We start from the raw sequence: 69,148 nt of genomic DNA, 5'->3' as shown, positions 1-69,148 counted from the left end.
CACAGACAGACTGTGATCAGAAGAGTCTGGCCTCCACGATCAGGAAGGCTGTGCTGGCAGTCTGGCCTCCAGGATCTCTGGCATGAAGTCTTCAACTGCCCTCTTGATCACTGTTTTTCTGGAACATTTTATTCTCTCTCTACCTATCCGCCCTTTGGACTACTTTTGCAAGAGCTGACATAGGCCCTTGAAAATCCAAATCCTGCCCAGAAAGAAAGCATCACTTCACTGTCAGCAATGCTACCCCAGGCCTCTCACTCCATCTGCTGTCCATGTCCACGTGTGACACACTGACTAGCACAGGCCACTCTGGTCTAGCTTCAGGGTTCAGCACTGTTTCTGCTTGTCTGCCAACATGCTGGGCTTGATCTTCCTGACCTCAGGAAGGTTCTTAGTGGAAAGCCACACTTGATTCAAGACACATTTACAATCAACACCCTTTCTGGGCCTGGGTTTCCCCATCATACTCAGCACCCAGAATCCCCTCCTCTGAAATCTAAGTCATTGTCAGCCTCTCTAGGGTTAGACGGAGAATGCAAAGGAATTTAAGGAAAGGTCTCCTCCTGATACAGTAATTCTCTGGGGCAGAAACGTGTCCAGGAGAGCAAAGGAGTGTCTGAGCTCAGAGGTAAAGAAAGAGGAGAAGAGGGAGGGGGGTGGGCACACAGCAGTGCGACTTCACTGAGTTGCTGGAAGGGCTCAATGGAAGGACTGACGCAAAGCGGGTCTAAGGGTTGTTACTCTTTTACTCAGTCCAGAGGCCTTGACCCCAGCTGTCCCCTGGGTGCCCGGGTACATTGCCCTCTGCTCCTCCCACCCCTTCCATGCCAGGTACACATCCAGAGCCCAGGCCACTGAGACACAACGGGAAAGGCAGAAAAGACTGACCTGAACAGGGACCACCGGATGGTGTAACCGTGGGCCCTCCGGTACCCATTCAACTGACCCCATCTTATCAACACAGTAATTAAGAGTAGTTTTTCAGGGCTGGCCCCGTGGCTTAGCGGTTAAGTGCACGCGCTCCGCTGCTGGCGGCCCGGGTTCGGATCCCGGGCACACACTGACGCACTGCTTCTCCAGCCATGCTGAGGTCGCGTCCCACATACAGCAACTAGAAGGATGTGCAGCTGTGACATACAACTATCTACTGGGACTTTGGGGGGAAAATAAATAAATAAAATTATTTAAAAAAAAAAAGAAGAGTAGTTTTTCAAGAACTGAGACCCCTTATCCAGTTCAGGCCAGTTTAGGCCACCAACGCATCAACTGGGCCTGTGCAAATGCCTGATAAATGACACTTTTGATGTCAAAGGGCTGAAAACTCCACCCTCTGATCATGCTATCACCACTATTTTGTGAAGACATGAAGCTTGACCGTGCTTGTGCAAGTCATCAATTACCTCAATTCTCCTTACCTCCAGTCATCTGTCCCCACACTTCAGACTGCCCTGCCTTTCATCCCGTAAATTTTGCCCCAAGCCCTGGATCAAGGAGCCAGAACTGAGAGCATAGGCCTCCTGTCTCCTTGCAGATTCATCTCGCAAATAAAGCTACTTTTCTTTTCCCAAAGGTTGTTGCCACAATAATTGGCTCTTTATGCACATCAGGTGGTGAGCCCTTGCTCAGTTGCAATATATTTTTGCTACCAAGAAGAGACAAGGTCCTGTGACTGCCTGCCTGAGGCTGTAGAACCCCCAGTGAGGTACAGCGTCTTTTTGTCAACCAAGCGGCCACCTAGACAGTTTTGTCTAGAGGCTTGGCTGATCAGATTCCTGTTTCCCACTGTGGTGCACCAGGCCTCAAGGTGTTTTTTTTTTCTTTTGGGAGAAGAAACAGTTTCTGGATCAAGACGTCTCTGGGCTCTGGGTGAGTAACTTTAAGGAAGTGACTGTCCTTTACCTTGCCTCTAGGGTTTGATTCCCTTAAAATATAAGATTGGCTTGTATCCTGGGGAATCCTGGTGGGCTGTGTCCCAAACCTTGGGCCTGAACCCCACAAAGTAATTAGAGGCAGGATAAATGGCTCACTCGTGAAGTTGCTCCTGAGTGGCTCAAAGCACTGATTCCAATCTCCTCCCAGTTCTGAGCAGCTCCTGGCACTGATTCTGAGTTGCTCCTGGCAATCTGCTTCTGCATAGCTCCTGGCACTGGTTCTGAGCTACTCCTGGCAAAGTAGCTGGTATTCTGGTCTGTGTTATATGTAGAACTGTATTATGTGTGAATGCTTGTCTAAACTGAATTGGCTGTTTTGGGGACTGAGTTTCTTGGTGACTGTAATAAACACCCTTTAGAAATTACCTTGTTTGTTGTGGCCACCTTGGAAAGAGCCCCCTCAAATGGAAATAACTGTAAATGGCTGACAATTTAAAATTACAGTGGCCACTTTGGGCTCCTTTTGTGCTTTCAAACCAAGAAACAAAGAAATCTTTAATCTTTAAAGAGTCAGGTGTTCCACCTTCCAGCACGATTGCTCAAAATCTAAAGGTTCCAGAAGGTGTAAGTGTTTGCAAAGAACTGTAAAATCTTACCAAGCTTGTTTCGTGTCCTGAGGGCTTGGCTTGATAATCGTCAGGCTGGGTGTCCCAAAAATAATGTTGGACAAAAATGTGGTTGCACCCAGTTTTGTGGTCAGATATGGTCAGACAGAAACATGGGTTGCACTCCTTTTTATGGCTAAGGGTCCTACCGAACTGCTTACAGACTCAGGCGAATTGCATTGGCCATTAGAAGAAACGTTCCAGTTAGATAAGATCATTTAAAAGTGCACTTAAAAGCAAAGACTTCAAAATTCCAAAGTAACCTTATTGAAAGTTTTGTTGCAAAAAGAAAAAATTAAGTTATAAAAGACACCTAAAAGAAAAGCCTACTAGCTCATGGCTTTACAGACACCCCATAATCTACCTTTGAAGGAGGGCCAATATGAGCCCCTCCAGAGTTAACAAGACTCTGAGACAGTTTCAGGGAAACTGCTATGTTAAAGATTACTGGAATTGTTCAATACGGCCAGGTATAGTTACTGTTTTTCCAGGCTGAAACCTGACAAGATCGTTGAAAGGATTTAGCAACTTACACTTAGAAATTTGGCCAAACTGGAAGCTGGTATTCAGAACCTGATAGGAATTTTTGTAGGCCTTCTTCCCTAAGTTAAAATAAAACTAAGCACCCAGAGGTAAAGAAGCAAATTAGCAATGATGTAGTTGAACAGATAGATCAACCTATAATGTCATTTAAGTTACAACCCAATTTCTGAGGAAAAGCAACTGTGCTTAAAAAAAAAATCCTTGCAAAACTGGAAATGCAACTCTAGAGGCAGTTCAGATTCCATCCATTTCCTTTATGTCAAAAAGCTTCTCTGGGAACTATTATCTAGCCCATCACCAATTCCTAAGACTAAAGAGAAAAAAAAGGAAAGAAGGAATGAAAAACTGCCTATAGAGCAGCCTTGCCCAAAAACTAGTATCTTGGGTGTCTTATCCACAAATATTAGTAGAAAAAGCTTAAAATTTTGATTCAATTATTCTTTCATAACTAGTGAGCTTTATTATACCATATCTGATTCATAGTGGTAATTTTAAGACAATAGCTGTGGAGTCTTTGTGTATGTGTGTCTATACATATGTTATATATATATATATATGATATCTTACCTCCAGAAGATATAATTTCTAAAAGAGCTCTATTTGATTGCTTCAAGTAATTGCTTAAATAGATTATTTCTAAATGTAGTAGCAACTAACCCAAATGTCTCTCAAGTTAACATGATATAAACTAGTCTTTGGTAAATGAAAGCTTATTAAGTTTGTTGGTTTGGTTGAAATAGACATGTCCTCAGAGTTATCAACACTGGATATGATATAGACATAGAGTCTTTATTAGTCAAATAAGCTTATGTTGTCACTGTTACAAAATTTGTCACCAAAAATAATAGCTTAGAATGATAGCTGATTTTGTCTAATGTCTCATGAAGTTTTGGTAGGGACTCTAAATACTATTAGGAACAGGTAAACTAAATAGATATAAGATAAAAGTTTTGGGGTAAACTTTTTAAGAATAATTATATGTTGGCATGTGTATTTAAAACGATTCCCAAAATCTCTTTGGTACCTCGAAACTTTGAAGTTTTGCAAGGTGAAATTAAATGATAAAAAAAATTCATTGAATATCTAGGTCATTTTCAAATAAAAGTAAATACTGAAATATTATTGCTAAACTTGTCTCAGTTTATCTACTTTTGGCTTCTTATTACAGAGAAACTAAAAGATGTTTGGGTCTATTAGTAAACATGTCTTGTATTTTATGAAAAGATCACACTATGAAGTAGCATGTTTCTAGAAATTATGAAAAGTATTTATAAATTTGCCAAGCCAAAGAATGCTAATGTAAAAGACATTTTATAATTGCTTACTTCTTAGTTTTTACTAAAAATTAAGGTCTGAAAGGGTTAAGAATTCTAGCTAATATATGTGATTAAAGCTACTAAAAATTAATAAGGAAAACATCTTTGTATTCAAAGAAAGTAAGATGCATGTTTTCAGTAAAGAATGTATAAAGAATGGAATTATTTTTGTTTGTTTTGTTAAGAAAGATAAATTTGTCCTAAAGTACTAGGAGGGAAGAAAGAAGGCATGGGACAAATTCTGAATGTAAAAAAAGTCATAGAAGGTTTGTGGAAGAGGAACCCTGAGGAAAGAGTTTTGTGAGTGGTCCACTTGGCTAAGATCAGAATGAATTTAATTAAGTAAATGAGTTTTGTATCAAAAGTAAGCTGGTGCAAAATTAGAATTTGTTTTTTTCTCTCTCTGAAAAGGATAATTTTCTTGAACTTTTAGTCTGCTCTTGAGGAATACATTATAAAAGGTTTTTCTTTACCTTTGAAAAAGTCTACCTAAAAATGAGAAAATCTATGTTTTGTCAAAATAATTTCCTAAATTCTAAAAGGCTGAAATCTCTCTATTAAGAGAATTTAAGGTTTGGGATTTTTTTACTCTTTAACTCTGTATGTTTGTCTTTAACATCTTCTGTTGTCACTTTGGTTAACAAGGCATTGTTCCACAGCAAGCGTTGTTTCCTGTTTGACCAAGTGCTTTAAAATCTTTTGATATTTTTGACAAACTTCTTCAGAATTCAATGGGGCCATGGGATTTCTCAAAGAATTTGTCCTCTCTTTCTATAAAGAGGGAGATAGTAAGTTAATTAGGCTTATTTAGTATGTTAAATTACATGGGAAGCATTGTTAAATAAATGATGATAAACCTTCTTAAGTGATATTGTGTGGGTGAATGTTATTTAAATGAGTGTTTTCAATGTTATATAACATTCCTAAAATTCTGATCTGTCCTGGTTGTCAGCCATAATTCTAGTTATTATCTTAAAGTGTTGTATATCACAGAAATAGCCATGTGTCTCTGTCAATTGACATTTTTGAGTCTTTTGTCATTTGCAGACAGTTGTTGTGTTACTCTGATATTTTTGCAGATGTATTTCATCTTCAGAGAGACTCATAGAAAGGACCCTGAAACTTTCTCTAGAATGCAGGTTTCTGATAAACCTTCAGATTATAAAACTGGGCTGGGTAAGAAATTACAGAACTCTAACAGAGAAATGGATGGCCACATAAAACTGCTAACAGAAGATCAGATCAAGAATGGGTCACATGGGCCTGAATGAACTGATGAGGATGATTATAATTTTGCTGACTTTTCCTTTGAGATATTGCCAATCTTTAATGTTTTATTTTTCCAGATTTAAGGAAACCTTTCTCTCTTTTCTCTTAAGCTATGACTTAGAGCAATTTGGTTAAATTATACCTTTCTAAGTAGAATTGAAACAGTTATTTTTTACTCCCTACCTGATCTCACCAGAATTTGGAAACTCTTGAGGTGTGAGTATTCTTTTTTTTTCATGGCAAAGTAGTTATTTGTATAAGTTCAATAAGAATCTGTTCTCCTTATAGCAGGACACAGTTGGAAACGTTGGTTATATTACCAAGGCTTTGACTGGAATGTTATATTTGAGAGAAACATGCATGGACTCAGATATGACCACACAGCTTTCAGGAACAAAGATTGACTTTACGGAATAAAGCCACTGGGAAATATTGGCCTGGTGACTTGCTTACACAGCTCCCAGCAAACTCACCAGGTGCATAAAGAAGGTCACTTCCCTGGCAGGTGCAAAGAAGCTCAGGATATTTGGGGGAACCTCAAGAGAAGAGAGGAATTCACCCAAATCTGTAGGTATTGCAGGAAGAGTCTGATGTTGAGTCTTTGGCTTGGTTTTCCGGGCCTTGAGAGACCTTTAAAGTTCAATCTGAGACTCCTTATGAAAAGTTCCAGCAAAGCAGATTTAAAAGAGCCTATGTGATCAATTGCTATTCTTGCTGTATTTGTGTAAGTAATTGGGCCAAGTTTATTGAAACTAGACTTATTTTGCAAACCAATGAGTCTCAATTTGGCTATATTAGGTAAAAATGAGGGTGATTTTAGAGAGAAAAACAATGTTTCAACAAAAACTATAGTACACATTCATGGATTTTAGATTCTAGTTCTGTTAATTGTCTTTGAGGTGTTTGTTTTCTATCTGTAAACTGGACCGGATCCTGAATTCTTCTAGTCTCCTAGGAATTCTGGCTATAAATCTCCAAACTAACATTTTCAATTTTTTCCATCATTTTTCATTTGGAATCACTGAGAATTGAAACACTCTTTCTCCAGAGGCCCTGCAAATTGAAGCTGGACAACTTGATATAAACTTAAGAAAGATTCATGCCTCTTGCTCTGTAAGCCACTCAGAAAGATACCTGAACACCCAATGACATCATCAGAGACTTTCAAACTACAAAAGATACTTTAACCCTGACATCTAGAAATCTCCTTGACTGGCTGCTCCTGGGGCTCAGAAACTGGTTTATAATTTGCTCCAGCCATTAACCTTGATTTTCTTTTTGCTTCTCTAGAAATGCTTCTTATTAAATACCTGGTTACTAGTTTAAACAATATAGGCCTAACTTTGGGAGTCCACCTGCATCACCGTCTTACTAAGAGACTGGTTCAATGAGATGAAACACCCCTTATGAGCAGGAAGAAGCTAAAGCAGTCATCACTCCCTTTCTCTCAAGATTGAGAGATGAACAAAAAAAAGGGAGAATTGGTAACCATGGGCCCTCTAGGACCAGATCAACTGACTCCATCTTATCAACAGAGTAATTAAGAGTGGTTTTTCAGGAACTGAGACCCCTTGTCCAGTTCAGGCCAGTTGACACCACCAACTCATCAACAGGGTCTGTGCAACTGCTGAATAAGTGATCTGTTTGATGTCAAAGGGCTGAAAACTCCACTCGCAGATCATGCTAACAATACCATTTTGTGCACATGGGTCCTATGAAGAGCCATGAAGCTTGATTGTGCTTGTGCAGATCATCAATTAACTCACTTCTCCTAGCCTCTGATCATCTGTCTCCAAACATCAGACCACCCTACCTTTCATTCCAAAAATTTTGCCCCCAGCCCCGGATTGAGGAAGAGAGATCTGAGAGCATATGTTTCAGTCTCCTGGCAGATAGATCTCCCAAATAGAGCTACTTTTCTTCTCCCAAAGCCATAACAATTTGCTCTTTATGCACATCGGGAGGTGAGCTCTTACTCGGTGACAACATGTTGCCCTATCCTCACCCAAAGGGAGGGCTGTAAAACCCCCAAATTAGAAAGACAGTTGTTCAGTTTGTCCCAGATGATAATGGAGAGGGGGAGGGAGCTGCCCCATCAGGAGACTAAAGAAAGGACTAGAGACTGGACCCCACAATAGCTGTCCCTGGAGGGGCTTCAGGGTGAGGTGGAGGACACCAATTCATAAAAGAGGGTGGATCGGCCGGAGGAACAGAGCTGGTGAGTGGGGCAGGGATAGGAGCCAGTGTCCCTGCTCTGGGCGTCTCCCTCACCGTCCACGTTTATCATAGGTTTGACTGGTAAGTAAGGAAAGAGGGAGGCCCTGGAGGGCGAAAGAGAGGCTTCCCTACAGAAACAAGAGGCTCAAATGTCCCCAGACCCATCTCAGCAGGCGAAAAAGACACACAAGGCCAAGATTCCACTCAGTTGTAACCTTTCTGCCCAGGGAGCTGACTGTGTCCTGAGAGTGCTTGTCCCTCAATGTGGGAGGTGGCAGCAGCCTGGCGAAGGCCGGTCCTGCGGAATCAGCCTGTCCTTGCTTCCTGGAGTGACTCCAGGGCCTCCTCCAAGGGCTTCCCAAAGGCTGGGGGAGGAAGAAGACAAGGAGGAAGGAAGGAGCCCTGGAAACTCTCAGGGGGCCAAGACATTGTGCAAATCCTGACCGGACACCAAACCCTGCTGAGGGATAAGGTCACGGTTTCTTGGAAGGAACTAGAGACTTTTTTCTCAGTGACCAGAAATTCCTTCAACCATAAATTCCCAAAGGGCCATGCAGCAGCGACATCTCTGAGCCCTCACTCCTGCTGCTTCACTCTTGTGAATCCTGAAAGTGATATGACCTTTGGTGTTAGGGACATGCCAGGATTTTCAGAGTCCATTCCGTGTCAGAACAATCAGAATGTTCGGGAGAGAGCAAAGAGAGAGAAAGGGAGCCTGGGGTGACACTCACAAACCTGGGGGCTGCAGGGCTCAAATGAGAAATCCTTCAGAGGTGACCCCCAGGATGGAGACCCACTGCCGCTAATCTCTGGTCTGAGATCTTGCTCTGGGTGTCACCACTGTGGCGACGCTGAGATTGCCTCCCACGCCCTGGAGAAGGGCAGTGGCCCAGGTCCCAGGTCAGCACCTGTGGGCCATGTGGGTGCTGGAGTGGAGGCTGCGCCCCCTGGCGGTGCCCTCCAGAGCCTCAGCTGAGACCACTGTCAAGAGTTAGGGCATCCATCACCCACTTATTCCCCTTTGTCCACCCAGTATGGGTCTTCAGAAAAGGGGGAGGAGTAGTTAACAAAAAGGAGAGCTGGAAAGAGCCGGGACTGAGGGTTAACTCTGCAAGCTGTTTCCAGCCTTACAGGTATTTGGCCCCACTAATGGAGCGGCGGTGCAAAAATGTAGAGACACACCCTTGCCTTTGGATGCTAAAGATCTGGCTGTTGCACTAGATTCGGGGCTGGGGAGTCACTGACCCTGTACTCTTCAGAAAAGGTCGGGACAGCAAAGGGAAAAAGGAGTGAGGGCAGCTTCCTTGGGGCACCCCCATGGAATATCATGGCCTGGGTGTCACTACCTGTACAGTTCCATCAGACTGGACCTGGCTCCCTCCTCAAGGGAAGAAGCCTGGAAGGAGGAGGATGGGGCTCTGCTGAGGGTCCAGGGTGAGGACTCGGGCTCATTTGCACTGGACTTCTTTCTCAAGGCCATTGTTTTTCTGCCTTGACAAAGCTGGCGTCCTTGAGTCACAATCCACATTTGGGGCCATGGGACCCGTCTAGGTGCAGCCCTGCCCCCCATGAAGAGCCCAGCATGGAGGGCCAGAGGTATGTATCCTCACAGTTCTCCGACACTCTGGAGAGGACTCCCAGGGGTGAGTCCAAACCTCCTGAACACATACCCTCCAGGCTAGAAAGTGCATCAGCCATCCTTTATTTTATTTCCACTTGTTTGTTGTGTCTGGATACAAATAATGTTATGAAAATCTGGAGACTTCAGATCAAGCATGATGCTCTTGTTTTGCATTGTTGTGGGGCACATGGAATGACTTTGAGTGGACTGACACCAGAGCTTTGAAGGACTTGCAGATCCTTGAGGATGGCCTCCATCATCTCTGTGTCTTCAGCAGTCCCTTGTCTGACACCAAGCGCTCACTACACGTTTGAGGATGAGGGACCCTGCACTATCCGACCTCACTTTCTGATTCATGAAGAGTGCTGACATTGTTCTACAACATCAGGTTCCCTAAAGACTCCATATCCTCGACTGAAAACTACAGGAGGAAAACTAAGACATATGACAGGGTTCCTCTCAACTCCAATTTGTACTCAGCCCAGTGATCTGTATCATTTTCTGCAAATACCTTCTCTGTTGAGTCCCTATTCAGAACAACATCAGAACAGTGGAGACAGAGAGAGGCGGGGCCTCCGGAAGCACTGGGCAATTGAGAGAATTCTTGCCTAGCACACAGTGGGGCTCAACAATGCTTAGCAGAAAGTGAAAGACTGGGATCCAGAAGTGACTCTTTTTCTCCTCCACTGGAGGCTGTGGGGAGGGGATCTGGGCTGGGGAACCTGGGCATGGCAGAGGATGGAGGGGACAGATAGAGAGAGATGGAGAGATGTTGCTGCTGAGGGGTGAGGCTTGATGTCCCCAGGTAAGAGTCTCGCCCTGCCAGTCCCTTAGCCACCTCTCTTTGTTTGTCCATCCTGGTGTCTAATCCTGTGACCCCAGGTTACCTGATACATCTTGGGAAGGAACCATTAGCCCCTCACTTCTGTGGAAGGAAGGGAGTGACCTAACTTCTCTCTCCAATCCCTCCTCAGGTCATCCCACTCATCCCTTGACCTCCAAAAGCAACTGACACTTCCTCTCATAGACCCACACTCACCGCTTCCCAAGGCCATGGATCCAATCACTGGGACTGGGTAAACTTTTCAACTTTATTTTAAGGCAAAAATAAGGAACGAAAATCCATGGATTCAAGACAAATCAAACATTAATTTCCGTGTCCTCTATCAGGAACCCTATTAAGGACACCCCCTTAGAGCAAGGTCGACTGACTTGGCACCTGAGACTGATGGGTCAGGCTGGTGGTCGCTCTCCACACCTCCACCTCTGTCCACAGATATATTCAGTGGAGAGGGGCCTTCACCTCCTCCAGGTCATTTCCATCTTGTGAGAGTGGGAGACTGGCCAGGGTTAAGGCATACCCTGAGGAGGAAGACAGAGACAGAGTAGGGTCAGGTGGGCCTGAGCTCAGCTGCCCACACCCTCCTAAAAACATGGATTCTTCAGAGTGACAGAAGGGCCATGAGACCCAGAGCCTTGAGAGACCACTCAAGAAACGGGGCACAGATGTGTGCCATTGGGTCCTTGTTCCTCAGCTGCAAAACTTGGTATTTTCCTCCTAATATCTCCAGAGTCCCGAGTGATGTCCCAGGAGAAGCCTGGGGAGGAGGTGGGAGTGAGGCAGTGAGCTGGGTGTCCCTGGTCATACGGGAGGCCCTCTCTCCACTCTATTTCCCTCCCCCTGAGGCATCCCTCCCTCACACAGTACCCAACTTAACCCTACCGTGAACCCCAGTCTTGGGCTACAGGGCCTTGGCGGGCCTTGGGGAGCTCCAGTAGATCACGGCGTCCACCAGGAGGGAGGGCATGTAGCTCATGGGGAGGTAGAGGAGCTTGGCATCCCAGCCAGCTGAGTATCGGGTGCGGGGGTGGCAGGAGGTCAGGGCATGTTCCATGCAGTCTGTCACCAAGGACAGTTTCCCAGACCAACTTGGCTCCAAAATTTCAGTTGATTTCATGACTGTCAAGAAGGAGACACCATCCAAATATATTCTCACTTCCCCATTGTCCCACTTTCAGATCAACTCTAGAGAAAAGTTTCTAAAAGCTCCTGGGTCCCCCAAAATATTGCTCCAAATGGAATCCATGGGTGTCATTGGAGTGTGTCCCACCACTTATCCAAGAACACTCCGCACTACCATGTTCTGACTCTATTCCTGGGAATACAGTGATGTACAGCATAAGTATGTTCTGGTCACACAACGAACTGCATTTACAATGGTCCCATAAGATTAGTACCATACAGCCTAGATGTGTGGTAGGCTATACCATCTAAGTCTGTGTGAGGACACTCTATGATGCTCGCACCACAATACAATGGCCTAATGATGCATTTCTCAGAACCTGTCCCCGTCGTTAAGTAACTCACGACTGTATGAACACTGCATAAACTGGAGGTCTCTACAAACACTGGAAATCTAGGCACCTGAGAACCAGCTGCTCTAACACCAGCTTGCCATGAGTCCAGGGGGGTCTTCCCTTTCGGCTTCAGCTTCCTCCTCACGATGAGGGGTTCAGAGGAGACAATGGTGCCCAGGCCTAACAAGCCAGGATCCTTTCCTTAGGTTACCAGTTGACCACATGAGACCACGGATGGAGCTAAATGTCCCCACTTTGTGGGTGAGTCAGAGCCCGGAGCATGGACCTGAGACCTGAGGAGGCACTAATGATGGACCCAAGCTTCCAGACAATGGTTTGCTTCACTTCCCATGGTCCACAGCTCACTCACATGATGCCAACATCTTTTCTCCATAGGTCTCCTTGACCTCTGGGCTGGCTCGATCCCACACCTCCTGGTAGCCCTGAGAAAACCTCTCATTCCTGGTCATGCTGGTCTTGAAGTAACCAGGTTCAATAATGGCCACCTTCACCCCAAAGTGGGAGAGCTCCCTCCTGCAAGGCAGACAGGCAGAGGGACAAGGACTTCAAAGGCCTTGGCAGACAAAACACAACAAACAAACAAGATCACAGAAATGATACAACCCCAACATAGGTTTGGGGTGACATAAATTCAAAGCTTGGGAAGTTTCAAAGTGCAGCGGCCAGGAGGAGAAAAATTATGATGATGGCATAGTCTCTGTGTAAGGTTTGTTCATTTTCCCATGTATTTTACATGCATGTGCTTATTAGCTCTAAATCCTGCCTATTCTGCTACAAGGCACCACTTAAATGCTCTCTCCTCCTGTGTCCCCTCACATCCAATCCATCTCTAGACTTTAACCATCTTAGTTCCTCCACTCTCCTCAATCCTCTCTCTCCCTTCTCCTGCTCTAGTCAACTGCCAGGGCATCTGTCCCCTAAGGAGTATCTCTCTGCCTGCAGTCTCAGCTCCCCCACATTCAGAGCCATCCTCTGCCCTGCAGCCAGTGGGTTCTCTAGATGCTGATTTGACATAGTAGCTCCCCTGATTAAATCCCTTCCATGGGGCTCCACTGCCAACAGTATGAAGGTCTACAGCCCGTCCAGGGCCCATGACCCTACATGAGCCCACCCATGCCCACCTGCCCCACATCCCTCCTGCCATCCTGGACCTTGTCCTTTACCCTGGAGGACCCTGCAGCATAGGCACTCAACCATTACTCACCCTGGGCTTGTCTGACCTCATTCCTTCATCCAGGAAGCCTTCCCACATTATTTGTCAGGTTGCCAGGCTACCAGGTTCAGTTCTTCAATCCTCAGCTCAGACCCCTCTCCAGGTTCCTTCCCTCATTTCTCTGCCACCACAGCCATTATGGCTTACTTCATCACCATGAGAGATGGCCACAACATTTCTGTATCTCTTGTCCCTTTCTCAGAGGTCAGACTTGTTAAGTCAAGGACCAAATACCATTCTCCTTAGACACATTTAATGTGCACTCTCAGAGGTGCCAAAAATATATGTTGAATTGACACAAATGCTCTACCCCTACCTCAGGGGCTCCCTGAAGCTGAATGTCACAGGAGTTATGGACGTGGGCACTGCAGCCACATTATCCCATGTCCAATTCTGCCTCGGACACTTTCTGACTGTGGGTCCTCCTCCAGGGCAGGAATATGTTCAATCAAACTCTGTTAGGCCTGGGGTCCATCCCAACACCCAGAACATAAAAAAAGTGCTCCCCAAGGAATGCTTGGCACAAAGCAAGAGAGAGGGATCTGGAAGGAAGAGCCTCTGAAAAGGCTTTCCTGGAAGCACAGAAGGAGGAGGACTGAGGGAGGGCCTGGGTCGCAGGTCAATACCTGAGGGAGTCTGAGAATGCCTCGACGCCATACTTGGAGATACAGTAGCCCCCACCAAGAAAGGACACCCGGCCCAAGACGCTGGAGACGTTGACCACGCGGCCCCGTGCCCTCCTCACTAGCGGCAGCAGGCTCAGGGTCACCTCGATCGTCCCCAATAGGTTCACGTTGAGGATCTTCATGAAGTCCTGTTTGGTCAGCCACTCGTTGGGTGCCGTGGGCATGAAGATGCCAGCGTTATTCACCAGGCCCCACAGTCCTGGGGACAGTGAGGGGAGAGAGAACAATACTGCGTTGTGCCCGTGGGTGAGGACACAGCTGTGGTTCCAGTTCACCTTCCAATCACGTGAGGACATTCTGAGAGAGGTTGGGTGGGGAGTGGGTGGAACAGATAACAACACGCAGCCGGCAGGGTCTAGGGGGTGCAGACTCTGTAAGCTGTTGGAGGACAGAAAGTGTGCCTTCCTCCTGATTTATTCTTCAGGCCCAGCCACTGCCTGGTGCACACTGGGCCATCCCCCCATGTTTGGTGAAGGCAGGGACTGATGTGGAGGAATCTAGTGTGTCCATATCCAGAACACAGACAGTAATGTTTTGGGTTTCACACATCAATGTTGTCCTGCAGATGTTATAAATGTTCACCTACATTGTCAGATTTCCTGGACAGCCTCTTGAGTGAGTGCTCAACAACTATCTACGGGGGAAGGAGACAGACACGACAGACACGCAGAGATAATAAGAAAGAGCGAGGGAGAGGAAGGAAAAGACAAGATAATAGACAAACGAAGAAAAGGTGGCTAATATCTGGGTAGGGGTCAGTTGCGTAAAGCAAACCTGAAACCCAGGTTGGGGGCAATGTGAGGACAGGTGGGGAGAGACCTCAGGGACTGGCCTTGAAACACCTGCATCAACAGTGAGCAAGGTTCCTGTAGGAACTGGGGGATCAATTCCAAGGGGCAGGCTTTGAGGGGGAGGCAAGTCTGTCTCACCCCCACCCTCCCTGCACAGACTTCACCCTCTGCACCAGAACATGTCCCCCTCTCCTCCCACCCACACAGGAGGCCACCCTCGTCCCATCCCCCTTGGCCCACAGTTCACCCAGCTTCATGGAAACCTTTCTGCAAGACTCCAAAACACAATTCCCAGGACAGAAAGTAATGAGTTCCAGCATCAGCCCTCGGGACAGCGGGGCAGGGATTCAGGGGAGTGGGGCAGGGGTGGCACAAATATTGACCCAGAGAGTTGAGTCCCTCCCCTGCTCAGAAACAGGCCTGCCCTTCTAGGAATGCACATCCTCCCACCAGACGTGTTACTTCTAAGAACCCGAACAATATACGTAGTTATATGGAGAGATTTGGGTAAATGAAGTTTACCAAGACATGATTTATGTTGAATATGATGAATAAAATGTAGGCAACAATTTAATATCATACCATGAGGTACTGTTTTATAAAGTCATACTACTCGGGGCCGGCCTGGTGACTCAAGGGGTCAAGTGTGTGTGCTCCACTGCTGCAGCCCGGGGTTCGCAGGTTCAGATCCTGGGCGCGCACCGACTCACTGCTTAGCAAGCCATGCTGTGGCGGCATCCCATATAAAGTAGAGGAAGATGGGCATGGATGTTAGCCCACAGCCTGTCTTCCTCAGCAAAAAAAAAAAAAAGAGGAGGATTGGCAGATGTTAGCTCAGCGCTGATCTTCCTCACAAAAATAAATAAATAAAATAAAGTCATACTACTCAAAGGGATGGAATATTTTCAATCATTAAAATTTACAGTTTTGAAGAAATTTCCATTACATTATAAAATGCTCGTCTTCTTTCAGTGAAAAGAATTGGACACAAACTATGTGCAAAACATAACTATCTATGTCAAAATGTTACCAGGACTTCTCTCTGGTGGTGAGATTGTGGGGGAGTTTGGCTTTGATCCTGTACTTTCATGTGTTTTCCACAATACCCATGTTTTACATTGATACTTAGATAGAAGAAATGAATGTTCTTTTCTTCCCCCATAATAAGACAGGTGCAATTGCAGTTTAACAGAGAGAGAGAGAGAGAGAGAGAGAGAGAGAGAGAGAGAGAGAGAGAGAAGTGACTCTGAAATAGTTTTGACCTTACTTAGCAAGTCCTCAGTGTTGTCATCTGAAAATGGGTGACAGTGACTCCCTGGTGGGAGGGTTATGGGTCCCCAGCAAGAACATGTTAAAGTGCTGAGAACAGGAGGAGCCCGGCTCCAACGCTGCCCCAGCCACCCAACAAGACTTCAGGCCCCCATCTCCACTTCTCCTCCAGAGAGTGGGCTCTGATCTCCCCGGGGCACTCAGCATCAAGAAAGCCAGAACTGCTCCTGAGAAAAGAGGGGACGCCATAGACAGGAATTCTGGAAGGGCAGATTCTCCTCAGGGCAAACTCTCCCCAAACCTCCAGAGCTCCAAGGTCATGAGGTGGGGGCAGTGGAAAGAGGAGCGGCTCGGCTGGTAAGCTGGATGAAGTAAAGAAAGCTACTGTGACTTCAAGTCCTGGAAAACACATCGGGAATCTTCCCCAGGTCACAGACAAGGGGTCTCCCTTCACAGAGAGGAAACAGACTTGAGAAATCTGGGTGATACCTCTGTCCCCCGTGTGCTCCTTCACCCACTGGGTGGCTGCAGCGATGCTCTCTGTCTTGGTGACATCCAGGATCACCGTCTCCAACCTGTCTGACATCTGGTCCCTCAGCTGCCTTGCCCCCTTCTCCGTCAGACACGCGGCCAGCACCCTCAATCCTCGCTGGTCCAGCTGCCTGGCCAGCTGGTTCCCAAAGCCTGAGTCACAGCCCGTGATGAAAACGTACTTGTCTCGGAGGTGGCTCACCACCTGCCTCTCCCGGTACCAGCGCAGGAGGTAGTACAGGCCCACCAGGACTGCCAGGTACAGCCACATGGCTTTGCAGGGGACAGACACAGACAGGCTGTGATCAGAAGAGTCTGGCCCCCTCAATCAGGAAGGCTGTGCTGGCAGTCTGGTCTCCAGGCTCTCTGGCATAAAGTCTTCAATTGCCCTCCTGATCACTATCTTTCTGGAACATTTTTCTCTCTCCCTACCTATCTGCCCTGTGGACTACTTGTGCAAGAGCTGACATAGGCCCTTGAAAACTCAAATCCTGCCCCGAAGGAAAGCATCACTCTCAACAGCGCTGCCCCAGGCCTCTTACTCCATCTGCTCTCCACGTCCACATGTCACCCACTGAGCAGCACAGGCCACTCTGTTCCAGATTCATGGTTCAGAACTGTTTCTACTTGTCTGCCGACATGCTGGGCTTGATCTTCCCGACCTCAGGAAGGTTCTTAGTGGACTTGATTCAAGAAACATTTACAATCAACACCCTGTCTGGGCTTGAGTTTCCCCATCAGACTCAGCACACAGAATCCCCTCCTCTGAAATCTAACTCACGGTCAGCCTCTCTAGGGTTAGACAGAGAAGGCAAAGGAGTTTAGGGAATAGGTCTCCTCCTAATATAGTAATTCTCTGGGGCAGAAAGGTGTTCAGGAGAGCATAGGGCGTGCCTGAGGTCAGAGACAAAGAAAGGGGAGAAGAGGGAGTCGGGTGGACACACTCAGCAGTGAGACTTCTCCGAACTGCTGGGAGGGCTGACGCAAAGCAAGTCTAACAGTTGTAATCCTTTTTTATCCACAGGCCCTCTAAGACCAGTCCAAACTGAACCCATCTTATCAACAGAGTAATTGAGATTTGTTTTTCAGAAAACTTGCAAAGTCACGTCACCAGGGTATGTATAGAAGAGAAAATCTTGACCTGAAATGACACTGGAACCAAAGATTCTCCCCTACAGAACTGGAGAACCAGGACACGACCAGAACATGGAAGTCAGACTCTCATCAGAGGTGAGGGGTCCATTGTCTAGGAAGATCCAGTGTTAGAACTCCTTCTACACCTCACCATAACTGTTTAAAACCGTACCATAAATGCTTAAAGCCCTCTTTTCAAAACCTGCTCCACCAGCGTTTCCGTGTAGCAGCCTGTCTTCTGTAACATCTTAAATTTTGCCCCAAATCCTGAGTTGAGGAGAGAGATCTGAGAGCTTATGCCTCCTGTCTCCTTGCAAATCAATCTTATGATAATGCCTTTTCTCTTCTCAAAAGCTGATGCTGTAATAATTGGCTTTTTATGGGCATTGGGTAGGACAACCCCATCTTTGTGTGGTAACAATTTTGGCTACCATGAAGGGACTGCTGGCTGGAGGCTCTGGAGCCCCCGGCAGAGTGCAGGCTCTTTTTGTCAACTCCAAGTGGCTACTTAGACAATTTTGTCTAGAGGCTCAGCTGATCCAATTCCCATTTCCCACTGTGGCACTTCAGGCCCCAGGGTGTTTTTTTTTCTTTTGAGAGAAGAAACAACTCTGGAATCAAATGTCTTTTGGGTGAGTGACCTCATTAAAACATGCCTGTTCCTAAATTGTCTAATAATCACATCAGAATTGTCGGTTAGAGTCCCCACTGGGGAGATTTTTGCCCAGTTAAGGTCCCAAGGCTAGGATTGTGGGTACAAGGGAGACAATATAAAAAAGTTACAACCGCTGGCGTACTCAAGGGATTAGGTTAGAGTACCAAACTCTAGATTAAAATCCCAGAATACTTGAGGATAGAGTCCCAGAATATTGGATTTCTGTGTCTGTTCGTGGTTGTCTATGAGTGACTGTGTTATTTGTTAAAATTGGCTGCTTGGGAACTGGGTTTCTTGGTGACAGTAACAAACTCCCTTTGTGGATTAACCTTAGAAGGGTCTTCTGACTCTGAAAAAAAGAGGCACTGTTCCCTCTGGTCCTTCGGGACATTCCCAGGTGACTGGGGGTTTCACAGAGTTGTCGGGGTGTCTGATGTGCAATGGCCTCATAGGGACCCCTTTCTGAAGAACATATCTTATTGGGCCCCCATTGTTCATGGCGAGGCATGTGGTGGCTGCAGCCCATCCAGGGCTTCCTCGTCTCTGAACTTTGTGGGTGCCAGAACACATAAGGGAGAAAGCCGAGCCTTTGGTTATTCTCGCGGGAGCTGTTCCCGCAAGCACGCTATCAGACTCTACACACTATCCCCTAGAAAGACCTTGTTTGCTGCAGCCACCTTGGAAAAAGTCCCCTAAAATGGAAATAGCTGTAAATGGCTGGCAAGATGACCCAGGATAATTTAAAATTACAGCGGCCACTTTGGGCTCCTTTCAAGCCTCCAAACGGAGGAAAAAGGAAAATATTTAATCTTTAAATATTTTTAAAAATTTAAAGATATTTAATTGTGCCCCATTATGGCACAATTGCTCAAAACCTAAAGGTTCTGGAAGCTACCCTGTGGGCGTGGCTTGATAATCGTCAGGTTGCGGGGCGGGGGGGGGGGGGGAGGTCCCAAAAATAAGATTGGACAAAAATGCGGTTGCACCCCATTTTGGGGTCAGAGGTGGTTGGACAGAAATGTGGCTTGCATCCTCTTTTGTGGCTAAGAGTCCTACCAAACTGCTGTCAGCCTCAGGGGATTACATCGGCCATTAGAAGGAATGTTCCAATTAGATAAGATCATTTAAAAGTGCACTTAAAAGCAAAATTCCAAAGTAATCTTATTGAAAGTTTTGTTGCAGAAAGAAAAAATTAAGTTATAAAAGGTACCTAAAAGAAAAGCCCATTAAGTCATGGCTTTACAGACACCCCGTAATCTACCTTTGAAGGAGGGCCCATTCTGAGCCCCTTCCCGAGTTAACAAAACTCTGAGAGATTTTCTGGGAAACTGCTATGTTCAAGATTACTGGTTCTGTACTGCCAGGTATAGTTATTGTTTGTCCAGGCTGAAACCTGACAAGATATTTGAAAGGATTTAGCAACTTATGATCAGAAATTTGGCCAAACTGAAAGCTGGTATTCAGAGCCTGGTAAGAATTTTTTTAGGTCTTCTTCACTAAGTTAAAATAAAACTAAGCACCCAGAGGGAAAGAAGCAAATTAGGATGATGTAGTTGAACAGGTAGATCAACCTATAATATCATTTAAGTCACAACCCAAAAATCTGGGGAATTAAGAGCAACAGTCCTCAATTTACAAATTTTTGCAAGACTGGAAATGCAACTCCAGAGGCAATTCAGATTCCACCCGTTTCCTTTATCTCAAAAAGCTTGTGGCCTCTCTGGGGAACTGTTATCTAATCTATCACCAACTCCTAAAACCAAAACAAAAAATAATGGAAAAGGGAGCTTTGTATTACTGTACCTGATTCATGGCAGTAATTTTAAAATAATGGTCATGTGGTCTCTGTGTATGTGTGTCTATATATATGTTGTATATGTGTGTGATTTTTTTCCCCTTCCAAATGGTATAGTTTCTAAGAGAGCCATATTTGACTGGCTTAAAGTAAGCATTTACATAAATGTAATGGAAATTAACCCAAATGTCTTTCAAGTTAATATGGTATAAAACAATCTTTGGTAAGTGAAAGCTTATTTAAGTTTGTTGATTTGATTAAAATAAACATGTTTTCAGAGTTATCATCATTGGCTATGATACATGTTATCTCTGGTACAAAACTTGTGAGCAAAAGTAATAACTTAGAATGATAGCTAATTTTGTCTAATGTCTCATGAAGTTTTATAGGAAATCTAAATAATTGTTGGGAACAAGTAAACTAAATAGATGTGAAAAAAATAAAAGTATTGGGTGAAATTTTTAACAATAATTATGTGTTATGGTGGATGTACTTAACTCCAAAATCTTTTGGTAACTTGAAACCTTAGAGTTTTGCTAAATTGAGTTAAATGATAGAATTTATTAAATATTTAGGTCATTTCCACATAAGATATAATATTATATATTAATTACTAAACATAGATTTATCTACCTTTGCCTTCTTATTACAGAGAAACTGAAAAAATACTTGGGTTTTATTGGTAAATATATTTTGTGCCATGCTGAGAAAATTTCTATGACAAAATATATGTTTCTAGACAGTATTTGTGGATCTGCCAATATATAAAAATTAAGAAAAGTAAGATGTATATTTTCAGTAAAGAAGATTTAATGAATGGAAATATTTTTGTTTGTTTTGTTAAGAAAGATAAATTTGGGCCAGCTCTGGTAGCTGAGTGATTAAGTTTGGCATGCTTCACTTTGGCGGCCCAGGTTTGGTTCCCAGGAACAGACCTACACCACTGATCTGTCAGTGGCCATGCTGTGGCAGCAGCTCACATACAAAAAGAGGAAGATTGACAGTGGATGTTAGCTCAGGGTGAATCTTCCTCAGCAAAAAAAAAGATAAATTTGCCCTAAAGTACTAGGAGGGAAAAAAGAAAGCATGGGACAAATTTTGAATGTAAAAAGAGAGTTATAGAAGGTCTGTGGAAGAGGAACCTTGAGTAAAGAGTTTTGTCTATGGTCAAGTTGGTTAAGATTAAAATAAATTTAATTAAGTGAATAAGTTTTAATATCAAAAGTAAGCTGATATTAAAAGTAGAATTTGGTTTTCTCTCTCTTAAAAGGATAATTTTCCTGGACTGGAATCTGAATTCTCCTAGCCTCCTCAAATATCTGGCTACAAATCTCCAAACCAACATTTTCAATTTTTTCCATCATTTTCATTTGGCATCACTGAGAACTGAAACCACTCTTTTTCTTGAAGCCCTGCAAACTAAAGCTAGACAACTTGATAAACTTAAGAGAGATTCATGCCTATTGCTGTATAAGCCACTCAGAAAGATACCTGAATACTCAATGACATCATCAGAGACATTTCAAACTGAAACTTGTTTATAATTTGCTCCAACCATTAACCTGTTTTTGTTTTTCTTTCTCTAGAAATGTTTCTTATTAATTACCTAGTTACTTGCTTACACAACATAGGCCTAACTTTGGGAGCCCCTCTGTATCACCACCTTACTAAGAGACTGGTTCAATGAGATGGAACAACCTATGTCCCTTATCAGCAGGAGGAAGCTAGAGTGGTCACCACCCTGTGTCCCTCAAGATTGAGGAATGACCAACAAAAAGGGGGGATTTGTAACCACAGGCCCTCTAGGACCAGTCCAAACTGACTCCATCTTATCAACAGAGTAATTGGGAGTTGTTTTTCAGAAAACTTGCAAAGTCACCTAGCCAAAGTATGTGCAGAAGAGAAAATCTTCACCTGAAATGCCACTAGAACCAAAGATTCTCCCCCTACAGAACTGGAGAATCAGGACACGACCAGAACATGAAAGTCAGACTCTCATCAGAGGTGAAGGGTCCATTGTCTAGGAAGACCCAGTGTTCAAACCCCTTCCACACCTTACCATAAATGTTTAAACCTTACCATAAATGCTTAAAGCCCTCTGTTCAAAATCTGCTCCACCAGCATTTCTGTGTAGCAGCCTGTCTTCTGTAACCTCTTAAATTTTGCCCCAAATCCTAAATCAAGAAGACAGATTTGAGAGCTTATGCCTCCTGTCTCCTTGCAGATCAATCTTGTGATAGCACCTTTTTTCTTTTCTTGAAAGCTGATGCCATAATAATTGGCTTTTTGTGTGTGTTGGGTAGAAGAACCCCATCTTTGTGTGGTAACACTTTCACTCTGTGAAGAGGCCCTGTCCCCAGGGGTTCCCTGGGTGCCTGGTTACATTGCCCTCTGTCCCTCCTGCTCAGACACACAACCACAACCCAGACCACTCAGGCACAGACTCCAAAGACAGAAAAGATTGACTTGAACAGGGACTAACAGATGGGGTGCCCTAAACCTCACCCAAGCAGAGGCGGCTGTAAACCCCAATAATTGGAAAGGTAGTAATTCAGTTTGTCTCAGGTGATGATGGCAAGGAGGACAGAGCTGCCTCTTCAGGAGACTAAAGAAAGGACTAGAGACTAGACCCCACAACAGCTTTCCCTGGAGCAGCTTCAGGGTGAAGTGGAGGACACCATTTCATAAAAGGGGGTGGAAGATCCAGTAGAACAGAACTGGTGAGTGGAGCAGCTTCCTCATGGCACCTCAGTGGCCTCTGTTGGGATTGGGCTCCAGTCCCTGCTCACATCCACCCAACTGGCCCAGACCTCTTCTCCAGGAAAAGAGGCCTGGGAGGGAAGTGAGGCATGTGGAGGTTCTGAGGGACTCTGAGGCTGAGTTTCATTGGGCCTCTTTGTCAACATGGTTCTCTTTCTGTTGAGGCAAGGCCCTTGAGTGGATCCCTGCAGCAACCATCAGTGGATCATGTCCTTCAGGAAGTGCTGGTAGAAATCAGAGACCTAACCAGTCCACAGTACCCTGAGACTCTAGAGAGGACTCCTGGAAGTGGGCCCAAACCCCTCTTGAACACCTTTCCCCACAGGACTACAAAATGGCTCAGTAATCATTGTTTTGGAGGAAGAGAAATGGTAGAAATCCAGGAGCTCCAGGTTAAGCCTGAAGCAATTATTTTATTTTATTTTACTTTACTATTTTATTTTATTTTACTTTATTTTATTTTACATTTCTATTTTATTTTATTTTATTTTATTTTATTTTATTGGTGAGGAAGATCAGCCCTGAGCTAACATCTGTTGCCAATCCTTTTTTTGCTGAGGAAGATTGGCCCTGGGCTAACATGCATGCCTGTCTTCCTCTACTTTATATGTGGGATGCTGCCACAGCATGGCTTGTTAAGCGGTGCATAGGTCCACGCCCAGGATCCGAACCTGCAAACCCTGGGCCACCAAATGGAGCACGCAAACGTAACCACTACACCACTGGGCCAGCCCCGCAATGATTTTATCATAATGCAGCAACACATACTGTGGCTGAGTGTGCTGAACACCAGAGCATCGATGACTCAGAGCCCCTGGAGGGCACGGACTGAGTCTCATCATTTTTATATTTCCAACACCTGGCAGTGCCCAGAATCTAACAAAGATGAATGAACGTTGAGGTAGATGACACTGCAACATCCTGCTTCACTTGCACTTTCACCTGCATTTCTTACCTTGTCCGACAATATGAGATTCCCCAGAGCCTCCATTTCCCTCATCTTTATAGAGGGAGGAGAATCAAGACGACTTCAGCGAGTCCTCTCAAATCTACCTCTTATGGAGTCTAAGAATCCACATGTCATCAAAATGGCGAAACCTTAGGAAGTTGTGCCTCAGGAAGCACTGGAAAATTCAAGGGGGATTTCTGTCCAGCACACATTATGTGCTCAGCAAAAGTTAGTAGAAACTGAATAAATCTGGACTCAGCAAGGGACTGTGGGCACCTCTACAGAGACTGGGGAAGGTGCTAGGGATCAGGAGGTGGAGTATCTGAGAGAGGAACAGAAGTGAGGGGACAGATAGGAATCTGAAGGAGGAGAAAGAGGTGAGGCGCACTGGGAGGCTGCTGGATGGTGCCAGTTTCCCTGGGGAATTGTACCTGGGGCCCTTCCAGTCTCTACCAGTCTCTCCAAGCTTCCTCTTCCTTAGACTAACATTGCAAGACACACACACACACACACACACACAGTCTTGGGAAATCATAGAAAGGACAGAGTTGTCCTTCATCTTGTGGAAGGATGAGGGCAGGGAAGCAAAGACAATTCACCTTCCCTTTATCTAACCCCTCCCCAGATCATCCCTCTCTTCTCTCAGCCTCCATGTAGGAGACTTCTCCCTCACTCAAGAAATTTCCCAGAATTCCCAGAGCTGAGTCACCTCCACAGAGGGGTCCACTCTACCCCACTTTTCTATCCTAGCCCCTGTCGCTGAGAGGCTCTTCCAGGTGGTAATTTTTAGCCTTTCAGACATCATGGACCCCTTTGAGAATCTAAGGAAGGCTCTAAGTCCCATAAAAATGACTAATCACAACAGAGGGGAGTTTGTATGTACTTTTCAGTCCTTAAAGCCATTCGGTGCCGGGAGTCCAGGTCAAGAATCCCTGTAGGGCCGGCCCCGTGGCTTAGCAGTTAAGTGCGTGCGCTCCACTACTGGCGGCCCGGGTTTGGATCCTGGGCGCGCACCAACGCACCGCTTCTCCGGCCATGCTGAGGCCGCGTCCCACATACAGCAACTAGAAAGATGTGCAACTATGACAGACAACTATCTACTGGGGCTTTGGGGGAAAAAAAAAGGAGGAGGATTGGTAATAGACGTTAGCTCAGAGCCGGTCTGCCTCAGCAAAAAGAAGAGGATTAGCATGGATGTTAGCTCAAGGCTGATCTTCCTCACAAAAAACAAAAACAAAAAAAAAAAGAATCTCTGTAATAAGGGTTCACTGAACTACTGGCAGTGTGACTCAGGCAAGTCGTTCAAACTGTCTGCACCTCAGTTTCCTTGTCTATGACAGGAACCACCTTGTTAGGTTGTTATGAGGATTAACTGAGGTGATGCACATAGAGCCCCTTGCAATCATGCCTGACAGTCAGTATTCAATAAATGTTAGCTGATAGGATTACTACATCCGTTGCGCGGTAATTCATAGAGGCATTGGGGATGGTCTTGACCTTCTATGTCAGAAACATGATGCCAGACAACTAAATAAAAGAAGGAATTGGTGTTGATCCAATTCAGAGAAAGAAATGCCTGGCGGTGGTAGGACTAGGGAGAGGTAACTCAAGGTCAATTCCACAAGAAGGAGTCGCTTCTTCCTCATCCCCAAGAAGTGGAAAAGGGCTTATGCCAAGCACCTCACATTTATTATCTCATGAATCCTGTACAATAACCCTGTGAAGGGAGCACCATTAACCTCATTCACTTATAAAGAAAGTGAGACTCAGAAAGGTAAAGTGACTTGCCCAAATCACACAGCCACTAAGTGATGGAGCAAGGTGTCAAAGCCAGGTCTGGTCCTCAAACTAGTGTCATCTCCATTGTGTCTTGGTGAAAAGTGAGTGAGCAGGAAAAAGCTGAGCAGGGTCAAGACAGGGTCACATCCTTCTTTGGGGAGCCTGGTGAACCCCTTATCTGGTGCTGCTGGGAAGACAAGGCTGCTTCCCTGGCATGGGGAAGCCATAGCAGAAGGGTAGAGTGACTTCTGTGGCTGGCCTTGGCTTCCTCACTCAGTGACCTTCTGGATGCTCAGGCTGGGGACAGGAGTGCAATTATTGCCAAACTCTTCATCCCTGACCTATCTGCAATCCATCTGCCCTCACTGCACAAAATAGTGTCTTCAGCCACACAGGCCAGGCAAGTGGGTGGTTTCTCGGGATGGCCTGCCTGCCCCTTCCTCCTCCAGGGTCCAGGCATAAGCCCTTGACCCCCACCAGACCCCGGGAAGCTGCCTGCCTTTATCTGCGCCTCCTAATAACGTCTCTCTGGTACCTTCCTTCCTTTCTGATTATTGATTACAATGTCTTATCTACACTGTCTTTTTTGAAACAAAAAAAAAAAAAATAGGAGGAGGAGGAAGCAGAAAGAGTCAATTTCCAGGAATTGTTTTGCTGCTGCTGCTCCCGTTGCTTGCAGCAAAGCTGTGTGCCCCCCTCCTCTTGCCCGGTTGGCAAGGAGCCTGAGCCCCTGTCCCTCCCTCTTTCCCTTCCTCCCAGTCTCTCTCTTTCCAGCTGCCTCCCTCCTCCCTTCAGAGAAAATCCCCCACATGAAAACTGCCAAGCTCTCAGTTATTTCTTCCTGAGGGAGCAGCTTCCCTCTGCGCCTCTGCCAGAAGGAATCACCATCACTTCCTCTTGCTGCAAATACACATTGGGTGATGTGAGGGGTTGGGGGGTGGGGAGAAGGTGCAGGTGAGGCTGCAGGGGTTGACATCTCCATATGGGAGGGAAAAGGTCCTGGGGTGGAAGATTCAGAGACCCAGGAGACATGCGCCACTAAAATGCAGTCTTGGGAGGAATGGAAATGGCCATGGAACAGAATACGTGGTCCATGTGGAGAAAACAGAGACCAGAGCCAGGGTCTTCCTGGAGGGTGCTTGATCTAGCAGAGCCTCCATCTGCATGAGTCAAAGGCATAGAGAAGGAAGCGAAAATTCCCAGAAGGCTGATTACTGAAAAAAGACATCCATGACATAGCAACTGAGATCCTAAAGATAGAGAGAATAGAACTGTCTGAAAAATCAAAGTTAACTACATTTTACCTTGTCATAACTCATCATGACAGATTTCTTGATCTAGGAGTGGTCTGACGTGTGAGTGGACCTGTGACATAATGGGAAATATATATTTGGTCTCTGCCTCAGGTTCCTGACACAGAGTTCCTAAAACCCTTGTAATTTCCTGAGTAATGGGGTGATAGGAGCATCTTACGCTGAGCTCCTAAATCCCTTGGAATCTCCTGGGTGAAAGAAGCATCTTGTGTTCTAATGGGGCGACTCTCGGTGGGCTCCTGGATAGCTTCGGGATGCAGGCTCATCACCAGAAAGACCAAGTCTTGATTAGAAGCTTGGAACTTTCAGCCTCACCCCACATCCTCTGGGAAGAGGAGAGGGACTGGAGATTAATAATCAAGCATGCCTACATGATGAAGCCTCCATAAAAATCCCTAAACTATGAGGTTCAGAGTGCTTCCGGGTTGGTGAACGCATCCACATGCCAGGAGGGTGGTGCACCTCAACTCCATGGGGGCAGAAGCTCAGGACCCTTCCTGATCTCATCGTAGGTACTTCTTCATCTGGCTAGTCATTTGTATCCTTTATAATAAAACAGTAAAGGTAAGTAAATATTTCCCTGAGTTTTGTGAGCCATTCCAGCAAATTATCAAAACTGAGGGGAAGTCGTGGGAACCCCCAAATTTGTAGCCATGTTGGACAGAAGTGCAGGCATCCTGAGGACCCATTGCTTGTGACTGGCATCTAAAATGAGGACAATATCGGGGCTGGCCCGGTGGCGTAGTGGTTAAGTTCACACGCTCCGCTTCGGCAGTCCAGGGTTTGCAGGTTCGGATCCTAGGCACGGACCTACACACCGTTCATCAAGCCATGCTGTGGCAGCGTCCCACATACAAAATGAAGGAAATTGGAACAGATGTTAACTCAGGGCTAATCTTCCTCAGCAAAAGGAGGAAGATTGGCAACAGATGTTAGCTCAGGGCCAATCTTCCACACCAAAAAAATAAAATAAAATGAGGACAAGCTTGTGGAACTGAGACCTTAAACCTGTGGAGTCTGACACTAATAACTCCAGGTGGTTGGTGTCAGAATTGAATTAAATTATAGTGCAGCCAGTTGGTGTCCAGAGAGTAGGAAAATTGGTTGGTATGGGGGGCAAAAAACCCTACACATTTGATGTAGGGTTCAGAAATGCTGTGAGTAGAGAAACAGTTTTTCTACAGGAGACTTTAAGAAAACCACAAAATTAAAAATATTCCTTCCCATGGTGGTGGTTGGTGGTGATGGTTGCACAACAATGTGAATGTATTTAATGCTACCGAGCTGTATACTCAAAAATAACTAAAATGGTAAATTTGTTGTTCATTTTACCACAATAAAAAAATTAATTAGCTAACTTTAAAAAAAAATCTCCTCCTTGAATGGATAAACAAAATGTGGTAGATCCATGCAATGGAATATTACTCAGCCATAAAAAGGAATAAAGTACAGATACATGCTACACTGCAGATGAACCTCAAAAATATTACAAGTGAAAAAAAACAGACACAAAGGTCACACGTTGTATGATTCCATTTACATTAAATATCCATAATAAGTAAATCCACAGAGACAGAAAGCAGAATGATGGTTGTCAGGGGCTGGAGGAAGAAGGGAATAGGGAGCAAGTGCTTAATGGGTGTGGGGTTTCCTTTTGGGGTGATGAAAATGTTTTAGAGCTAGATAAAGGGAGTGCTTGCACAACAATGTGAACGCACTAAATGCCACTGAATTGTACCCTTTAAACTGGTTAATATTGTTTCGGGAAGTTCACCTCAATTAAATATATATACCTTATCCTCTCCAGCCAACACAACTTCAGCCCTACAGCCCACAAGACATGGGTCCAGCTCCAGGGAGCTCTGCCATCTGTGCAGTGTGGTTTGTGTGAGACAGGCAACCTCTCTGGGCCTCACAGAGGATAAGGAAGCCCATCCTTCCTCCTCACAGGAGGACCTCGGGGATCAAATGATTAACTGAGTGAAAGTGCTCTGAGAAGCAAGAAGGTCTGCTGACACAGGATATTCACCAACAACACAAATCCATGGGCTCCGAGCCTCACCCTATGGCTGGGAGGGAGAGAAAAGCAGGGTGACTCTCTCTCTCTCTCTCTCTCTCTGTCTCTCTCTGTCTCTGCCCCACTCGGCCACACTTCACAACCACACTTCACGAGGAGAAGTACAGAGCGGTGGGGGGGGGGAAGGATGCAGTTCTCCTCTCCCCATCCAGGTGTCTCCCTGAATCTCGACACAGCCCCCTTCATGCCCTTTCACCCCCCATTGAGTCTTTCCTCTCCCCCCAGATTCTCCCCTCAGATCGCAAAATGAAGACTGGGCAGAATGGCAGAGCCAGCAGGGGAAGGGCCAGAGCAGTTACAAGTCTGACTGATTTTCAGATTTATTTTAGCCCTCCCACCCCCATCCAGTTCTGCTTCAGCAGGAATCAAGGTGGACAGGGGAGAGTGGGGTTCCAGGCAGATTTAGAGGGCGGAAAACACAGACTTCTGTGAAGCGTTTACCAGAGGCCGGCCCTGTGCTAAGACTTCACCTTGATGGCTCATTTCATTCTCACAACACCCTTTAGTAAACACCATTGCTGTCCCATTTTGCATTTTGCACAGGAGAGAACTGAGGCTCAAAGACGTAGATTCGCACAGCTAGAGAGGGAGGAGTCTGGGTTTCAATGCTCACAGCCTGACTCCTGACCGGCTCAGCGGGCCTTTGCCGTGACTTCCCTTCTAACTGGATTGGGGGAAGGCAGGAAAAACCCCGACCCTCTCCCGCAGAGCCTCAGCCAGTGATACTGCTTCCCGGATGAGAAGGGCGGCCCCGAAGCCCACAGCCAGGCCGGGCCCACAGCCCCAGTCCCTCCAGCCTCCTCGCAGCTCCCCAACAGTCCGGACCCACTGGCCCTCCAGGACCGGAGGTGCTCCCAACAGAAACTCAGGTGAGTGTTGTTCCCTCTCAGGGAAGAAGGGACTCGGGGCTTGGAGACAACTGCCTTTCCTGCATGTTCCACAGACGTCCCCAGGGGTGAAATAGAGAGGGGTGTATGTGTTTACATCCACTGCCCAAATAGCAAGACAGAGCAAGAGCCCCTGAGGACGACCGTGTGAAAGGGCCAAGGGGTGAAGTGGCAGGAGAGGAGTGAAGGTTGGCGCCCACCTGGGGCTGGAGATAGAGTGGGACTGGCCAGGCTGGGAAGAAATCTGGGTGGGAACCAATAGTTCTGGTCTCTCCCATCACTGAGGCTGCTTAACACAGCAACTCTGCTCTTGGTTCAAAGCTGACAGGTGAGTTGTTTACTATTTATTCACAGTTTGAGTGCTAAGCTTCCCTTTCTTGCCTCTTCAGACCCAGAATCTTTCCCCCAAGCCTCCTGGCCCCCATGGCCCACTGCCTTGGGGACATAAGGCTGCTTTCGAGGTCTCCTCTCTCTTCCAACCCTCCCTTCTCCCTTTTAGGAGTTTGCTGGTCCTGATGTCAGTCACGACCAGCGTGGGGCCGGGCCCCTCCGAGGGCTTCACCGCAGCGCCCACCAGTGACCCTGAAGAGATCCACAACTGGAACGACCTGCTCTACTTCTTCAACCACACTCTGCCGGAGTGCCGGATGGAGCTCAACGAGAACACCAAGCAAGTGGTCCTCTTCGTCCTCTACCTGGCCATCTTCGTGGTCGGGCTGGTGGAGAACATCCTGGTGATATGTGTCAACTGGCGCTGCTCGGACCGGGCGGGGCTGCTGAGCCTCTACATCCTCAACATGGCCATAGCGGACCTGGGCGTCGTCCTGTCTCTGCCCGTGTGGATGCTGGAGGTCATGCTGGACTACACATGGCTCTGGGGCAGCTTCTCCTGCCGCTTCACTCACTACTTCTACTTTACCAACATGTACAGCAGCATCTTCTTCCTGGTGTGCCTCAGCGTCGACCGCTACGTCACCCTCACCAACGCCTCTCCCTCCTGGCAGCGCCACCAGCACAAAGTGCGGCGGGCCGTGTGTGCAGGAGTCTGGATCCTCTCGGCCATCATCCCACTGCCCGAGGTGGTCCACATCCAGCTGGTGGAGAGCTCTGAGCCCATGTGCCTCTTCCTGGCGCCCTTTGAAACATACAGCACGTGGGCCCTGGCGGTGGCCCTGTCCACCACCATCCTGGGCTTCCTGCTGCCCTTCCCTGTCATCGCAGTCTTCAACGTGCTGACGGCCTGCCGGCTTCAGCAGGCAGGATGGCCGGAGGGCCGGCGCCACTGCCTGCTGGTGTCTGCCTACATAGCCGTCTTTGTCATCTGCTGGCTGCCCTACCATGTGAGCCTGCTGCTGCTCACCCTGCATGGGACCCACGTCTCCCTCCACTGCTACCTGACCCACCTGCTCTACTTCTTCTACGACATCATTGACTGCTTCTCCATGCTCCACTGCGTCGTCAACCCCATCCTTTACAACTTTCTCAGCCCGAGCTTCCGGGGCCGGCTGCTGAACGCTGTGGTCCATTACCTTCCCAAGGTCCAGGCCAGGGAGGGCAGACATGCTTCCTCTTCCTCCTCCTCCACTCAGCACTCCATCGTCATCACCAAGGAGGACATCCAGCCCGCTGCAGCAGGCCACCCAAGCCTGAATGCCCAGGCACCGAATACCTCACCCATCTCTGCTCCTCCATCTCTTAGAGCCAGCTGAGGCAGAGTCCAGTCTCCTCCATCAGTGAACTAGAAAGCAGGAGGGGTAGGTGAGAGATCTGGAGGGTGAGGGTCAGAGCACTCTGTGGTCCATTTTGAGTATGTCTTAAAATATCGGGGGGGGGGGAGAAGGGGCAGGGAGGGACAGAGAACAGGTCTTTGGGGATGCACTATTTGTCTCAGTCATTGTCTCTAAGGGAGACACAGAGGAAAAAAGGTGAAATAAATAAAAGAGACAGCCATGACTCTGGATCTCTGAAAAACCTGCCCTTCCAGCTGCGATCGGGAAGGGAGCTAAGGCTAAAGAGATGCCCAGCAGAAACTAGACTCTCTCATTTCAGAAATCGCCCTGGCCAGAAAGAGCAAGCTCCACGGGACCTCACAAAACTTTCCTTTGACGTCTGTGTGCTTGTTGATCTCCCTACACATCACGCAGGCTGTGGGGAAAGAGGCCAGAGGCCAAGGAACCAGGAGGCCTCAGCTGGACGTTTCCCAGCATTGGCGAGAGATATGATAAATGGACGGGGTGGGGACAGCAGGCCAAGGTCTGAGACAGGCACCCTGCAGCTGGGTCGGCAGGATGGTTCCCCACCCCCCATCCAGGAAACGGCTCCATTTCCTCCCTGACATTCTCCCTTTCGTCCACCCTGCCCCCCTCCCCCCAGAGCAGAGGCGCTGTCCCAGAGCCCATCTCCTCCCAGCTTTGGATCTAGGACATTTCCAGACTTCTAGGAAGAGATGCTATCAGAAATCCACCCCCTGTCCCTCCCTTTCTCCCCAGATCATAGGAGAATATCAAGGGACATCCATTCTGGGAGCAGACCTGGGGATAGCCAGCAGCAGGCACTGACAGATGCTCTGACCCCTGCGAGAACTAAGTCAGCTCTCATCCTTACACTTCTTTCTCCCCTGCCAAATCTTTCCATAATTTTCCTGTCCAGCAACTTACTTCTATTAGCACTTGTCCTATAGATAGGAAAAGAAGTCCTCTTGTTAACAAGTAGGTCTTCTGAAAAAGGCTCATTTATGTTTGGGAAACTAGGACCATGTCCATGAAGACCTCTGACTGAAGTAAAAGCCCAAGAACAGGTCCCAGTCCAGCAGTTCCAAGTCCTTGGCCAATTAATCCTGCCCGTGGAGAGGGAAGGGCTTGTGGACACAGCTACTGAGGGCCTCTGTCCTGCTCAAGGGCTCAGTATGTCTGGAATGTTTAACTTGGGAGTAACCACGCACCGACCTGGGCGCTGTCTCCTCTGCTCTTAGAATCTAGAACTGTATTCATTCCACAGATGCATTAAACATGTGCTCCAACTGTGTCTGTACCTGTTTGTCAGGAGCAAGGAGGAAATCTGTATCTACAGGCCCCCTGCTCACTGGGCCCAAACCTGAAAAGAGCTTAAGCTACAAACAGCTGCTCAGTGGCACAGAGATGAGGGCTTCTCAACCAGGAGTGACCAGGTCTAACTTGGGGTTGCAGTAAAGGCTTAACCAACAATGCAGACAATGCATTAAAAAGACTTTCCTTCCAGGGGCTGGCCCCGTGGCTTAGCGGTTAAGTGCGCGCGCTCTGCTACTGGCAGCCGGGGTTCGGATCCCGGGCGCGCACCAACGCACCGCTTCTCCGGCCATGCTGACGCCACGTCCCACATACAGCAACTAGAAAGATGTGCAACTACGACATACAACTATCTACTGGGGCTTTGGGGAAAAAAAGGAGGAAGATTGGCAATAGATGTTAGCTCAGAGCCGGTCTTCCTCAGCAAAAAGAGGAGGATTAGCACGGATGTTAGCTCAGGGCTGATCTTCCTCACACACAAAAAAAAGACTTTCCTTCCTTGTGCCCAAGTAAAAACCAAGCCAAGATCTGAAGCCCATTACCACTGCCTCCTCTGACTCGGGCTCCAGAAGTTTCCTAAAGGAAACCCAGTTTTACATCTCTGGCTCATCCCAGGTTTCCTCAGAGGCCACTTCCCCAAGAGCCTGCTCGCCTCACAGATTTCACGCTGGCGACCTGTTATCGCTGTGGCGGCACAGATACTTCCTTAGGGCCTTGGGAGGAGAGGGAACTGGCTGTGCTGACTGCAGCACGACTGCCTCGCTCAGCACTGACTGAGCACTGTGGGGGCTGGGCCCAGGCAATGTGCTCAGAGATCAAATCACACCCTGATTTCTAGAGGTCTGTCTCCTTCTCTGTGGGGGTACATTTGTCATTAACCTCATGAAATTATGTCAAACATCCACCTCCTCTCTGAATCTGCTTCTCTCCAGTCCAACACACCATGTCACAATTAAACGGCATTGGTAAGACAATTTGTGGCCAGACATCTAGTCCCACTAGACACTAGCAGAGTCCCACTGCTCCCTCTGGGCCTACAGACTGCCTCAGGGATGTTTCCCCTGAAAAGGTTGGGTCACTGACTTATTTCCCACTAAAAACAAGTTAACCCCGGGGAATTCCAGCTCCAGGAAAGGAAAATGTGTTACCTGAAAGAATTCTGGCATCTGCTGGGAGAACGCTGCCCCTCGAAAGGGGATGGCCCAGACACTCTGAACTCGAGGGATGAGCACAATCACAGTAAAAACAAAATACTCCCATTTCAAATGTCCTTTTTTTATTCTAAATAAAAACCACACTTTGTGCCGAACAATGGAATATAAAAGAATCAGATGTACAACGATTTTAGACATCTACTATTTGGGAAAAAAAGTTTACAAAATATACAAAACTTTACAGCAATAGATAGTAAACACTTAAATATTAGGAGGTCAGTACTCATTAATTTAATGGAAGGAGTTAGACGTCAACAACTCTTCTTGGTTTCATAAGAAACTTTAGCTAGTAGAGGTGGGAGGGGAGGGTGGACTGGACAGGGGAAGGGTGTTAAAGAAACAGCGAAATCAAAAGGTTCATTTTCATTCTGATGTTAAGTTTATGATGAGTATCACATTGAAAAGAATGCTGTACCCTGCTTCCTGACTCATTGAGTGCAGGATTTAGGACAAAGGATGTGTGGGGCCTCACAGAGGGGCAGACTTCTCCACACAGCCCACTCCATGCCAACAAAGTCAGTGACCATCTATAAAGGGATTGAAATTCATTTCCAAAGTTGAGTAGTCTGGGGAATAGGGCACAGCAGGAGGCCAGAGAAGGAAAAAAATTCATCAGTAGCAAAACCTGACTGGGGAGAAGGTATTTAAGCCCAAAGGCTTGCTGTGGAGACAAAAGGGTGCTGATAGATCAGAAGAGAAGAAAGTCAAAAAGAACTTTTACCCATTACCTGGTTCCTGGGGGTCACCTGGGCTAGACCCCTACCTCCTTTCTTCCCAACTAGCCATGAACTATAGACTCCACGGAGTCTTAAAATTTAGGACCAAATACTAGCGTAGAGCAGAGCTTCGCAGTGAGTGCTGTGGCATCAGTGAGCCATCAATGGGTCACAGGAGCATCGGGACAGCCTCCCTCCTCTGGCCACAAGCAGCCTCTGCTGTTTAAACCAGCGTGCCAGAAAGTATTACCCTTTTCCCTCAGGAAACACAGGGAATGGCCTGTGTTTGGCCAATTCCCTCAGGGAATGGCCTCGTGCTTGGTTTAATGCTCTACAGTCGCCATCTTGAAATTCTTAATTATTTTTAAAGAAAGGGCTCTGCATATTGTGTAGCCAGTCCTGAGTACAGAATAAGAAAAAGGAGAAGAAAAGACATCAAAGGTCAAACAGAACCTGGGAACAATACAGCAGGAGACTGCTCAACTGGGCTCCAGGGCCGCAGGGGCAACAAAATCAAATGAACAGAAGGCTGGAAAATAAACAACTCCAAAGGAAATGAATGCCCTCCACCAGGTCTCCTAGAGGGCCCTTTGCCCCAGCAGTGTTTCAAGTAAAAGTTGGGAAAAGGGTGAGCTGGAGACAGAGGCAGCAAACCTGACCCCACACAGAGGGAGGGCCACATGTGAACATGAGGGAAACACGGAGGAACAGGGTTCAGTCAGTGAGCCTCATGAGCTACTGACCCTGCCACAGTCTGACTGCAACCAGCCACCCTGACCAACCCCTTGGCCTCAGGAGGATCAGGGGGTGCAGTTTCTTGTTTAGTGTTTCAGGGGCAGTTTCAAGGATTTGCTTTTTGGTTTACTGGCAAAAAGGGAAAACTTCACAGTTTCAGGTTAAGTATACAGACTACCCAGCATCCTTGAGGCCCTCTGTTAAGGAAAAGGGTTTCTCCAGCATCCTGATCCATTCTCAGCTACCTGGCTGGGTTCACTCTCAAACCCAGCCACTCAAAAGGCAGCCCTCACCAAGTCTGCGAGGGGTCACTCAGGCTTCAACAGCTTAGCAGACCATAGTCTTCCACACATTTTCCTTCTTAAATTTCTAAGGGTCAGTGTGGGCCAGTCAGGGCAGGAAAGTCTCAGCACTGCTTTCCTGACAGGAATGTCCCGAGGGAACATTCCACAAGTTGGGTTTAGATGGTGAAAGGGAGCCACTTGTACAAGTCCCTTCATGTAATGGTCACCCGACCAGAGAGCCGTGCATTCCCTCGGAGGCTTTACCAATTTTGAGCTGGGAGAGGCAGCAGGCCCACTGGGGCGGAGCTCTGTTCTGCCTGTAGGTCATAACACAGCTTTCCAAGGTTAGGAAGGATGAGAAAACATGCAAAAAGGTCCTTCATGTGACCTGATCCCCTCAACCCAGTCCCCAGTCTACTCAATCACAGGAAGGAAGGGGGATGAAAGGCCTAGGAATTTAACAAGCCTCAACTTTCTAGAACTTACATCCGTTACCTAAAGAGTTCCCTGGGTTTATTCTGCAAGAGAAAATCTGGAGAGAAAGAAGAGAATTTGCTTGTTTCAAGGCTTGACACGGTCTCCCCTAGTTCTAACCCCTGTTTCCCAAGTCTCTGGCCAGGACTGCCCCCTGGAATATGGCTACTTGCTGGGGAGAAACTCACTTTCCTAAAGTCTCTTATCCAAACAAGATGCTGAGTAATATGTATACAAAAACAAAAATAAATAAATATTAATGTCCAAAAAGGCTTTGAGAGTTAATCAAAACCACTTGCTTGTGAAACAGCCCAGGGGGCTGCTGAGTCCCACCAGGGGCAGTGTCAGGGCAGAGGCTGTGGTTCCCAGAGCTCGCCTGAGCAGGGTGAGGTAGTATGAGTGACTGAGGTGCCACCTTGTGAGTATGCGAGAGCCCAGGGCCCTCTCCCTCAAGCCTTCTTTGGGCAAGACCTTCTAAAAAGCCAACTAAGAACGGAGCCGACCAGCCCCCTGGACTGGGCAGACTCATTCCCCGGCCACCTAGGGAAGGCCTGAACCAGCTGCCATCCAATCGCGCCCCCTGGTGGCGATGCAATGACAGATCAGGAAAAATTCCAGCAGGTCAAAGGTGAGCTGCCAAAGCTCCTGCCCAGTTAACACAAAGTCAACAGCAGATTATCTGACTGGGACAGACAGAACGCACATCCCGCTACACACCACCAGCTACTCAGGGGGTCCCTTTAATCCTGAAGGGCTCACAATCCACCACTGCACCATCTCATGGGCTCTTCTCACCTAGACTGGACTTCTAGGTGGGAGACTGGATATAAACTAAGGCAAGGCTGCTACTGTCAGCAACACCCCCACCTCTCCACCAGGGAACTCAAGGTCCATGAGGTGGCCAGAGGACAGATGACTATATCAAAGTGGCTCCCCGTCCTCTCTGCCCCACAGGGAAGGCCTGACGTCCTGGGCTATCACTCCATAAAATTGCGTTTCTTTGGAATTAAGGAGAAAAGAGAAACCTCCCTTCCTGTCCGTCCAGGCTGCCACTTCTGGCAGCACTGCAAGACACCTCTTCTGGCTGGTGAGGATTCATCCCAAAGCTTCCTGACCTAAATAGAAAGCTTTGTCCCCAGTTTGGATCTAGCTGCCAAAAGATTCTACTGTCCACTCAGCCGATTAGAGTCACGGAACCAGCAGGCACCTCCATCCCCGACGCCTTTTCCCTGCTGGGGGCAGGGACTGGAACCTGAGGCGAGCTGCCCTGCCCACTAGTCTTCTCTGAATGACCACATTCCCCAAATCCCTCTCACCGCAGGTGTCCCAGTTGGAGGTCTGGCAGTATAACACCCACAGTAAAAACCTCTCTCCACCTCCTCTATTCAGTGAGGCTATTGGTTGGGTTCTTAGCAGCATAAAACCTATCAGTAAACTAAAACTTGAGAGGCTGGAGAAGGGGATCTAGTGGACACCCCCTGCCTGACGAGATTCCCCAAACCAGCCTCAAAAGAATCAAAAACACAGCCCTGCATGGGCAAGAACAGGTAAGGAGGTAAACATGATAGGGCCGTTGCTTCTCAAAAACAGTAACAGCTCATGTGCTATTTCTTCTTTTTTCTTCTTTAAACACAAAACAGAACAGAACTCCTAGCAAGGCAAAATTGTAACTTCAGCTGGGGTGGGACCAACAGCCATTAGAAAACCAAGGTCCCGGCTGCCGCCCGGGAGCTCCCCCGGCTCTGCTGGGACCCAGTCAGCTGTCCGGGTTCTTCTCGGCCTCTTTGGAATGGATAATGTACATGAAGGTCTGCTCGATGGTGAAGTCGGGCGGGAGGCTGCCCTTGTGCACGCCAACGTGCTTGCTCATGAGGTTCAGGGTGGAGCTGTAGTGACCGCAGACCGTGCAGCGGTACATAAGGGCCCCCGAGTGTGTCTTCAGGTGGCACTTGATGGTCGAGCGGCCTCGGAAGAACTTGTGGCACACTTTACACTGGTATGGCTTCTCGCCCGTGTGGATCCGCCGGTGGTAGTTGAACTCGCTTGTGTGGGCAAACCTTTTGCCACAGACCTTGCAGCTGTACTTGCTGTTCCCAGACTGGCCCTGCAGAGCCAGCTCCTCACCCAGGTACTCCTCTGCCGGGAGCTTCCGTTTCTGGAGAGCTGGGTACTGGAGCCCAAAACCAGGCCGTGCGTCAAGCCCACTGTTGCATTTGTGCTGGCTGACGTGGTAGCGATAGGCAGCCTCCGACTTGAAGCTCTGGCTGCACAAGTGGCAGCGGAAGAGGGCCTCTTCCAAGCTTTGGTGCACAGCCATGTGCTTCTCCAGGAGGTGCCAGTCCACAAAGCTATTCGCACAGACAGAGCAGGAGAAGACTGAAATGCCGAGATGGGAGAGCGTGTGCCACATGAGGCTGCAGAGGTTGAGGTGGCGCTGGTCGCAGACACTGCAGGCCTGGCCCTTCAAGTTTAGATGGTCAAGGATGTGGCCCCGGACTATGTGGAAATCTTTGGCCAATGCCTTTCCACAGGCAGCACACTTCAACTCTGCAGAGGCTGAAAAGAGACCCAACTTCCCAGGCAGGGGATCATTGGGGTGGACAATGATGTTGTTCTCAAATATTCCATCCCGCCGGTGGAGGGTCAGCTGCCACTGGGTAAAGAACTTAGTTTCACACATGTCGCAGGAGAAGAGGAAAATACCAATGTGGGACAGAACGTGGGTCACCCGGGAGTTTCGGTCCTGGAAGTGGGTCTCACAGACCTTGCAGTTGCCTGTCAGCAGGTCAACGTGGTCACGAGCATGCTGTCGGATCAGCTGAATGTTGGGCTCTAGAACTTTCTTGCACACCTGGCAGGGCATAGCCTTGTTCTCTCGGTTGTCATTCTCTCCAAAAGTCAGCTCTTCCTCACTGTCATCACTCAACTCAATCACCTCCTCAGCTGTGCCGATGTCCTCGGTGGGGTCTTCAAACTGCAAGTCATCATCCCCCAGGTCCTCCAGCTGGAGCTCATCCATCTGCCCAAAGCCTGGGTCTTTGGAGTGGTCACTATTGCTCAGACAGGAGTTGGTCCCAGTGGTAATGTCTATTGCATTGTCAGGGGTGAAGAAGCTGTTTTTACTGAAGTCTCCATTGCTCTGAACTTTGTATGGCTGGCAGGAGCTCGTGCTGGTCTGGATGCCCATGCTGATAGCACCTAGGACTGGCTGCGTCACCATACTAGGAACACACGAGAAAGAAGCAGGGGCATCGTGGTCTTCTGTCTTTGGTGGCAGTGGCTGCTGTGGCAGAGGCAGGCTATGGTTAGTGTCACTGGTAAGATTTCTCTCTTCCTCTTTATAGCTCCCTCCAGCATCACTAGGTAACACATAATTTCTATCAGGACCAAAGTGCTCCCCACCACCGCGCAGTTCTCCAAGGGGCTGGGTGGGTTCTGCTGCGCTACAACTCAGGCTACCCGAGTGGCTCTCACTGGTGCCAGTCAGAGGCTTGGCCACGGCAGTGCTCTCCAGGTCAGGAAAGGTGGAGTGACAGGCCCGGAGGAGGTCCTCCATACCCAGACGCTCAGCTACCTCATAGATGACCCCAACGTTGATCAGGTCCGTGAAGAGCTCTGATGTGTACACAAAGCTCAGAATCTTCTCAAAGTTGGCGGGGGTAATGAAGTCCACCACATAGGTCCTGGCAGCATCAAGCCCAGTATTCAAGAATAGGTTCTGGAAGTAGCCAGCCGCGCAGGCCAGCACGGCTTTGTGGGCCGGGAAGGAGCGGCTGCCCACCACGATGGTGACATCGCACATGGTCTCAGAGAGCCGGCACTTGTTGAGTTCCTTCAGCAGGTTGTTGGGGTGGTTGGTGCTTTGCAGTTTGATCCTCATGCCCATCTTAGCAGCTCCTGTGAAGTTGCCTCCTTACTAGCACAGTTAACCTGTGGACAGCAAAGGAAAAGATGGATAGCTAAACACATTCCTGTAAATGAGGAGCTCTGCAGGAGAAGACACCACCAGTGTGAGTGCTTCCAATCTCAGGTGGGGAGCGGGAGTGAGAGTTGCTCCATTCTGCCGGGGACATGACCTCTCTCCCTGCATATTCCTAGAGCCAGAGTTGTCATAACAAAATATGAAAATACTGAAAAAAATCTGATAGCTTGGTCTTTAAGAGTCAGTAAGAGGGGCCAGCCTGGTGGCATAGCGGTTAAGTTCACATGCTCTGCTTCCGTGGCCTGGGGTTCACAGGTTCGGATACCGGACGTGGACCTACACACCACTCATCAAGCCATGCTGTGGCAGCATCCCACATACAAAATAGAGGAAGATGGACACAGCTGTTAGCTCAGGGCTCATCTTCCTCAGCAAAAAGAGGAAGATTGGGGCCGCCCCGTGGCATAGCAGTTAAGTGCACGCGCTCCGCTGCTGGCGGCCGGGTTCGGATCCCAGGCGCACACCGACACACTGCTTGTCAAGCCATGCTGTGGCGGCGTCCCATATAAAGTGGAGGAAGATGGGCATGGATGTTAGCCCAGGGCCAGTCTTCCTCAGCAAAAAGAGGAGGATTGGCATCAGATGTTAGCTCAGGGCTCATCTTCCTCACAAAAAGAAAAAATTAAATAAATAAATAAATACTCATTTAAAAAAAAAAAAGGAAAATCAGCAACGGATGTTAGCTCAGGGGACAATCTTCTTCACCAGAAAAAAAAGAGTCAGTAAGAGAGGCTGTAGGCCTGGTTGGAACAGAAGCAAGTGCCTTAGAGCCAAGCTAGAGGTATCCTTGCAGACACTACCCTACACTTCATTACCAGAGCAACTGGCTCCAACGTTTCTCATGTTAATTCCTGATCTCCTCTTGAATACAAGTTTCCCTATCTCATGGAGTATATTCTCTTCCTTACAGTGCCAAAGGTCGTATACTACACACTTGAACACAATTATCACAGCTCCATTAGCTGCTGAGAAAAAGATCAGGATGCTCCATCTTTTAGTTTTCTCTCCCTGCAGTGTCTTTTCAGTCCCTAAATACACCTCTTGCTCATTCTTGACTTCCCCTCTCTCCCTATCTATGCTCCCTGCCTACTCTCTCTGTCTCCTCATAACCCAGAGCCATTCGGCTACTGCTCCACCACATTCTCTGGATGCTGTGGACCAAGTTAAAACACTCATAATCCAAAGAAGCAAAGTAGAACACAACTGTGGTATTTAATATTACTTAAATATGCTTTATTTCTTATTACCACCGTTTCTGGGTTTTCTGCTTAAGGTGACCAGAACTGAGTTTTACTCGATGCCATAAGAAGGCATCTAATTACATAGGTAAGCCTCCTCAAAGGCTTGCTTTCTACCACTTTTCCCCTTTCCAGTCCTGCACGCCTAAGGAAGCCTAGCTAGTTGCATTCTCCTTCAGTCTCACGACTCGCCCTGCGCGACACAGTCCCCTGCTCCGCCTCAGCACATTCTACTAACTCCCAACTTTTTCTGGGGCCCAGGAAGCTTCTGAGCATTGCTGGGTACCAGCCGAGCATCTCCCGGGGCCTGGTGGCCACCCATCAACGGTCAGCAGGTCGGGGCACTGGGAAGCCTGAGAGGGGACGGGAGGGGGGCAGATTCGGGACTTCCGAGGAGGCCCCCCAACAATCCCGTGGCGCCGCAGTCTCCCCTCTGGAGGGTCGAATCCGGGGGAAGGGCGTTGAGTCGGGCTGGGACAGTCCACCAGGGCCCCGAGACCTCGGTCCCTCCCCAAACAGCGGGGGTTGCCCCGGGGCGACTCCGGGCGGGACCGGGGACGCGGCGGGGCCGAACGGGGGCAAAGGGATGGGCGGCGCGGCCGGGGTGGGCGCGCGGCCGCGGAGGATGCGCCGGCCGAGGGGAGCCGGCAGGAGGGAGCCCGGCGTGAGCGAGAGAAAGGCCGGGCCGGGGGTCGGGCCTCGGCCAGGGCAGCCGTCGGCCGGGCGGCGCTTACCCGGCTCCGCGGGGCCCGAGCACCATCGCCGCCGCCGCCTCACACAAAGGCCCCGGCCCGCCGTGCCCGGCCCGACGAGGAGGCGGCGCCGCTGGCCGCGGCCAGACTCTCCATCCGCCGCGCCGCTCGCCGCGCCGGCCCGGGCTGCCCCCGCCGCCCGGCCCGCAGCGCCCCCCGCCGTCCCGGAGGAGGCAGCGCCCCCCGCCGCTCGGCCGCAGCGCCCCCAGCCGCCGGGGAGGAGGCAGCGCCCCCCCACGGCCGGGCCGGCCCGAGGCGGGAGCGCCCGCAGCCACTCAGCCTCGGGCCGCGCTGCCGCCCGCCCGGCCCCGCCTCCGGCCCCCGCGCCGCCCGGCCCCGCGCCCCGAGCCGGTGCGGGCGCGGGTCCCACCCCATCCCGGTGCTGGCTTTTCCGAGGCGCCGTTCCACCAGGTGGAGGACCACCACCTCCTCGCCCGGGTACCTGGAGAATTAAAAACCCTATCCCAACGCCAAGCCCCCATCGCTTCCCCGGTTCTACATCTCATAGTCCCAGAAGCTTCTTCTCAAAATGTACACTATTGTAGTTTTACAAAAAGTTGATTAACTTATGTCTCCTCCGCTAGGCTGTGAGCTTCCTGAAGGCAGGGATCTGTGGTTCTGCGCTTCTGCCTTCCCCGCGCTTCCAGACACTTCAAGCCTGCTTGAGTGAATGAGCAAATGAATGACAAGGACTTGAGGGCCGGCGCCTGGTGGACCCCTCTGAAAATTCACTGCTGCCCCTCCCTCCACCCAGGTGGCCAAATGAAGGAATTCACAAGATCCCACTGCACCCTGGCAGCCCTGGGCCTGTTTCCTGCAGCCTGTCCTCCCTGAAGGGGGAGCAGAATTTTGCCGTCCCAAAATATGCCTCTTTAGCGTAAGGATTGTTTTAGACTGATTATTTTTGAGAAATAGTAGACACAGGACAAGCTCTGAAAACTAAGCTACCCTTATGTAAGAGATATGTACATTTATAAGGGAAATCTCCACTTGTAACGGTGTCTCCCTCTAGGCACCAGGAAGAGATGGATGACTAAATCTCTAGAAATTCTTATTGATGGAGAAGGCAGCAACTTAAATCTGCTTTACAACCTTATGCTTGTTTAGTGTGCTTTGCCTGAAAACCTCCCATCCCTACCCTTCTCAACATCTTTTGTCTTTAGCTGGAGATGGTGTCTAAAGTGGTGGGTGCCTTGGGCCATATCTGGGAGTTGCTCAGCCTAGGTATCATGTATACAGGAGGTATATGTGTTATTAAACTTCCATTTGTTTTTCTCCTGTTAATCTATCTTTTATTAACCCCCGGGGGAAAGTTGGGGGGGGTGTCTCAGCCAAAAACCTAGACAGTAGAGGGAAAATCATTTTTCCTCCCCTGCATTCCCGACTCTTTTTAGAGCTCGATCATTCTGCTTACCCTTACCTTTCTCCCTTAGTGCAGCAAGTACCCTCCAAATTCTCTCACCAGATGCTCCTGCCCAAGAATTGTCATCAAACAGAAACCATCTGCTCTGCCTGGTGCCCCACCACCACCTCTGCAGTGGTCCCCCTGTTACCGGACACATACTCAGGTTCTCTACCCGCCACACAAGAGGGGCCAAATAAAAACTGGAATGCCAAGCTTATAGCAAGGAAAGAGTTTTTATTTCAGGTGACGTCAGCCGGGAGATGAGAGCTCTCAAATTTGTCCCGTCTCCCCGAAAGATGGGAGGCAAGGGGTTTTAAAGGTTACAAGGGAGAGCATGTGCTGGGGTTTTAGGTAAGGGAGGGGGAGCATGTGGCCATGCTGGTTGGCACCGTTCCACTAGCCTGTGTTTGGCGTTGAAGACTGAATTTATTTCCCTTGACTGTCTGGACTTTTCTGGTTAGTTTTCCTCTTCAGTCTGTGTTTGGCCTTGTGAGGCTGAATCTTGATTTCCTGGGAAAGACAGCTCACTCATATACTAAGGAGGGGCAGAAAGACCTGGTTGGTTTTAAACAGTTGAGTATGGTGAATATGCACAGGTGAAGTCAGTAAAGCTTATCTCAAATGTTTTGCTCTCTTCTTCTAGCCCGGGGAAGATTTTTTTAACCTCTTCGTGCTGGGTTTCACCCCCTTATCTGCTTGTGGGATGCATTCCGAAACCTCCCACTGGATGCCTGAACCAGCAGATAATGTAACCACAGACCCATTTGGAGCCAGTTCCAACAGACCCCATCTCTTATCAGCAAACTAATTAAGAAATTGTCTTTCAGAAAATTCACAATGTAGCCAGATCATGTTCAAAAGAAGAAATCTTGACCTGAAATAACCACAGAACCAAAGATTCTCCTCCCCATGGAACCAAAAGACTGGGACATGGCCAGAACTTAAAAGTCAGACTCTTACCAGAAGTGAGGGGTCCATTATTCAGGACGATCCAGTGTTAAAATTCCTTCCCCACCTTACCATAAATGTTCAGAACCTCATCGTAAATGTTTAGAATCTCATCATAAATGTTTAGAACCTTACCATAAACATTTAGAACCTTATCATAAATGTTTAGAACCTTACCATAAATGCTTGAAACCCCCCAATCAAAACCTGCCCTGCCAGTGTTTCCACATGCCAGCCTGCTCTCCCTAACCTCTTAAATTTCACCCCAAATCCTGAATCGGAGAGACAGGTCTGAGGGCACATGCCCCCTCTCTTCCTGCAGATCCATCTCGCAGAATAAAGCTGATTTCTCTTCCCAAAAGTTGATGCCCTAGTTAATTGGCTTGTTTATGCACATCAGCTAGGGGAACCCCATTTTTGTGTGGTAACTATAATACCAAACCCTATATATACTATGTTTTTTCCTATACACACATACCTATGATAAAGTTTAATTTATAAATTAGTGAGAGAGTAACAACAATAACTAATAATAAAGTTGGGGCCAGCCCAGTGGCTTAGCAGTTAAGTGCCCGCGCTCTGCTACTGGCGGCCTGGGTTCGGATCCCGGGCACGCACCGACACACCACTTCTCCAGCCATGCTGAGGCTGTGTCCCACATACAGCAACTAGAAGGATGTGCAACTATGATATACAACTATCTACTGGGGCTTTGGGGAAAAAAAAGGGGAAGAGGATTGGCAATAGATGTTAGCTCAGAGCCGGTCTTCCTCAGCAAAAAGAGGAGGATTAGCACAGATGTTAGCTCAGGGCTGATCTCCCTCACAAAAAAAAAATAAATAAGTTGGTTTTGGGGCTATTATCAAGTAAAATAAAGGTTAATTGAACCCAAGCACTGTGATACCACGACAGTCGATCCAATAACCCAGACGGCTACTAAGTGACTAATAGGCAGGTAGTGTATAGAGCATGGATACGCTGGACAAACGGATGATTCATGTCCCGGGCAGGACAGAGCCTGATGGCATGAGATTTCATCATGCTACTCAGAACAGGAGAAATTTAAAACATGAATTGTTTATTTCTGGAATTTTCTGTGTAATATTTTCAGATTGCATTTGACTGCAGGTAACTGAAACCATGGAAAGCAAAACTGAGGATAAGTGGGGACTACAGTACCACCAAAGGCATTAGAAGTCACGGTCACCCCACTCTCCCTCCTCAATACCTAGGAACCCCTCAGGCTCCAGGCCCCTTCTGTTTCAGCCTCTCTCCTATCTCATCTCGTCCACTGCCCAGTGACAGAAGGCAGGCAGGCACATGGTAGAGTTCGGTAATTCCTCAAGGGATAAATGGGAAGAGGGGAACACACGGAATGTTGCCAACTGATCTGAGTTTGGCTGTTCAGCAGTCATCAATTATCTTGATGAATTTGGGAGATTGTGCATCCCCTTTTCCACAACCTCACTAACTGGTGGTAGATTATACTGAAAGCAAGCATTACACCAAATGCTGCCAAACATGTAATATTTATTAGCAAGGAGATTCAAAAACAGCCATATGACCGGCTCCTGTAGTTTGGGGGCAGGCAATCCCATTTAGCTCTCTTGTGAAAGGGTCAGTGGAGGCTGATACATGTTCCAATGGCAGGTCCAACCCTTACAGCTGGATGAGGTGGCCGAGTGCCCCTGAAGTGGAACATCATATAACCAATGGACTCCAAACCTCCAGTAGGACTCTGAGAGACTTGCAAGGGTCTTGGGCCTGTTCAATCTTTCTAACCAACTGCCTTAACCATATCTGGAGTGTTGACTCCAGTAAATGTACTTCACGTGCTACCAAACCCCCCTCAAGATGTAGATTAAAATTTATACTGTTTATACTCGTGATACTGTGATTTATAATAAGAAATATATACAGTATTTGGTCTTCATCCTCATTTCTGGCACAGAGCTTCTAAAACCCTTGGAATTTCCTAAGTGATGAGAGCCTTAAAGGTGTCTTTTGTTATGTTAATGAGTGACTTTTGGATCACACTCAAGGATGGGGGCTGGCTGCCAGGAGAACCAACCTTATGATTAGAGGGTTAGAACTTTCAGTTCCAACTCCCTGACCCCCAACGAGGGGGAGAGAGGCTGCAGGTTGAATCAATCCTAATGGTCAGTGATTTAATCAATCATGCCTGTGTAATGAAGCTTCCATAAAAACCCAGCAGGCCGGCCAAGGTCGGAGATCTTCCAGGTTGGTGAACATGTGGAGATTCAAGGAGAGAAGAGTGGCATGCTTAGAGAGGGCACGGAGGCCCAGCACCCCCTTTCCTACGCCTTGCTCTATGCATCTCTTGCATCTGGCTGTTCCTGAGGTATATCCTTTTATAATAAACTGGTGATCTAAACAGGTTTCCTCAGTTCTGTGAGCCACTCTAGCAAATTAATGGAAGCCAAGGAGGGGGTCGTGGGAACTTCCAATCTGTAACAACCTGGGTTTGCAATTGGCAACTGAAAGGGGGTGCAGTTTTGTAGGACTGAGCTCCCAACCCGTGGAATCTGATACTATCTCCAGGTAGATAGTGTCAGAGCATTGCTTCTTAGTGTGGCGAAACCTTCCCCTCCACACACCGCAATTGGGTCCAAAACTTTTAATACTGAAGTCTTTTTAAAGTAAATCGCCGTGCAAACACAATAACACACACACACAGAGCTAAATGGACAAGGGCCAGGAATTCAGTCAAGGTCTTGTCGACCAGGTCTCCTTAGGCATCAAGCTCTTTACAACAGGAAGAGGAGGGCCAGGATTCCTTCACACATTCTCCAAGTACAAAAACAGGAATCTAATTTAAAATTTGTCTTCATTTTTCCTGGAATCTCCAGTACTGCAGTTTTTGTCAGTCCCACCAGAGAGCAACCTTTCTGCATTTATGCTCCTACTTGGCAAAGCGCTCGTTGTCATCTCCGCACACTCGCCCCACTCCCAAGTCTGAGAAGAATCAACTCTTGAAGCTTTCATGACCCAGATAAATTCCCCAGACTCTGCAAAATTACCCCACTTTTAAACCCTCTAGATAGATAAGTCTTAAAAGCCAAAAAGATGACTCACTGGAGAAAGCCTTGAGGATCTGAGGTGAGGGCAATCTTTGACCTCTAGCAATAAACCTGACACCAGTGATACTGAAGTGAACTCCCCCTCCTTCCCATCTCCCACTGTACAGCCGTAGGTCCAAAGTTGACTAGTTGGGTTCTGGAAGACAGAACTTTCACTGAGGTGAAGGAACTGCAGGAAGTGGCCTCTGGCTCCATGGTCCTGTCTACACTGCCGTGGGAGAGCTGAGTGTTGACTTTGTATCAGGGTGCTTCGGGGGCATGGCCAAGGCCCCTGCACCAGGCGAAGACGAGGAGCCTGAGGATTTCCCAGGCTGTTCCATTCGAGTACAGGACCCTCCTTGGGATCAGTGGGCTGTGTTGGTGTGATAGTTGGCATATCAGATTAATAAAAGACACCTCCACATACCTCATTTAAGTGGCTTACATGTGCTAGGGCCTACTAGACAGTGCTCCAGGGGCTGGTAACAGTTGCATTGTAGAACAGTCTGAAATAAATGTTTTCCCTTTATAATAACTAAGGCAGCCAGTTAACACTGAAGATGGCTGCTCCCTTCTTTCTTGGCCTCTGAAGTAACTTCCCTGTCTATGTCCCCTCCTGGCAGGATCAAGTGTTGTTTGCCTGTCCACAGCTTGCTAGACTGTAAACTCCGTGTAGGGGTCACCATCTCTTCCCCTCGACCTGACACAGGACCCATGCTCCACATTTGGGGACAGAAAGATGGCACAGTGCATAGATGCATCTTCCTCTGTGGCCAGGTCTTTGCACAGCCTTGATCCCCACCTCCCTTCTCTCATTAAGTAAAGTCAGATTCAGGGATTGATGTCTCCTAGATCCATCCTAGAAACACAGACAAGCCATTCCAAATATGTGTTTTTTCTCCATCTGAAGCTGGTCTGTGAAAGTCTTCGAGTGCTAGAACCCATCTTCCAAATCCATTTATTTATTCTTTAAATCACTAAATAAATCTTCTGATACTAATTGTATAAAGCACTGGGTAAGGCACTGTGGGGAAAATCGATATGTGTACAAAATAAAGACCCTCCCATTCATATATGATATATGTGTGTGTGTATCATATATGTGTACGTATGTATGATGTAGCTGGAAGAGTCAAGGAAGAAAAAACCCCACCCACCAGCCAACCAACCAAATACATCACTCTAGGTCATTTGTAAAAATCTTTTATTGTCGAGGAGGAGAGAGACGTCATATTTTTAATGTAGGACACTACAGAAATTCCAGGGGAATCTATAGTCAATGCCTGCCGGGATTGGGGATGCTCCCTGTGCAGTTTCTACATCCAGTGGAGTAGAGGGATGAGGAAGCAGTCAAAGCACAGGAGTGTTACAAGGATGGAGAAGAGAAAGGAAATAGGGGCGCATGCATCTGGGGCCTGGGGGAGGGCAATAGGGTGTCTTCGTGATGCAGCCCAGGAGTTCAGAAGTGCAGTGCTGAGGACAAAACAACGAAATCACATCTTCTGTCCCCTCCAACCACTGGCTGGGGAAGCAGGGGGAGGGAGGAGGGGCATCTGTGAGGGAGGAGAGAGAAAGGAAGTCTTAACCCTCAGCTTTCTCTGCAGCCTTTGAACTGGAACACTGAACTCTCCTAGCCACAGGTGCTTGCCCCTTCCTGGCTGCCGTGTTTATCACGCTACTTATAAATACCCGCGTGCATGGGGACCATGCAGAAATGCGGTGACAAAGTTCATACCATCCTGGCGTCCCCGTGAGCCAGGCATACACACAGCCCTGTCCAATGCGCCCTGGTGCTAGTGGTCCCGCGGCCTCACCCAGTCCCACCTCCCCTTCCAGAAACCTCCCAGAGAAGGACAAGCCCAGGGCTCACTTCCGCTTTCAGCAGTTTCACATGAATGAAATAAGATGACACAATGATCTGTGTTGATTCATCTCATCTAATCTCCTTTAAATGCCAGCCCCCAGAGACCTTTCGTTCTATTCTTCCTGGCACCTAACGGGTTGAGAATGCTCCATCAGTGGTGAGATTATGAAGACTGCAGTTATGGGCCTGGTCCCTCTGAAAGAGCCTAGATTCACCAGCAAGCATTAAAAGTAGATTTCCACAATGCACTTGTTTCTGCCATTTATGTAAAATACTACGGAAAATTGCACTGTAATTATCTTTATGGCCGATGCATGATGCTGGGGGAGAGTATGGCATCCAAATAAAGCTGCCCATATAATTATCTGGCGGTCAGCAGGACTGAAATAACCATCTAATGAGAGCAAAATGATACAGTAAGTACCATGTAATCAGCGAGTTACGGTTATTACGGGTCTTTGTGCCCTCTCACCCAGCACTGAATGGGGGACCAGACCTGGGTCTCTGGGCCCAGGGAGTCATGCACAGGCAGCTTCATCGAAAGCCAGCTGCTGCTCCTTGAGTCTCCCTCAAGACCAATGAGTGTGGGTAACAGGGACACAGGGAGAGGACAGGAATCTCTCCGTGGTAACTGAGGCATCCCAATCCCTCTCCTCATCACCCCCCACACCTTCTTTCTTCGGAAGCTAGTGCAAAGAAAGCCATCAGTTGGGCTGCTATTGTTGTGTGTGGGAAGATGGTGTTGAGGCGGAAGGTTCCATGTTTTGACTAGACATTTCCCTGGGGGACTCTCACACTCGCATACCAAGTGAGAGATCCGTTAGCACACTCAGCCCCAGGGTCCAGCCCAGACAGCTCTAGGCAGGGCGAACAGGGGAAGGAAAACACTGGGACATTTCCCACACCTCCCAGACGGTGACAACCATAACAAAGCCAACGCACAGAACTATGTGCCAGGCACTGCTCTGAACCCTTTACCTAAACTTGATCCTCAAAACCACAACCCTGAGACACACTATCATCACCCCCATCTTTCAGGTGAGGAAACTGAGGCACAGAAGGGTTATGTAACTTGGCCAAGGGGACATAGCTAGTGAGTAGTAGATCCAGGATTCAAACTCAGGCCATGCTCTTATCCATTATGCTACACAGAGTGACTAAGATATGGTTTCCAGCTACTCCCCATTAGATTTCAGAGTTCCTTGCATTTCTTCCTAAATCACACTTGCGAAGAACTACAAAGTGGACCCAGGAAACTGAGATTCTGAATGATCTGAAAGTTCAGCCTGCCTGGGAGGCAAGATGCTTCACCTGCGAATTGGATGTCATACCTGTAATTATCAGATGATGATCTCTCCATCTTTTGTACATATCATGAGAGAATGGAGCCCAAACAACAGAAGTTGCCTATCAGAGAAGCCCCAGGGGAAACCCCTCTCTCCCCATTTCCCATCACTCACTGCTTCTGCTCAATAGTCAACCGGAGTCCATGATACAGGGGAAAGAGATGAAAAAGAGGGGTGTATGTGTGTGCGTGCGCACATGCTTGCAGACACATGCGTGCCTCTAAGTGTCGGTGTGTTTGACTGACGGTGTGCTGGGCACTGACACAGTATTTTAGGGCAAATTTATGAGCATTAATGCTATAACATCAGAGGAAACGCTTCTCTGGCAACCTTTCCCCCCACCACACACACAGTCCCCTCTCCTCTCCCTAACCAACAATCCTTACCTCATTCCACATTGGAGGGATACTTGAGGGTACCAAAGCTGGGAATGTTCTCTTGGTTCACATCAATAGGAGTGTCTGGGGTGAAGTAAACAGCATAGTTAGGAGGGATTTTTCTGAACGTGACCTTCACCTGGACCCAATAGCGAAGGGCTGGCTATGAAGGGTGGCACTGGAAGGCAGAGTTGGGCAGAAGAGGCACGCTCCGTTGAGGAGATGGGGAGGAGGCAGAGCCTTCCTACCCGCATCTCAGCTTCAGCAGGACTATCTTATAAAGGTGTCCCCACTCTGCTCCCGTGGAGGGCTGAACTGTGGATCCAAGCTGATGGGGTAGAAGGAGCTGAGGAACCCTCACTATAGCTAAGAAAAGTCCTGTCTTTCCCTCTGGTGAGATATGAGGCACTTGACTTCTGCCATATGTTGGCCGGTACCCTAAACCCTTTCACTGTACCTGCACATGCTCCTACCTGGCTGGATATTCCTCTTGCCCATAAGTCCCACAAAGAAGTCATGCATATCACCTGCAGAGAAAGGGTCAACATTGTCAGCAATGATGTCGAGGGGGTGACGCATTTCCCCAGACATGTGTCAAGACTTCTGAGAGCGGGTTTCTGGTCTCTGTTTCTTTATCTTGCCACAGCTTGACTCCCCACAGTTAGCAAGCTATCCCCTAATCCCACCTTCTCCACCCACCTCTCCTCCAAATTTCAAGAATTCTCTACCCCAGCAGGTGCCTGCCTTAGAATCTTCACAGCTACCCAGAGATCTTCCTGGTTCCCAATGCCCAGCCAGTGGAGGGAGAGTCCACCACACCCCTCACACCTGCTTCCTCCTAGTTCCTGGTGGCCTCTCACATTCAGTTGCAGCTGGCATACTGTTTACACCAGCCAAGATGGGACCAGCCAAAATAGTCACTGGCCTCCATGCCCACAGAGCTCTGGGCAAGTGATTACCGCAGAGATAGGGAGGGAGAAGAGGCTACTCACGTTTCTGGGGAAGCGATGATCCCTTAGGATCTGTGAAAGCAAGAACAAGCATGTAACTGGGGAGTGGAATCTGGAAAGTGACAATTAGAGAGAGGCAGGTTCCAATCACGACCCTCAATTACTCACTAAGCCATCTCCAGTCTCCTTCCCACCTGAAGGGGTCTCCCGGCCTTTTAATCTTCAGAATCCTGCCCCGCACACCCCTCTCCCCCGGGCTGCTTCCTACCCACGCTAGCCTTGCTCAGCATTTTGAGCAATCCATCCAGAGAGACTGAGCGGCTGTCATAGAGTCTCCGGAGCAACGACGGGGGCAGCTGGTAGAGATACGAGTCCTTCTAGGGGAGAGAAACAAAGAGGGCTGAGGCAGGAGGCTCACACCCATCCACTCACTCTTTTCCTGTGAGACACAGCCTCTTCTTGAGTCCATCACAGCTGAACTCGACATCCTATTTCTCTCAGGATTTCCTCTGGTTTACAAGGGAAGAGAAGTGGGCTCTCCAAGTGTGGTCCATGGACCAGCAGCAGCACTGCTGGGAGCTTGTTAGAAATACATAATCTCGGGCCTACCCCAGACCATATGAGAGAGAATGTGCACTTTAACCAGGCCCCCGGTGATTCCTGTGTGCAGCAAGGTTTCAAAAGCACTGGTAAAGGGAACACATGGGCTTCCTTACAGGCTGACCAACTGTCCCAGTTTGCCCAGGACTAAGGGCCTTCCTGGGATGTGGGGCTTTCAGTGCTCAAGCTGGCACGGTCTCAGGAAAACTGGGACGGTTTGTCATGCTATCTCCCAACCTCAAAGGGGACTATCCCTTAGGGCCCTCTCCCAGCTCCTGCCACCTCTCAGTGAGAAGGGCCATTGGTTCCTTTCTCCCTGGCACTTCAGGAACCAGTTTGCCCAAGGATGTGGTTGCCCCACTAAGTGAGTGAGCCATGAAAAAAAAGGCCCATCAGACAGAGCAGGTGTCCTCTGGTCTGTGCTCCATGACTGAGTTGCAGGCAGGTCTCGGTCCTGGGACGGGTTGGGGCAGGCAGCCGGGGCCCACCTGCCACCCCGACACTCCCCCACTCTGCACCATGTCCACAGACATTTCTCTCTCTGTCTTTTCTACTGCCTCTCACTCTCTTTTCTTCTCCATGAGTTTCTGCCTCTAGTTTCTCTCCCTCTCCCCTTTCTACACTGGATTTAGAATTTCAGGAAGGTAGCGTGCTCAGAATGACACCTCTTCTTCTCCTCTCCTCCACAACAGAAACCCATTCTGGACCTGCTACCAAGCAGGGGCTCTTAATTGGCGATTCTTTTCGGCAACTTGGGCCCAGCAGGATGGTTGGTGGGCACGCGTCACACGCCCAGTTAATTGCAGGTGCAGAGAGACAATGACAACCATCATGTTTGGAGATTCTCACCTTGAATCCCAGCAGTGCCTCCCTCTCCAGAGCCCAGGTGTCCTTGGGCTGCTGAGCACACACAGAAGCACATTGACACAGGATGCACCCCCACACATACAAACCCAGTGACCGAGGCACACATGGATCCTACCCTCGCCCCACCCCAATTTCCCTCATCCTCATAGACCTGCGGGGGGAGGGCATGGATGGCAATCTCCCTGTTTCATTGACCAAGAGGGGCAAGGTCTCGAAGTAAGTTTGTCTCAGAGGAATACACCCAGATATTCTGATCATCTCCAGCTGGAACTTTGGGCTGCGAACAGAGTGTCCAGCCCATATTTGGCAATCCCAGTGTGTTTTTTGAACTGGTTCTGGTCTTTTGGATCTGGTGCAACAGCTGCCACCTGAAAGGCTGCCAGCCATTGTGCCCTGGGACACCTCACCAGCTGGACGAAAGCTGGTGATCTCTCTCTCTGCCCAGCGCACGGCTTCCCAGGCAGCCACTTTTCCCAAATTGTTCAAACACTCTGCCCACCTCCTGCAATGAGATGCTAAAGAGATTTGAGCTGGAGAGGCAGTTAGACTTCACACACTGAATTTGTAATCGTTCCACCTGTAATCATCTTAAAAGCATTTGTACCAATGTAATTGCTGTCATTTCAAAACCTTGAAAAGACTTCCTCCCTGCTCTCCCCCTATACCCCTATCCTGACAATTCCTATTCTTTTTCTTAAAGGAACTTTGGAAATTGGGGCCCAACCTGTTTTGTGTTGTTTTTTTTTTCCATCTTGACTAAGCAGAGGCTAGAGGCGGGCAAGGGAGAGGAGAGAAGAAGGGGTTGGGATCCTAGGAGCACCTGAGGTTACTGGAGTGGATGAGCGGAGGATAAGGGAATTTATTTGAATTTTGAAAACAAAATAATACGCATAACTGATAGGTAAAATAGCATACAAACGACCATTTGGAAGAGAAATTCTGCCTGTTTCATACCATCCAGGGAGTGGAGCGGATCTGCCCCTGCAAAGGACAGAACCTGAGCTGGACCACAGAGAACCTCAGACTACCCTAGCCCACCCTTCACAGTACCATCCAATCACCAAGTCACCAATCAACCAACCTAATGACATATCAGTAGGGCACCTTTTATGTACAAGGTGTCAAAGACGCACGGAGTGACAGACACTTACAGACATACCTGGAGACAGTGAGAACATGAGACCAACAGAGAGGCAGGGAAATCCAACCCTCTGATGGATACCCAGGTAACGCCCAATCCGCCAGCCCCACCTTCCTCCCTACAGCTGTGAGACAGGCAGGGCACCAGCTCCCGTGACGCTGCCCAGTATTCTGCAGGGCAGGCACAGCTGGAGGGGGCCTTACCTTGCCGTGGCCCTCGCCAGGCACCACCTGCTCCTGTGACTCCTCACAGACAGCCCCGAAACTCTGAGCCAGGCTGAAGGCAAGAATGGCCGTGAACAGCAGGGCGATCTGCATGGTGCCTAGGAGGGCAGAGGGACAGGACAGGGAAGGCAGGAAAAGAAAGACACAACACAGGGGCAAGTGGAGGAAACATTCACGACCAGCAGTCTGGTCTGACCCTGCTTCCCCAGCCCCCAACTCTCCCGTCCAAGCACTGGTCTGGGGAGAGTATCTCTGAGCAGGAGGGACATCCTTTGGGCTCTGTCTCCTGGCTCCCCCATCACACATCTGCCCAGGAAATGCACCTGGCAGTGAGCAATGGTGCAACAGTGCCAGGGACTAGGCTCTCAAGGAAGGGGATAGATTTATAGGACATGCATGGGGCTGTTTCCTTAGGCAGCTTGAGGAGGGATCCTGGATGCTATTTTCCAGCACTAGGTAACCCCAAGTCTTAGGCAAAAACTTTCTAGTATTGGAAGAATCAGCCTGCACCCACAGCTACAAATATTACTAGCTCTCAACCCCTATGGGTGCCTTCTGCCCACCTTCCCGGTACCCTGCTCCCCGATCAAAGACTGTCACCCTTATGCCCTCCTGTCCTTTATTCCCTCTTGACTCTGGCCCCTGTCCTTTGGTGCAGTCCATCCAACATTCTCCCACTTGTGCCTACCTGTGGAGGAGCTCTGAGCCTAGGGCAGACGGTCTAGCGGGATCACGGAGCTGGCCGAGAGCACTGCCTGCTCCCTACACACGCTGGTGGTGCTGGTGGTGCTGGTGGTGCCGTGAAGAGAGAAACAGGGAGTGGAGGAGATCAGGAAATGTGGCAGGAACTCTGGCCCAGCTCTCTGATAAAGGCTCTGGGAGGGTCTGGGGGAGCCGGGGGAGGGGCCGAGACTCACCAATCCCAGGGTGGCCAGACGGGAGGGGGGAGGTTGGTGGGGGAAAGGAGGATATAGGCTGCAGCCACACACACTCAGACACACACACACAAACACACACACACCACAAACCCAGCTGTGAGCTGGAATTATCCAGCAGCCCACTTTCCAACAGCCCCTGAGCTGGGTATGCTAAGGAATGATGTTGTATATATGGTTTGTCCTGAAATTTCCAGGCCAATCTAGCTCAATAGCTGTGGTCTCTGGGCCTCTTTCTCCTCCTTGTTCACCCCCAGTTCCTTGACCTTTAAACCCTCAGACTCAACTGCCAGGCCCAACAATTTTAGGCAGGTGCTTCTCTGGCCCTCCCACCACCAAGAGACCAAGTTCAGGCCCCTGAGGATTGGGATATGGGTCTGGCAACCCTTCCCATCCTCATTTCTCCCTCTGTCCTCCTCCCAGCTGGAGCTGACTCATCACGTTGGTCCTCAGGACTTGTCCCTTGCTGCTGAACACAGGAACCCCCCGGGTGTACCTCCACCTCCACCTCTCCGGTGCTAACATCTCTCCACCTCGGCCTCCCCACCCACTCCTTCTGGACCCCTGAATCAGCCCGATTTAGTTGCATCCTTCTAGAGTTCTAACTTCTCTCCCACCTGCCATAATCTTGGAAAGAAGGAACTGAATACACCAGTTTAGCTGTTCCCCCACCCTTACCCCCGCCCTAGCATTGATCTCTTAATTTCTTCTGTTTTTCCTCCCAGTTAGACTTTTTTCCCACTCTAATCTCTCTCCCTGAATCTCAGGCATCTTCTCCCCTGACCGTTCAAGGCTCTTGTTCATGCCCCACACTGCTGAGGGGGCTTATTCTGCTCACTTCACACCCAAGGTGGAGAGCCCCAGGCGAGAGGGAGAGGCAGAGGCAGAGGCAGAGGCAGGATCGAGAAGCAGAGAGAAAAGATACTGCTGAAAGAGGAGGGAGAGGCAAAGGGGAAGCCAGCTTCATAGCCATTAGTCACTCCCAGCGTTTAGAATGGGGGCAGGGTTTGAACAAGGTGCTTCAGCATAGAGCAATCCATTTGATTTTCATCGCCACTACCATGTGAGGAGGAAATATTTTTCAGATGAGGAAACTGAGGCTCAAAAAGTTCAGTCACCCCCTATGTTCATTGCAGCATTATTCACTATAGCCAAGAAGTGGAAGCAACCTGGGCCAGCCCCGTGGCTTAGTGGTTAAGTGCACATGCTCTGCTACTGGCGGCCCGGGTTCGGATCCTGGGCGTTCACCAACGCACCGCTTCTCCAGCCGTGCTGAGGCCGTGTCCCACATATAACAACTAGAAGGATGTACAACTATGACATACAACTGTCTACTGGGGCTTTGGGGAAAAAAAGGAAGAGGATTGGTGGTGGATGTTAGCTCAGGGCCGGTCTTCCTCAGCAAAAAGAGGAGGATTGGCACAGATGTTAGCTCCGGGCTGATCTTCCTCACAAAAAAAAAAAAAAAAAAAGAAGTGGAAGCAACCTATGTGTCCCTCAACTGATGATTGGATCAAGAAGATGTGGTATATATATATACAATGGAATACTACTCAGCCATAAAAAAAGACAAAATCGTCCCATGTGCAACAACATGGATGGGCCTGGAGGGTATTATGTTACGTGAAATAAGCCAGAAAGAGAAAGACAAACACTGTATGATCTCACTCATATGTGGAATATAAACCAACACATGGACAGAGAAAACTGTATTGTGGTTACCAGGGGCAATGGGGGTAGGTGGTGGGAACAAGGGGTGAAGGGAGATATATATATGGTGATGGACAAACAAAAATGTACAACCCAAAATTTCACAATGTTATAAACTATTAAAACATCAATTAAAAAAAAAAAAAGTTCAGTCACGTGCTCCAGGTCATATAGCTACTGGAGAACAGGCTCAAATTCAGGTTTTTCTCACTCCAAACCTCTCTTCATTTGACTGCCCTAGTGTGAACGTTAACCAGTGAGGGCACTGTTAACTCACACAGAGCCAGTGGTGGCCCACCTCTCCAGGAGACCACGTACTTTTCTCCATCTTGGGGTTGGGGAGAGAACCGTAGCTCTCTTGTGTACTGAATACAAAGACTCGCCAACGCCTTCCCCAATCACCCTACTTAAAATTACTACCACTCCCTACTCCATATCCCCTGCCTATTTCTTTTCTTCACGCACTTATTACATCCAATATGCTAAATATTTTACTTATAGTCTGTTTACACACCCCCACCCCGAATGTCAGCATCACAGGGCAAGAACAGGTAGGGACCACTAGTGGGTCCCCAGTTCTATGGTGTTTGGCACATAGTAGGTGCCAATAAAGTTTATTGATAAAACAAAAGGGAGCCTTGGCCCAGCTTCCTGCGTTCCTTCCAGCCATGAGTCCAGGCCACAGTGTAGATGCTCCATTGGGCTCTCGAGTGCTGCTGGGGTCCTGAAATGTCTGTCTCCCACTCCACATTCCTGACACCCCACCCACCCTGGGGCTTGGGCCACACTGAGGCAAGTCACTCTGGCTGCACACGGCCCCATGTTCACCCGAGTGAGGGCAGCAGCTGGGTCTCAAGGCCCCTTTATTATGTGAGACACTAATGGGGCCTCATTAAAAGCTTCCCATTACGCAACTAATTGCAGGGCTGTGTGGGCCGACCATGGGCCAGGACCCAGGATTGGGAGCTTTTGGTAGGATAAGGGGTAGAAGTGGGAGGCTGTTTACATGCAAATGACATGACTGGTTCGTGCCTTTGAGAAGTTCAGGTTCTAGTCCTAACTGGATCTAACCATCAACCACTTCCTCCCCTCCTCCCCCACCAACCTGGAGAATGAGGTCCAGCTAGGAAGGCTAGGGAGAGTTGGGGTGCTGGAGGAGGACCGTATTAGCTGAAGGCTGAGGACTAAATCCTCCTGGGTCCCTCCTCCCTCAACCAACCCATCCATCCCTGCCCCCCGGCCCTGGCACCAGGGATGCAGGTCTTCAGCAAAGGTCCACCATAAATAACGTCCTTTGATGATGTGTCATCTCACAGAGGATGGCAGGAGCCAAGGATGGGGGGAGCAAGGGAATGGTAGGGAGAGCTGATGACCCCTTGATCTCTGGGATTAGCAAAGACTTGAAAGAGTTGATGCTAAGCTAAGTCAGAGCGGGGGTAAAGGAGTGAGGCTTCGGAGGGCTAGGGCAGGCCAGGCTTCATTTCTCCCACAAATCATATGCAAACGACATGAAAAGTAGGTGTTGCAGCTACAGAGCCCTACGTGTTTTTCCCTTTGAACATTTGTTATTTGAGCCACATCTCAGATGCTGTCACTGGCCTAGAGGAGCAGGGTCCCCAGCAGATCCTTCCTCGCAGTTCCCCTTCTTTGTTGCCAGGGCAGGTTGGGGGTGAGGCCAGGAGAAGGTGGGTACAGTTCAGCTGAGCTGAGATGCATTAGCCAGCTGTTCCCTGGGGGGCAGAGCTGGAGGCTGACCCAGCATGTACTTGAGCCCACGAGAGGACCTGCACATGTCCACCACACGCACACCTTGTGCGCAACATGTGGACTCCCTCAACATCCTGGAGGGCTGCTGCGGGGTAGGGAGGGAGGAGCCAGGGCCGTACGTGACACTGGGTGGAGAGACCAGTGAAGAATGGAAAGATGGCAGCTGCAGGCCTGCAGCTGCGAGACAGCTGGAGGACAACCCACACAGCAAGGAACCAGAAGACCCCCTCAGAGCCAGGACTGAGCTAGACTGGTTAGAGCTGTGAGATGCTAGAATGACTTCTTGTGTATGTGTGTGTGTACGTGTGTGTGAGGAAGATCGGCCCTGAGCTAACATCTGTTGCCAATCTTCCTCTTTTATGCTGAGGAAGATTGGCCCTGAGCTAATGTCTGTGCCCATCTTCCCCTGTTTTGTATATGGGATGCTGCCACAGCATGGCTTAATGAGTGGTGCATAGGTCTGTGCCCGGGATCCGAACCTGCGAACCCCGGGCCGCTGAAGCAGAGCGCACAACTTAACCACTACACCACCATGCTGGCCCCTAGAATGGCTTCTCATGGGAGTTAGCAGACTCCAGGATGGCTTGAGCCTCTCGGAGGCTGAAACACCTAGACTTTGAGAATGCTGGACTGGTGTGGACGGTGGCGGGGGGATGGGGATGGCAGGAGAACTCCAGCTTCTCTCATTGTGATGGAGCCAATTCAAGCCCTATAACACAGGTGTGGAAACTGAGCCCCTGTAGGCTTCAGGGGACGAAAGCACACAGTCCTGGACTTGAGAAGAGAAGAAAGGCAGAGACACGAAAGAGGAGGCGGGAGAGGTGGGAGAGAAAAGGAGAAGATCCCCCACCTTCCTCAAACTAGCATCCATCTACATGACGGATGGGGGGAGGACCGGAGGGAGACCAGGGACCCTAGCCCTTCCCCCTCTCCCATCCCCCGCCCAGAGCGCTGACAGTGCCTTCAGCCCTGGGAAAGGAAAAGCAGGATAGGGAGCAGCAGCTGCATATTCTCCTGAAATTGCTTCCGAAAATGACCAGACACTTCACTGGGAAAGTGACGACAATTTGGGCCCTGGGAGCAGGAGATGAGAGGGAGAGCGGAGGCGGTCAGGCTGTGGTCACCACCCCGCTCTCAGCCAGACAGGGTCTCCTCGGCCTGATTCTGAGAAGTCAAGAATGCGGGGAGCTGTCAGGGGTGGCTGAAGGCTGACCAGAGCCTGAGCTACTCCCACTCAGGACACAGCTCGCCCAGGGCAGCTCTGGCCACTCACTCGCCTGGGAAGAGCTGACTCCCTGGATCCTAGCTCAGCTCAGAGCAGGGTGTGCCAGAACAGGGCCTGTGCTCGGAGAGCAAGATTAATCTGCAAGCAAGAAGAGAAGTTAATCAGGTCTCCCGCCAGCATGATTACCTGGGGCCGTGAGCTGCCTGCCGATGGGAGCTGGGGCGGAGGGAGACCCCAGCCTGGAGGCGCATGAGCTCAGTGTGAAGACAGGGAAGAGCAGGGAAGGCAGAGATCATGAGAGGAGGGAGAGACATCTAGAGATGGAAACCAAGGCAGCCATTTGAACGCTCTCACAGAGCACAGATCTCAATTTTACTGCAAACATTGGAGCTGCTTGTTCCCTAAAGGTAGAGACCAGGGAGGGAGAGGCTGAGACAAGACAGGAAACAGACATGGGGGTGGGTATTTAAAGCATTATACAGACTGTCCCAAACTGATATTAGTCAGAGCCCACAGAAACGGGGACAACGAGATGGTGTGAGAAGTTGGTAACTGAGAAAAAAATAATGAGGATGACACAGGGAAAATAAATGAAGACAAGAGGGAAGGAGTCAGTCATAGGGATGGGAGAGTCTGGGGGGGAGGTCCCCTGTCAAGTGCTGCCAGCTGCAGGCCCCAGATGTGGGAGAGCGATTAGCAAGATAACTGTGGGCAGCAGCCTGGCATCTCTGGTGTACGGAAAAAAAGGGGGAGCCAGGGGCAGGTATGAGGAAGCCCAGTGCTGAACTTGGTAGAGGGGTGGTGATGCAGCTCCTGGGTGCAGGGGACCCTGCATTCCCCAGCTCACCAGCTCACATGAGCCCTCCAGCCTTGGGCCTCTCTTCAAGCTAAATATCTCCAAAGGATCCCAGTTTATGCCAAGACAGGGATCCTCACTTCTCCCCTCCAGGGACACACTTAATGAATCAGTCCATTGGCCACCTGCGACCTGAGCCCCGTCCCCACCCCAGTCTCTCCAAACCCCGCCAGAGCTCAGCCGGTCAAGGAGCCGGAAACAATTTCCCTTCTTTTCCATTCTTATTATCTGGTATTAGCTGGCTCCAAGGAGCCCGAGGAAGGGGAAGGGGGAGGGCGGGTCTGAGCACAAGCCGTTGAGAAGATGGGGGAACAGAGACCCACCCACACTGACCAAACCTTTGGGAAGTCACTTGTTTTATTAGGGGACAAAGGGTGGGAAGAAGCTAACTATGGAGAGAGGACTGGAAAGGTCTGGGAGAAGAAAGGTCCTCTTCAAGGCTTCTTCCATCTCTGAGCTCCACCCTGCAATCAGAGGGGTTAGATACAAGATCCTCCCACAAATGTGGGTGGGTGGGGTTGGTGCCGGTCCAGGAGCAAGAAACTGCTGTCTCTCATGAGGCCCCACCTCCTCACTACACAGCCACCTCCAGGCGACGACTCCCCTTCTTCTTGCAGCTTAGCTTGCTGTCCTCAGCACCCCCAGGGCCCTGGGTGACCTTCACATCCACACTGCCCTTCTTGAACCTCACTGAGAACCTGGAGCAGGAACAGACAGAAGGGCAACGCTAGTGCCCTCATCCTCTCGCTCTTGCTCCCGTGTTTTTATGATGGCTTCCCCTCCCCTTCTTGAGGCAGGTCCATCCCCCACCTCACCCTCCACACCCCACTCCCTGTGTCAGAAGACTCAGGGCCCCAGAGAACTTGGGTGGGGAGACTAAGAAACACTTCTGAGCCCTGCCCTGACACAGTATGCTTCATTTTCTGACTGCACGAATTTTTCGGGTCACAATGACAAACAGCTTGGTCATCTGCCCCAAGCCACCCCTCTCCCAGCTCATGGCCTTACTCCTCAGTCACGGTGATTGGAAGCTGCCTCTGCGTGGCATCCAGCACAGCCTGGTACATTCTCGTCAGCAATTCAATCACATGCTCGCTGATCAGCAGGAAGTCCCCCTTGGAGCCCACTGATGATATCTTAGCAAGGGGGAAAAATAGCAGGGAAGGGTTCATTTTTTCTCCTCAGGAGCAGAGCACCCTGAGAGACACCAAAGGCCCAGAGTGAGAGGTCTGGTCTCCATCGCCTCCAGCCCGCCCCAGCCCCATGATGCCCGCCACGTTCTCCAGTCCGAGGCCCTGCCCCGACCCAGTTCCAATACCTCACTCAGATGCAAGCTAAAAAGCCCATCCTTGAAGCTGGTGACTGACACCCTGGCCACACTGTCCAGCCCAATGACAGTTTTGGCCTGGGAGTTCTTGGCGTCTGTGAGAATCACATGCCCCTTGGTCAGGAGGAGAATTCGAGAGGAAGCCTAGGGACAGAACAGGAAAGAGTGAGGAATGGCAGGGAGTCACTTCCACCCTTCCAGCTACCACCCGAGGCTCCAGATCAGGCTGTGGGGACGAGTTCAGGATGCAGGCCTTCACCTTGCCATTGCCACGATTGACCTTTTTCACAGTCTCTGCCACCAGAACAGGCCCTTCCTCCCCGCCCTTCAGCTTCTGCAGCTTGGGGTTTCTTTGCAGCCCAATATAGTCACCGTGGAATGGAATGGGGACACTGAGGACACACAGGAGGTATGCATTGGAGACAAGGTCCTTACCACTGACACCCAAGGCCCTGCACGGAGTCCCCCCCACTGAGTTCCCATCTTAGTCCTCCTGTGCCCCTTCCCCCATCCTCCACCACATCCTCTATCTCAGTAGTTCTCAGAGCATGGTTCAGGATCAACCTCAGCATCCCCTGGGAACTTGTTAGAAAGGCAAATTCTTGGGGCGCACCCTAGACCTGCTGTATCAGAAATTCTGAGGAGGCGGTGCAGCAACCTGAGTGTTATCAAGGCTGCCAGGTGATTCTGATGCACACTAGAGTTTGAGAACCACTGCTCTATCCCACCTGGGGAATATTCTCTTTGCTCTTAATGAAACTGACTGCACACGGTCTGGGAGGCCCTCACCTCTGGGGGTATGAAGCCTTCTTGCCCTTGAACAGTTCGCTGGCACAGAGCTTCTCCCTCAGGATCTCTACCTGCTTCGGAGACAGCTGATCCCGGAATTGCTTGCCCTGTCAGTGGGGAGGGGCAGGGGCTAAGATCATGGAGGAAGAGGGTGGGGCTGGGGAGAGATGTGGGAGGAGAGGGGCAGGGACTGGAGAAGAAGAGAGATAGTGGGAAAAGGACAAGCACTGGACACCTCAGAGAGGGCAGGGGCTGGAGGAGCATTGGGGAGGAGGGAGGGACTGAGGGATGCTGAGGGAGGGGACTGAAATAATCAAATACAAGCCTCATGAAGGCCATATGTCCAGCATACAGCACGAGCCCTAGTCCCAGACAGATGCTCAATAAGTATTTCCTGAATAGAAGAACACCATGCTAAGTGAAATCAGCCAGACACAAAAGGACAAATATTGTATGATTCTGCTTACATGAGATATCTAGAATAGTCAAATTCATAGAGACAGAAAGTAGATTGTAGGTTCCAGGGGCTGGGGGAGGGGGCAAACAGCATTAAACACGTCATTGCTTAATGTGTACAGAGTTTCAGTTTGGGATGATAAAAAAATATGGAGATGGATGGTGGTGATGGTTGCACACAACGTGAATGTGCTGAATGCCACCAAACTGTATACTTAAAAATGGTAAATTTTGTTGTGTATGTTTTACCACAATTTAAAAAAAAAAAAGTAGAAGAGGGAGCAGAAGAGGAAAATCAAAGGGAGGAGAAAAAAGAAAGACAAATGAGGGGAGAGGAGCCTGGGCCCTAGAAGAGGCTGCCCAGCCACTCACCTTCCACTGGTAGAAGAGCTGCTGCAGCTTCTGGTTGGTGGTGCTGAAGCACCTGTAAGGGGCCGCAGGCCATTTTTTGTCCAAGACACTGGCAGGCAAACTGTTCTTCAGCCCCAGGAGGAATTTCTGAGCCTAGGTTGTGAGCAGGGGGGTTGGGAGTGGAAGGATGAGAAGAAAGACCTCTCGGCAGGCTCCCACCCAGATCCTGCCACTTACAAGGAGGAAGGACACCCATAGTGAGAAGCACAAGTGGAGCTGAGGAGACGGAAGGGAGTCCGCCTGGATCTCTTTCAGTGTGAAGGGTAGGCTTGAGGCTGGGCAGTAAGAGCATGAATGGGGGACTGAGGGGAGAGAAGGATTAGTTGCAAGCAGAGACCTGCTACCCAGGCAGTGAGGTGGGAGGAACCAATACAGAAACTGGCCTCAATAGTTTGCTCCTGGAGCTTCCTGTTCTCTCAGCTCACAATTGCCTACAGCTGGCTGCCACTGTGTGAGCCACTGGACAGGTACCAGACTCCCCTCCGCTCTGATCAGTCAAGCCCAACACCTCAACCTGGCATTCAGAGTCCTCTCCTGAGAGCCCAACCTCCTGTCACAGGAGGCCCTGCATTACCCTGGCACACCAGGACTCCTTGTCACGCCTCTGCCCAGCCCACACATGACCACTCTGTGCTCAGATTATGCTGCTCTCAGCTCCGCTCTGCCACCCAGATTCTCCCCCTCCTTTGGGAGGCAGCTCAAAGCCCTCCCAATTCCCTGGGCCAGGGCACCTCTCCTTTCTTTGAAGCTTCATAGCACTTTGTCTAGACTTCTGTTTTTGTACTATTGTCATTTGTATAGAACTCTTCTCCCTCTTCTAGACAGGAGTCAGGATCCAAGGTCTTGAGGTTTTTACCAGTCAGCAGCATTTACCGAGTATCTGCTCTGTGCCTGGCACCATCCTAGGTGTGAAGGCACAGCAGTGAGGAGAGCAAACATAGTCCCCATTCTCACTGAGCTTACATTCCACTGGGGTGGGGAAGGAGACAGCCCACAAGCAAATAGACATACAATGGAATGTTCAATAATTATACAGGCTATGATGCAAAAAAACAGGCCCTGAGACAGGAACGAGTGGTAGCATATTTCAGAAACAGAAAGACAGCCAGTGTGACTGGACTAAACCGAGCAAGAGGAGAGAAGATGAGCGAGTTGGTTGGTCAAGGACAGATCAGGAGGGGCCTTGTAGGCTGTGTAAAGACACAGGCTTTTATTTGGAGTGAAATGAAGCACCTTTAGAGAGTTTTAAGGGGGAGAGTGACATAATCTGACTTAAGATCTTTAATTAAATACAATTTATTTTCTTATTTTTAAAGTTTTTAAGCTTGCATAAAAGTTGAAAAAACATTACAACGAACATCTGTATACCCCTCACGTAAATTCACCAAGTGGTAATGTTAACATCTTGCCCTATCTGCGTGCTCTCTCTCTAACACACGCAGACATGTATACAAACGCATATAAACATATAAACACACACATATACACAAATCTTTGCTACCATATCATCCTAAAGTAGGTTACAGATATCATGACGTTTTCCCCTAAAACTTAATCACGCATCTCCCAAGAACTGGGACATTCTCTTACACAATCATGATTCCATCACCACAACTAAGAAAATCAACATCGATTACACACACTCATCCAACAACATTGCATACTCAAATTTCTCCACACGTCCTTTATAAACTTCTAAAAATATTCTTTTTAGTTTGGCTTTTATTTTTCCTCTTCCAGGATCCAATCAAGTTTCACCCGTGGCATCTGACTGTTTAGTCTCCCCGAATCTAGAACAAGGACTCTTAAGTCTTTATATCCCAGAGAGCGCCTAGTGCCTTGTCTGTGTATGGGATAGAATTATTGAAGGTGTAGAAAATGACAATCTTGAGCACTTCCAAATTTTTGGAATTTGTTTTTTAATTTTATTATTTATTTATTTATTTTTTTGTGTGAGGAAGATCGGCCCTGAGCTAACATCTGCCAATCCTCCTCTTTTTGCTGAGGAAGACTGGCCCTGGGCTAACATCCATGCCCATCTTCCTCCACTCTATATGGGACGCCACGACAGCATGGCTTGACAAGCGGTGCATCGGTGCGCACCTGGGATCTGAACCGGGGAACCCCTGGCCGCCGCAGCGGAGCTCACACACTTAACCACTTGCGCCCCTGGGCCGGCCCCAAAGTTTTGGAATTTTTATGAAAACTTTTTACTAAGACATTAGGTTAAAAAAGCTAAAATACTCTCCAGGAACCATCCAAGGTCTCTGTAGCTTCCACTACAGATCTAGTGGGCTTACTCTAATCGGTCTAGAGTCTCCAGTCCTTGGTGTGGTTTGATTTCATTCAACAACCATTCCTAAGCATCTCCCATAATCCCCCATATTCCAATTGATGTGGAGCCTCTGAGGGTTTTCTTTTCTTAATTGTTTTTTCTAGATCTAGAAAGTTCTACCCTTCACTATGCAGCCCTCCTGCACCAGGTCTCCTACGGCCATGGATGCCTGGGTTGCCCAGGCCTCTACTAGGGGGCAGGGAGGCAGTCTTAGGCAGTGCTTAAAACTCTGGAGTCAAACGGTTTGTATCCCAGCTCTACCGCTTACCAGCTGTGGGACCCCTAGCAAGTTATTCAACCTCTCTGGGCCTTAGTTTTTTACCTACAAAATGGAGGGGAAAAAAGGGCCTTCCTCACGGGGTTGTTGAAAGCATTAGAGTTAATGCATGTAAGGGGCTTAGTGCACGGTAATGTTCAAAAAAAAGTAGGTATTAGCATTAGTTATAGGCAAGGTGACGGCCAAATACAGACTAGTCAGAAGCACTGGAGGAATCAATGCCCAGGGGCCCCCTGCATGCATGCTTCCATAGGGAGTGTAATTTATTGAAATACTGGTCTAAACCCAACAGCTCCTAGGTGACATTGAGCAGATGCCTGATAATACACAGGTGGAAGAGGGGCCAGTCAGGAGATGAGAGCAAAATCAGATTCCAGGTCTCAGGTACGCAGCAAGAGAGCACGTACTCTGGAAAGGCAGATACCCTGGAGCCAGCATGAGGAGAGACCAGGCAAGCGAAGAGGCCTGGGAAGCTGGAGCTTCCCTGGGGTGGGGGGAGGAGGACTTGATGAAGGCTGAGGGAGGCAATGAAGAAGCCCAGAGCCCCCATTCCTCAGCGCACCCAGGGACTCAGCCTCTCCGATGACAAAGAGGTGCTCCAACGCATGTGTCCCATGTCTGCATGAGCAGTTAGTAAGAGTCCTAACGAGTGTCAAAAACCAAACTAGCGGAGGTCAGTTCTAATTTACCCCTGCCCTCTGCCCAAGATCCCGCTCTTCCTCCTGCTCTCTGGCCCTTCCTGAGGTTTCACAGGACGTACTGCTCTCTCCCTGTCTGCTTTCCCTCCGATGTTTCTCAGAGGCACCATCACATCAGATGGAAGTCTCCGGAAATCACCCTTCTCTCTCCCTGTTTTCCTCTCACTGGAAATTGCCCATAGTTTGAATGTCCAGGCCTGGTCTCAGCTTCTTCCTGCCCACCCTGACCCAAGTCCTCCAGAATTACGATCGGTCTTCCCTAAGTTTTCATTTCTGACTCGCCTGCTATGTTTTGGAAGAGATAGAAGGAAGATATGATTCCTCCACCTTCACCCTCACCCTAAAATGGATCTTGGAAGGTTGCGTTCGTTAACCCCATGTGTGGCCTCACTCTGCTCTTCAACGAGGCTCAGACTCTTCAACTGTTGGTAACCATCCAGCCCCAGTCTCTTCTCAGGCCGGGATCCGTTGCTGGGTACACTGAGACCACTTCCTGCCACAAGGTTGCCTGCAGTGTCCACTCAAGCCAAAACGCTCTCTGATTTTGCCCCTGGGCCCCGAGACACTGGGGCCTGCTCCCTGCAGGCTGCTGCCACACCCCATCCCCTCTTCTCCTGGGGCTTAAATAAATACACAGATTAAGGAAGCTCTTGGGGGAAAGCCTTGAGTCACCTCCTCTCAAATCCCACATCTTCTTCTCCCAAACCCGACCCTCCCTCCACCACCCCCCATTTCCACCCTCAACCCCCACCACTTACTAAGCTCTTGTAGATGAAATTCGCCAAGATCAGGGAGGCCCCTGACCGGAAGTATTTTCGATAATTCTTGCGGGCCTGGCAGGGACATACAAGAAAGGAGCCAAAGTAAGGATACAGCTGAACCTAGAAGATAGAAGACAGATCTAGAAGAGTTCTACTATTTTTCAACCTCACAAAGAACAGAGTAAGATAAAGAGCTGAGACTGTAGCTGGAGGGACGGAGTCAAGTCGGACAAGTTGGCAATGAGGTGGACACTCAAAGCAGAAGGCAGAGCTCTGCTGCAAGGCAGAGACCCAGCCAAGCAATATACAGATCTCCCTGACAGGCGTCCACACTGGGACAGACCCAGACACACACCCAGACACAGATATGCCATCTCCCAGAGCTACGTCCTGGGTGTCGCGTGGGTGTGGGCACGACTTGCTCGCTGCTATTCTTTTTTTTTTTTTCCCCCCAAGGCCCCAGTAGATAGTTGTATGTCACAGTTGCACATCCTTCCAGTTGCTGTATGTGGGACGCGGCCTCAGCATGGCCGGAGAAGCGGTGCGTCAGTGCGCACCGGGGATCCGAACCCGGGCCACCAGCAGTGGAGCGCGCGCCCTTAACCACTAAGACACGAGCCGGCCCTGTTCTCTGCTACTC

At 49.0% G+C, this 69,148-nt stretch overlaps 5 protein-coding genes across 7 annotated transcripts in view; 1 reads left to right on the top strand and 4 right to left on the bottom strand.

Annotated features, from left to right (window-relative positions):
• Positions 1 to 11,230: 11,230 nt before the first annotated feature.
• LOC131415629 (retinol dehydrogenase 16-like) lies at positions 11,231 to 16,676 on the bottom strand. The gene is made up of 4 exons (XM_058557456.1): positions 16,330 to 16,676; positions 13,721 to 13,979; positions 12,231 to 12,394; positions 11,231 to 11,462 (listed from the first exon to the last, which is right to left on the bottom strand). Exons 1-4 carry the CDS (start codon positions 16,640 to 16,642, stop codon positions 11,245 to 11,247), a joined length of 954 nt encoding a protein of 317 aa, XP_058413439.1. The 5' UTR covers positions 16,643 to 16,676; the 3' UTR covers positions 11,231 to 11,244.
• Positions 16,677 to 29,533: 12,857 nt separating this feature from the next.
• GPR182 (G protein-coupled receptor 182) lies at positions 29,534 to 31,506 on the top strand. The gene is made up of 2 exons (XM_058557455.1): positions 29,534 to 29,702; positions 30,220 to 31,506. The coding sequence occupies exon 2, from the start codon at positions 30,236 to 30,238 to the stop codon at positions 31,427 to 31,429; it is 1,194 nt and encodes a 397-aa protein (XP_058413438.1). The 5' UTR covers positions 29,534 to 29,702; positions 30,220 to 30,235; the 3' UTR covers positions 31,430 to 31,506.
• A 2,512-nt stretch (positions 31,507 to 34,018) lies between these two features.
• Positions 34,019 to 42,766, bottom strand: ZBTB39 (zinc finger and BTB domain containing 39). Of its 2 annotated transcripts, none has more exons than XM_058557873.1 (2): positions 42,726 to 42,766; positions 34,019 to 40,117 (listed from the first exon to the last, which is right to left on the bottom strand). In XM_058557873.1, exon 2 carries the CDS (start codon positions 40,071 to 40,073, stop codon positions 37,944 to 37,946), a length of 2,130 nt encoding a protein of 709 aa, XP_058413856.1. In that variant the 5' UTR covers positions 40,074 to 40,117; positions 42,726 to 42,766; the 3' UTR covers positions 34,019 to 37,943. The 2 variants fall into 2 exon arrangements, with proteins under 2 accessions (XP_058413856.1, XP_058413855.1); XM_058557872.1 differs by lacking the exon at positions 42,726 to 42,766 and adding an exon at positions 42,142 to 42,224.
• Positions 42,767 to 48,779: 6,013 nt separating this feature from the next.
• TAC3 (tachykinin precursor 3) lies at positions 48,780 to 55,789 on the bottom strand. Of its 2 annotated transcripts, none has more exons than XM_058557453.1 (7): positions 55,650 to 55,789; positions 54,941 to 55,059; positions 52,398 to 52,506; positions 52,172 to 52,201; positions 51,653 to 51,706; positions 51,189 to 51,263; positions 48,780 to 49,145 (listed from the first exon to the last, which is right to left on the bottom strand). In XM_058557453.1, exons 2-6 carry the CDS (start codon positions 55,052 to 55,054, stop codon positions 51,190 to 51,192), a joined length of 381 nt encoding a protein of 126 aa, XP_058413436.1. In that variant the 5' UTR covers positions 55,055 to 55,059; positions 55,650 to 55,789; the 3' UTR covers positions 48,780 to 49,145; position 51,189. The 2 variants fall into 2 exon arrangements, with proteins under 2 accessions (XP_058413436.1, XP_058413437.1); XM_058557454.1 differs by having other exon boundaries at positions 48,780 to 49,065.
• Positions 55,790 to 61,801: 6,012 nt separating this feature from the next.
• The window catches only part of MYO1A (myosin IA), a 20,821-nt gene continuing 13,474 nt past the window's right edge, over positions 61,802 to 69,148 (bottom strand). The window contains exons 22-28 of the mRNA XM_058557451.1: positions 68,506 to 68,580; positions 64,399 to 64,530; positions 63,571 to 63,677; positions 63,041 to 63,173; positions 62,773 to 62,925; positions 62,463 to 62,590; positions 61,802 to 62,152 (exon numbers count right to left, since the gene is read on the bottom strand). Of these exons, the coding sequence (XP_058413434.1) occupies positions 62,029 to 62,152; positions 62,463 to 62,590; positions 62,773 to 62,925; positions 63,041 to 63,173; positions 63,571 to 63,677; positions 64,399 to 64,530; positions 68,506 to 68,580 (852 nt within the window). The 3' untranslated portion in view covers positions 61,802 to 62,028. The remainder of the gene's footprint in view (positions 62,153 to 62,462; positions 62,591 to 62,772; positions 62,926 to 63,040; positions 63,174 to 63,570; positions 63,678 to 64,398; positions 64,531 to 68,505; positions 68,581 to 69,148) is intronic.

Source organism: Diceros bicornis, chromosome 17 (assembly GCF_020826845.1).
Source record: "Diceros bicornis minor isolate mBicDic1 chromosome 17, mDicBic1.mat.cur, whole genome shotgun sequence".
NCBI classification, from domain to species: Eukaryota; Metazoa; Chordata; class Mammalia; order Perissodactyla; family Rhinocerotidae; genus Diceros; species Diceros bicornis.
The sequence above is the reverse complement of the archived record's forward strand: the minus strand, read 5'-3'. Positions and strand labels throughout refer to the sequence as shown.

Coding starts and splice junctions, on each gene's coding strand:
- LOC131415629 (XM_058557456.1), bottom strand. CDS start 16,642: ATGTGGCTGTACCTGGCAGTCCTGGTGGGCCTGTACTACCTCCTGCGC. Junction 12,395..13,720: donor GCATTCTCAGACTCCCTCAG/GTATTGACCTGC, acceptor TCTGCCTTGCAG/GAGGGAGCTCTCCCACTTTG. Junction 11,463..12,230: donor AGAAAAGATGTTGGCATCAT/GTGAGTGAGCTG, acceptor CCTTCTTGACAG/TCATGAAATCAACTGAAATT.
- GPR182 (XM_058557455.1), top strand. CDS start 30,236: ATGTCAGTCACGACCAGCGTGGGGCCGGGCCCCTCCGAGGGCTTCACC.
- ZBTB39 (XM_058557873.1), bottom strand. CDS start 40,073: ATGGGCATGAGGATCAAACTGCAAAGCACCAACCACCCCAACAACCTG.
- TAC3 (XM_058557453.1), bottom strand. CDS start 55,054: ATGCAGATCGCCCTGCTGTTCACGGCCATTCTTGCCTTCAGCCTGGCT. Junction 52,202..52,397: donor GCTGAGCAAGGCTAGCGTGG/GTAGGAAGCAGC, acceptor TTGCTTTCACAG/ATCCTAAGGGATCATCGCTT. Junction 51,707..52,171: donor ATCATCGCTTCCCCAGAAAC/GTGAGTAGCCTC, acceptor CTTTCTCTGCAG/GTGATATGCATGACTTCTTT.